At 38.0% G+C, this 72089-nt stretch overlaps 2 non-coding genes and 2 pseudogenes across 2 annotated transcripts; 1 reads left to right on the forward strand and 3 right to left on the reverse strand.

Annotated features, from left to right (window-relative positions):
* The first annotated feature begins 13565 nt into the window (after window positions 1–13565).
* Prmt1-ps3 (protein arginine methyltransferase 1, pseudogene 3) lies at window positions 13566–14757 on the forward strand (annotated as a pseudogene).
* A 15420-nt stretch (window positions 14758–30177) lies between these two features.
* LOC120094874 (U7 small nuclear RNA) lies at window positions 30178–30240 on the reverse strand. The gene has a single exon (XR_015630005.1). It is a non-coding gene; the product is annotated as a U7 small nuclear RNA (small nuclear RNA).
* An 87-nt stretch (window positions 30241–30327) lies between these two features.
* Window positions 30328–30386, reverse strand: LOC120094879 (U7 small nuclear RNA). Its single transcript, XR_015630010.1, has one exon. It is a non-coding gene; the product is annotated as a U7 small nuclear RNA (small nuclear RNA).
* A 40162-nt stretch (window positions 30387–70548) lies between these two features.
* Window positions 70549–71004, reverse strand: LOC103690504 (ubiquitin-conjugating enzyme E2 N-like; annotated as a pseudogene).
* Between the last annotated feature and the right edge of the window lie 1085 nt (window positions 71005–72089).

Raw genomic sequence — 72089 nt, forward strand, 5'->3', positions numbered from 1 at the left:
ACCTGGGGACCCATCTTATATGCAGCCACCAAACCCAGTCACTATTGCTGATGCCAAGAAGTGCTTGCTGACAGGTGCCAGATATGGGTGTCTCCTGAGAGGCTCTGCTAGAGCTCTACTGATATAGATGAGAATGCTTGCTGCTAACCATTGGACTGAACAAGGGGACCCCAATGGAGGAGTTAGAGAAAATACTGAAGGAGCTGAAGGGGTTTACAATACCATAGGAAGAACAATAATATCAACCAGCCAGTCCCCACCAGAGTCCCCAGAAACTAAGCCATCAACCAATGTGTACACATGGAGGGACCCATGGCTCCTGTCACATATGTAGTAGAAGATGGCATTGTCCAGCATCAATAGTAGGAAAAGCCCTTGGTCCTGTGAAGGCTTGTGTCCTCAATGTAGAGGAATTCCAGGGTTTTGAGGTGGAAGTGAGTGTATGGGAGTGGGAGCATCAGGATAGAAGCAGGGAAGGGGAGGGGGTATAGGAGAGAGGCAAAAGGGGCTAACATTTGAAATGTCAATACATAAAATATCCAAGAAAACTAAAATTTAAAAAAAAGTCCAGGAAAGACCAAAGATACAAGAGACAAAATACAACATAACATAGTTTATAGCAAGCCCATAGCCAGCACCTCCCAGCGATAGCCCAGATATTGGAGAGAAACTCAATGCATTTATTCTCAAAAAAGGGGAAAAGGCAAGGTTGCCCATTCCTTTCATCCTTATTCAGTATAGTACTCGAAGTCTTATCTAGAGCAAGGAGACAAGTGAAGGAGAGGAAGAGTATACAATTTAGAAGATAAGAAGCCAAAGTATATTTATTTTCAGATTTGATACATAAGTGACCCTAAAAATTCCAGGGAACTCCTACAGCTGATAAACCCTTTTAATGAAGTATACTAGCATACAAAATCAACACAGAACCCAGTAGCTTTCCTATATACAAATGAAAAACAGACTGAGAAAGATATCAGGGAAGTAATATAAAATATCTTGAGGTGCTCTAACTAAAGCAAGTGAAGGTTTTATAAATAAAAATTCTAAAAAGATATTGAAGAAAGAAAGTAAAGAAGACACCAGAAAATGGAAAGATGCAGCATGCTCATGACTGGTAAGATTAATAGAGTGAAAATAGAAAACCTACCAAAAGCAGTCTACAGATTCAATGCAGTCCTCATAAAAATTTTAACAAAAGTTTCCACAAAATTTGAAAAAAATTTCAACTTAATATAGAAACAGAACAACCAAAACAATCCTGAATTAACAAATGAACAGTAACAACAAAAACCTGCTAGAGGGATAATCATTCCCGACCTCAAATGATTACTAGAGAGATCTATGATGCCAAGACAAGTGATTGATGAAATAGAATTGAAGTCCCAAACATAGCTCCACATATCTATGGACACTTACTTCTTTTTATAGAGCAGCAAGAAATACACACTGGGGGAAAAAAGGCAGTATCTTTATCAATTGGTAGTAATCAAATTGGAGAGCTGTATATGGAAGAATGCAAATAAATCCATGCCTCTTCTGGTGGTTTGAATATGTATATTCCCATAGACTCTCCTGATTGAATGCTTGGCACCAAAGAAGCAGAATGGTGATAAATCTTGTGTTGGGGGATCATAAACAAATTAAAGACATTAAATAAAATGAAGGGGTGGTGGCCTCAGGACAAGATTGCACCCATCTAAACTTCCATCTTGTGAAAGGAATTAAAGAGCAATTAAAGTCCAGGCATGATAGGACACACCTTTAATCCCAGCACTTAAGAGACAGGCATGTAATAACAGCCACCAAACTAGCTAAGATGGATGAAACAAAGAAGTGCAGGCTGACAGGGACCAGATGTAGATCGCTCCTGAGAGACACAGCCAGAATACAGCAAATACAGAGGTGAATGCCAGCAGCAAACCACTGAACTGAGAATAGGTCCCCCGTTGAAGGAATCAGAGAAAGAACTGGAAGAGCTTGAAGGGGCTCGAGACCCCATATGAACATCAATTCCAACCAATCAGAGCTTCCAGGGACTAAGCCACTACCCAAAGACTATACATGGACTGACCCTGGGCTCCAAATTCATAGGTAGCAATGAATAGCCTAGTAGGGACACCAGTGGAAGGGGAAGCCCTTGATTCTGCCAAAGCTAGATCCCTGTGAATGGGATTGCTGAAGGGAGGGCAGTAATGGGGGAAGGATGGGGAGGGGAACACCCATATGGAAGGGGAGGGGAGGGGTTAGGGTGATGTTGGATGTTGACCCGGAAACCGGGAAAGGGAATAACATTTGAAATGTAAATAAGAAATACTCAATTTAATAAAGATGGAGAGAGAGAGAGAGAGAGAGAGAGAACAGAGAGAGAGAGAGAGAGAGAGAGAGAGAGAGAGAGAGAGAGAGAGAAGCATGTAGACCTCTTGAGTTTAAAATCAGCATTCTCCACTGAGCAAGTTCCTGGACAGCCAACCTTAGGAAGTGAAGGAAACCATTGAAAACAGAAAGCTGGTGAAGGTGTAAAGAGAGGTGGTTTGAGATCTGAAGAGCATTTTGACATCAGATATGGAAATGAAGTTTGACATTTCCCCAGCTGGTTTTCAGTCTTGATTTGGTCCAGTATTTCCTCACTATACCACCTTTCCTCCCATTTGGAATCGTAATATATATCCTAGGCTATTATATGTTGGAAGTATGTGATCTGCTTTTTTATTCTGGTTTTTATATTAGATTACAGTTAAGAGATTACATAAATCCCAAAAGAGACTTTGAACTTTAGACTCTTGAACAAATTTGAGATTATTTTAGAATATGGTGACTTTTGAAGCTGGACTCAATGCATTTTTATTGTTTTAATTAAATGTCTATATAGTGCAGGGAGTGGAATGTGGTGGTTTGAATAGGCAAACACTCATGTGTTTGAATGCTTGGCCTACATGGAGTGGCACTATTAGGAGATGTGACCTTCTTGAAGTAGATGTGGTCTTGTTGGAGAAAGTGTGTCATTCTGGGTATGGCCTTAGAGGTTTTCTGTACTCAAGCTATGCCCAGAGTTCAGGAAACTAGGCATCATAAAAACAACCCAATTTCAAAAACAGAGTACATATCTAAACATTATTCTCAAAAACAGAAAAAAAAAAGTGTCTGAGAAACACTTAAATATTCAACACCTTTTTTCATCAGAGGAAGGCAAATCAAACTATGAGACATTTCATCTTATATCAGTCAGAATGGTCAACAACAATATTACAAGTGACAGCTTATTCTAGTGAGGATGTGGAATAAGAAAATCACTCCTCACACTCCTCCATTGTCGGTGGGATCACAGACTGGTACAACCATTCCGGAAATCAGTCTGGAGGTTCCTCAGAAAATTGGGCATTGCAGTACCTGAGGACCCAGTTACACTTCTCCTGGGCATATACCCAAAAGATTCTCCAACATACAATTAAGACACATACTCAACCATGTTCATAGAAGCCTTATATATAATAGCCAGAAGCTGGAAAGAACCCAGATGCCCTTCAACAGAGGAATGGATACAGAAAATGTGGTACATCTACACAACGGAGTACTACTCAGCTATCAAAAACAATGACTTCATGAAATACATAGGCAAATGGACGAAACTGGAAAATATCATCCTGAGTGAGGAAACCCAATCTCAGGAAAACACACTTGGGCTAAGTGGATATTAGCCCAAAAGGTCAAATTAGCCAAGATACAACCCACAGACCACAGGAAGCTCAAGAAGGATGACCAAAATGTGGATGCTCCCACTCCTTGAAAGGAGAAAAAATATCCATAGGAGGAGATATGGAAGCAAAGTTTAGAGCAGTGACTGAAGGAACAGTCATTCAGAGCCTGCCCCACATGCGGCCCATACATATACAGCCACCAAAACAAGATAAGATTCATGAAGCTAAGAAGTGCATGCTGACAGAGATGGGATATTGATCTCTCCTGAGAGATACAACCAGAGCATGTCAAATACAGTGGTGAATGCTAGCAGGAAACCACTGAACTGAGAATGGAACCCCTTTTGGGGGAATTAGAGGAAGAATTGAAAGAACTGAAGGGGCTTGCAACCCTATAAGAACAATAATGCCAACCAACCAGAACTTCCAGGGACTAAGTCACTACCCAAAGACTATACATGGGATGACCCTGGGCTCCAACTGCATATGTAGCAGTGAATAGCCTTGTTGGGGCACCAGTGAAAGGGGAAACCAAGGTTGGATGCGCTACTCAGGGGAATGTCAGGAGGCTGGTAAAGGTGGGTGAATGGGGGAAACACCCTTATCGGGGAAGGGAAGGGGATAGGGGGCTTATTAACAAGAAACTGGGAAAAGGAATCACATTTGAAATGTAAATAAAGAAATGTATCCAATTACAAAAGAGAGAGAAAGAAAGAAAGGAAGAAAGAAAGAAAGGAAGGAAGGAAGGAAGGAAGGAAGGAAGGAAGGAAGAAAGAAGGAAAGAAAGAAAATGACTCCTCCATTGCTGGTGGGAATACAAACCTTAACAGCTGCTATGGAAGTCAGTGTCATGGTATTTCAAGAAGATAGAGATAAATCTACTCCCTCACTATCCAGCTATATTACTCGTGGACTATACATACCCAAAGGGCTCTGCATCCTACTACAGAGACCCTTGCTCAACCATGTTTACTATTGCTCTATGACAATATACAGGAATTGGATATAAAGTATAGGTCCAAAAACAGATGAATAGATGAAGTACAGTACTTTTATACAACATAATATGATTAACCTGTTTACAAAATGAAATAATGTGTTTTGTAGACAAATGCATGCAGCTACAAAAAAAATTCTGCTTCAGGTAACCCAGGTACCAAACTACAAATACAGTATGTATTTGCTTAGATATTAACAATAGCTTTTAAGTAGTCATGTTACTATAAGTATAAGCACAGAGGTTAGGTATTAAGTAAAGTACCAGCATTGAGAATTATCATCATAAGATATTTATGGATGATTGGGGCAGACTGAAATGGAAGAATCAAATGTGGGGAGCAAGAGACATAGGCAAAAGAGGGAGTATGACTGAGGGCAACTTAAACTACCATTTGAGAGGTCAAATGGAACTGAAGTACAGTAGGCAGTTCTGTGTGTGTGTGTGTGTGTGTGTGTGTGTGTGTGTGTGTGTGTGTGTGTGTTGTATTATTTAAGTGGAGTCACAAAAAAATGGGGTAGATAGAGCCAAGATTGGACATTTCTTGTCATCAAATGAGGCTACCAGTTCTAACAATGAATTACATTTAATCGAATTTTGGTTAAAAGGTAGTTCCATAGAAACCCTCAAAGAACCCATACCAATGCCTCCAGAAACTGATGATATGACAACTGCTGAAGAGAACATACATCACGTAACATGAGAAAGTCAATTTTGGAATACCCATCTTGACCAGGGTTTGGGGTACTGCATAAACACCAGATTATCTCCAACCTTTTAATGATGTGCATGCAAGATATGCCACTGTAAGAGTAGCACAAAGCTGTTGGAACAACTAAACAGTGTTTTGCAGGATTTAAAACCCATGACTTGAGATGGAACCCATACGTGAAGCTGTGAAGAGAGCCAAGAATCAGAGATAAGAAGGTCAGGGACCTAGAGGAAAACCAAATTCAACTTTTGCTAAAGTATCATAGCAATAAAATAACTCCTAACAAGATTCTACTCTGCTCATAAGTCCATGTCTTTCCCAGCCATCATCAGAGAAGAGCTTCCTCCTTTAGTAGGTGGGAATAAACAGAAGACCTACAGCTGAACACTATGCAAGGAGGAAGAAACCTTCTAACTCTCAGTCCTAAGTGGAATGTCCCTCTGAATCCCCTCCCCTTGGAGTTCGGGAACCCCTGAATAAGAGGAGGCAGGAAGATTATAAGAGCCAAAAGAATGGAAAATACCAAAAAGTCAGTCCTTCTAAACACAGCAGGTTCAGGGGACATATGAACTCACAAGAACTGTGGCAGAATGCACAGGCCTGGGCCTAATGGGATTGCTATTCTGAGAGGAGAAGTGGACACAAGCCGACAACCCTAACAATATTCCTCAATTTCAAGCCATTTTATCTATATCTATACACTTATTTGTCTACATCTATATGTCTACATCTATGACAATACATACATATACATCCATATCAACATATGCATCTACATCAACATATACATCTATATCAACATATACATCTACATCAACGCCAACACTTACACATAAACATACATATATATGTTGCTGTATTTAAGAGTGTATAGGTTATCCTTTCCACAGTGGGATCTCTTTAAGATCAAGGTTGATAGGTTTGTTTGTTTGTTCATTTTTTGCAATATGTTTCTGCATCATGAATATATGTAATGTGTATAGTAATAGAGTGGCCAACTGAAAAGTTTGTTAGTAAATATAAGGTGAGGATAGACTAAAACTTTACTAGGAGCTCTTATGCTTTAAGACAGAATGATAGGTTGTACAAGAACAATGATGTGAGGAGGGTCTGACACTGAAAGTCAAATATTACTTTTTAGTAAAACAGCCCTACTTTTAATTGGTTGATGCATGTACATGTGTGTACAAGTATGTCCACATGCATATTTGTGCACATGCATGTGGAAGTCATATTTTAACACTGGGTGTCATCATTAATCACTCTCCACCTTAGTTTGGGAAATAGACTCTCAAGGTACCTGCAGCTTGTTGATTTGGCTAGGCCGGCTGATTGATGAACATCAGCTATTTCCTGTGTGCCTCCCCAGCACTGTGGTTAAAGGTGCAAACTATTGTGCTGGGACTTTTATACATGTACTGGAAATTGAACTTTTCCTAATGCTGTGAGCCATGCATGTTATTTGCTTCACTCCCTATGTTTGACTTTTCTTCATGACCTGTCATTTGCTGTCAACTGTAACTTGAACATGTTAAGTTGGAAATTACAAAATTAACTATTCATATGTTTCCTATCAGCACTACACTGAATAGCATGAACATTTTCTCATCCTACCTTAGTACATCCTAGACATGAATTACCCATCATCCACCATCCACACCCTATATGAACTTTCTCCTTTCCAAGTTGTGTCTTGGATGTTTTCCTTACTAGACAGACTATGGCAGTCTCACTGCTTGTGTTGGTAATATGGAAATAGCTCTGAAGCCAAGTACTCTTCGCTGACTGAGCATGAGCTCAAAGCTCATGTTTGGGGGTATCACAAGGATAAAAGGGTAGACATTAATTTTTGGAAGATATTTTTAATAGAATATATTCTGACTCTGATTACCCTCCCCAAACTCCACCTAGATCCTCCTGACTTACCTACCCACCGAAATCCACACCCTCTCTCATTAGGATATGGGAATCAATAATAATAGTAATAATAATAATAATAATAATAATAATAATAATAATAGGACAAAAAGTTAATAAGCCAGAATAGGACAAAAACAAACAAACAAACAAACCAAACAAAATTTAAAAAGCCAAAAAAATAAAGACAAGCACATTATTATGTACTGAGAAAGCTGATACAAACACAAATCTGGAAACCATAATGTATACACAAAGAGCCTGTGAGGTAAAAATCAAGAACTAAAACGAAAGCTTTCTAAGGTGTTAGGAAACAAAGACCTTCCAAAAATGCCATTGAGTTAGTTCATTTGCAGTTGGTTAGTTTCTGTTGGGCCTGAGACATGGCCTTAAGAATCTTTGTATGCGTGGTGAGACTCCACTGGAGAAAAAAAAATTCTTTCTGAGTAGTTGAAGTTTTACTTCTCCACTTTAGCATTTCTATTGTATTCCTGGTAGAGCTCATGTTTTGACAGATGTGGTTGTGAGACTTTATGGTAGTATCTTCTGCTATTACTGAGACACAACCTCATAGAAAATTCCCTGATCCTCTGGCTCTTAGAATCGTCCCACCTCCCCTTTGGAAATATTTTCTGAACTTTGGGTACTGGAGTATGCTGTAAATGTATTCTTTGTGAGAGTTCCACAGCTCAGCATGTTGACTGACTGTATTTCTGTAATGTCCTCCATCTTTCTCAAAGAGAAGTTTCCTTGTCAGGAAACATACCTACACAAAGAACAAGAAGCAACTAAGGAATCTGAAGAGTAGGACAAATGGTCTTCCCCAGGGAAGAGCCCACTAATTGGTTATCCAGTTTCAAATGGTCAACTCTGAAAAGCCATATACACATAGCATATAGATATTTAAATACATAGCAATATATGTGTATATACATATACATCTATGTATGTAACAACAACTAGTAGAGACAGAGGCCAAGAATTTGAAAGGAAAGTAATCAAGGGTGGGGGTATATAGAAGAATTGGGAGAAAGGAAAAGTAGGGATACATGATGTGATTATATTATAGCTGAAAAGTAAAAGACATTTAAAAAATACCTGATTAGAAAAGGACAAATCATACAGTTAAATGAGCAAGAGCATTCAGAAGAGCTGGCGTTAAGGATGAACTTTACTATGTTCAATGCCAACTTCAAATGTTGTGCATAATGGGGCAGATTGCATATACACCTATTTAGTAAGTGACTGAAGATTGCATCAAGGCAAAAGAAGTGTTATGTACTTGGAAATAAGCATTGAAATGTTAAATAAATTGAAAACAAGAAATAGACTTATGCTCTGTTTAAAACATCTATAGTTGTCTAATTCAACATAATAGTGAAGGTAGCTCAAATGCCTTTGTCTTCTACTGGAACCCTCCTGATAGTAATTTTTTCATCTTTCAGGGATGCAAAAATTAATACTCTCAAAGCCATGTAATTTATTCTGATGCAGTTTAACAACAAATAAAGGCTCATTAAAAATGTATGATGCAGGAATTTGGTGGAGCCTTTCTTGATAAACGAGCAGAAATTTGGAAAGACCAATCAATCTTTGATTATGAAAACTACATGCTACCCATTACTCATTGCTTACATGCACATTAAATAATATGACATGAATAATAAGATTAGACAGAGTATTTTCCAAGTGTGGATTTAAAGAGCCTTATTCTTGATGGGTTCACAATCCATTTTGAACATATGGGTTCATTATTTTAATCCAAATTTGTCTTTTTCGAGTTTAAATAAATTGGCTTTGAAACATGAATTTGGAAAGGCAAAAAAGACTAATTAAAGTGATTCCTAAGATTTCTCGCCCGTGGAGAAACATATGGATGTTATTTAAAATCAATTCAGGGGGGAAAAAAGACAGGTTGAAATTTCTTACTTAAGTCAGACACGTCTTTGCAGTACCAACACACAGTGTGATTATCTGATGTGCCTCAGATGTAACTCACTCTAACAATATACTCACTGGCTGGAGGCTGTCAGCAAATAAATGGAGTTTTTAAAAAGGCACTGGAAAGTTCCCAGGTCCATGTTACTGGGAGTACTTGAGAATAGGGAAAAAACAAACAGTAACAATGTAGAATTTAGCCAAAAATCCAACATGGAACTTCTACAATGAGAAATCATATCATTTACACCATTCAAATCTCAGCCACATATCCATCACTACAACCTACATGCTTATGTCCTCCCAAAGTTGATATGCTGAAACTCCTGATGATAGTACTACAAAATGAAGAAAAATGGGGGGTGTTGATTAGGTGCTTAGGTCTTAGGATTCATAAATACTACTAGAGCCACTGTAAAAGAGAGGGCAGTTTACTTACCTCTAATACATGGGACAGAGTGAGAAGACATTTGTCTATGTCTTAGTAAAGGATGCTGCCTCATATTAATGTTCGTACCCAGAGCCTTCATAATATAACAAATGCATTTCTGCTTCTCTATAGTACCCAGGGTGTACCATTCTTCTGGAATAGCCTAAAGAGATTCAAACAGTCATGGTGAGCACTTACGTCACCACCAGGAAGAAGATCCCACTGTTCATGATATCACTTTCTTTTGATTGAAGATTCTTGATGAGTAGAGTAAGAGGATAACCTTATTTACCATGTGCTCTGTTTATGTATGAGAGGTGATAGAAATGCTGGAACAAACTCTTAAAGATAAATAGTAAAAGCGATATTAATGTTTGAGGCTATCGTAAAATTCCCCCAACTTCTTTGCCTCCTATGTTCTAGTTTTGTTCAGATTTGTGTTCTCTCAGATTGTGCAACCTCACACAAGATTTACTGTCACCTGTCTATATACATTAGAAGCTAAGAATCTCTATATATTATTTGATTCAGTTCATGCAAATTTATCATGACATCTTCAAGGCAGTGCTGGTTGGATCATCATAATTTTCATCTCCCACAAAAGTATTTTGGAAGCAGATGCTGTTAAATGATATAGTGACTTCATGCTCATCATGAAACAGTGGTCTGTCCTTCCATTGCAGTATCAAGGGTACCCCATAATCTGAGGCATCTGCCAAAACTTCAGCCCTTCACATTTGCAAACTATTGACCTGAAAAAACTGAAAGATTCAGAATAATGTTTGTGTCTTCCATTTTGTATATGTACTGTAAATGATATACAAAATGTTTGCTTTGAAAGGGCAATCATGTCATTTTGGGTCTGAGTTACCTCTCGCAGGATGATATTTTCTAGTTCCTTCCATTTGCCTGCAAAACTCAGGATGCCCTTGTTCTTCATAGCTGACACACACTGTATGTACTCACTAATAAGTGGATATTAGTCCCCCAAAAGTAGAGAATACCTAAGATACAGTCCACAGAACTCAAAAAGGTCGACAAACTGAAGGACCCAAGTGAGGACACTTCAGTCCCACTTGGGAGGGAGAAGAAAGCAACTGTAAGTGGGGAGGAGAGAAGGGACCTGGGAGAGAAAGGGAATGGAGGAGGCAGAGGGGAACATGATCTGGTATTGGATGAGGGAAAAGGAATGAAGCCCTGAGGGCCAGCAGATAGAATGTAAACAGGCAATCTTGGGAGGAAGGAGGTTGGAGGACCCTCCAGAATGTACCAGAGACCTGGGAAGTGAGAGACCCTCAGTACTCAAAAGGGGGCAGTGCTAGATGAAATGCCCATTAGTGAGGAGAGGGAACTTGTAGAGTTCATCTCCAAGAGAAAGACAGGGCATTAACTATGAGATAGGATTGCTATCCCACAGACAAAACTCTGACTTATAATTGTTCCTGTATGAAAGAACTGCAGGATGAAAGCCTGAGGAAAAGAAGATCCAGCTCAAGGGGAGGCCAGAGGCCTGACACTATTTCTGAAGCTGTGGGGTGCTCACAAAAAGGGACTTATCATGACTGCCCTCCAAAACACCCAACAAGCAGCTGAAAGAGTCAGATGCAGATATTGCACCCAACCAATGAACAGAAGCTGCTGACCCCTATGGTTTAATTAGAGAAAAGCTGGAAGAAGCTGAAGAGGAGGTCAACCCTGTAGGAGGACCAGCAGTCTCAATTAACCTGGACCCCCAGGTTCTCTCAGACACTGGATTACCAACCAGGCAGCAAAAACCTCAACACATACACAGCAGAGAACTGCTAGGTCTGTGTTCAGTCAAAGAAGATGCACCTAACTCTCAGGAGACTGGAGGCCCCCAGGGGGGTTAGAAGTCTGGTGGGGTGAAGGGTTGGGGTCGGGACATCCTCCTAGAGACAGTGGGCAGGGAGGAGGTATGGGATGTGGAACAGTCGGAGGGTTGACCAGGAGGGAAGTAAAATCTGGAGTGTAAATAAATAAATAAATAAATAAATAAATAAATAAATATCAAAGGAACAGGAAAGAAAGACACACACACACACACAGGGCGGGGGGAGATGTGGGAGGGAAAGAAAGAACGAAAGAAAGGAATGAATGAATGAATGAATGAAAGAAAGAAGAAAGGAAGGAAGGAAGAGAGAAAGAATGAAAGAAAGAAAGAAAAAAGAAAGAAAGAAAGAAAAAAGAAAGAAGGAAAGAAAGAAAGAAAGAAAGAAAGAAAGGAAGGAAGAAAAGAAAAAAAGGGAAGGCATGGGCTAAGGGATAACATGGGGGGAAAAAGAGATTGCTATGCAATCACAAGGGCGGGCCAGACTTCTTATTCCAGAACCCAAATAATAGGCAGGACATTCATCACAGATAGCTCTACCCACGGGAGATCCAACAGCTACTCCTGCCCCTCATTTTTATAAATGCGCATGCATGTGTGTACATCACTCACACACACACACACACACACACACACACACACACACACACACGTGCACACGCATACACATTCACAATATACAGAAAGTGCAGGCATAAATAAATACATAAAATAAGGCACATCATTAAGAAGTCTTCACCTGCACTTCATTTGTTAGTCATAATTAAGTAACCCAGTTCCCCCTAGCTGCTGGTTAAAAATGTATAATTCAATTTGAATAATAATATTTCCAGACTGAAAATTGAGGTTTTGACACTAGCAAGGAAGTGATGAGTGGCTAATGAAAAAGTGGGGTGCGATATACCAGTTCATCTTAATACTATTCCATCAGCATTCCACCTGTGTTATATTTTTCCCACAAATAAAATTGGCTGAGAAATTGAATACTACCTCTTTACTACGTAAATTCTTTAGAAGTAGGGCCTCTCCTCTGCATGTTCATTCTTTTCCTGCTTTCTGAAAACCACACCTGCATTGTTATGGGAAATTTCTCCTCTATCAGTCAGAGCTGCATATTTTGCTGTAATCTACCTTCAATTTCAGGGCTCAGTATACCTCTTCCTGGTGCCAGAATACGTAAGTTATTTGAGTCTTACTGGAGCAGACTTTATCCAACAAAACACAAAAGACTCTCAATAGATGTTTCAGGACAGAGGGGGAAACGTCTCGATAACATAGCATTGTTATCTATGGGCAATGGCCAGATATTCTAGGCACTAAGGTTATATATAGTAAGATAATGTTTCAGGTACACACAACAGAAACTGTCATAATTGGTTAAATAGAAAATAATTTACAATGTACATACAAAGGAGTTGGAAGAGCTGTCGGCATCAGATATAGCAGGCTTTAGAAACATTTCCAAGGACACCTCAGGGTATTTGACCCATAATATGCTGCTTTCTCTCCTAGGAGAAGCCAGGTGTATTCATTAGTTTCTGTCAACTTGACATGGGCTAAGGTACTCTGAGAAGAGGGAGCATGAATTGAGGAATTGTCTCTACTGGGATGGTTTGTAGGCATGTCTGTGGGGCATTTTGTTAATTAATGATTGATGTGGAAAGGCCCAGTCAAGTGTGAGTAGTGCCACCCCTGGTCCTGGGTTATATAAGAAAGCAAGCAGAGGAAACCATGTAAAGTAACCAGTAAGGAGCAATCGTCCAAAGTTTGTGCTTAAATTCCTGCCACCAGCTTCCTGCCTGAGTTCTCAATTTCTCAATTATGGACTTTGACAAACTCTGTGACTCTAATAACCTTTATGAAAAGTAGAAAGCATATTGATTGGGAAATAACACAATTATAAGCATGATTGCCTTCCCATATTTTCTCATACATCAAGGTGAGATTCCCTTTCAAGAACTGTACCTGAGAAAAGAGAAATGGGTTGGGGAAGTCTCAGAGGCTGGAAGACTCATGATGTGAAGATGGTGGAAGCTGAGTCAGTGAATTGCATCATGGAGGTTTCCTATGGCCAAGCAGAAAATAGTGTGAAGCCCAGCACTGAGGACATGACATCCAAAGACTACTTACTTTGACTCCTTTCCCCACCTTGACATCCATGAGGAAATGCTAACAGATGAGATGCTTATCCTCACACACCACAACTCCATGTTTCACAATCGGCAATTTTTCAAAGATGAGGTGCTGGATGTGGGGCTCAGGCACTGGCATCCTCTGCATGTTTGCTGCCAAGAAAAGGACCTGCTAGGTTTTGGGTATAGAGTGTTCCAGTATCTCTGATTATGCTGTGAAGATGGTCAAACCAATAAGTTAGACTATAGGCTGTTCACCATCAAAGGCAAGGTGGAGGAGGTGGAGCGTCCGTGGAGAAGGTGGACATCATCAGCAGCAAGTGGATGGGTTATTGCCTCAATGAGTACACGCGCAACATCATGCTGCATGCTCATGACAAGTAGCTGGCATACGATGGCCTCATTTTCCCAGACCGGGTCACCCTGTATGTGACAATCATTGAGGACCAACAGTATAAAGACTACAAGATGCACTGGTGGGAGAATATGTATGGTTTTGATAAAGTCCTGCATTAAAGACATAGCTATCAAGGTCTCCCTGGTATACATGGTGGAACCAAAATAGGTGGTCACCAATGTCTGCCTCATAATGGAAGTGGACATCTACAGTCAAGGTAGAAGACCTGACGTTCGCCTCCCCGTTTTTCCTGCAACTGAAGAGGAATGACTATGTGTACGCAATCTTGGCCTATTTTAACATTTGTCCTACTTCAACATTGAGTTCACCCAATGTCATAAGACGACTGGCTTCTCTACCAGTCTTAAGCCCAGTACACACCGGAAGTACACTGTTCTACATGGAGAACTACCTAACAATGAAGACTGTTAAGAAGATCTTTGGCACCATCAGAATGGGGCCCAACGCCATAAAAAAAATCTTAACTTGGACTTTACCCTCAACCTGGGCTTCAAGGTTCAGCTGTGTGAGCTTTCTTGTTCCACAACTACCGGATGCAGTGAGGAGGTGCCAGGCTGGTCCTCCTGCAGAGGAGGGCTTGGAAGCTGGGCTTGGGGGATGGGAGGGTACATCATGACTGATTTTTTCATAATTTATATTTTTATAGAGTTGCATTTATGCCAATAAATCCTCATCTGATCATGCTTTTAAAAAAAGAATTCTATCTGAGCTAGAAGTATTTTAGACAGTAAATAGAGCCTCTTATATCTGAATACTATATGGCTTTCAGGAGCAGGGAATTTATTTCCATGGACACAATGATTGATGCATATACACAGGCATGTGATCAAATTTATGGAAGAAATGTTTCCCAGGAACACAGGGAAACAATTTCCTCTCTCTTCTGTGGGATGGATATTGTTAGCCATTTTATACATACTTTATTTTCCTAACTGTAAATGAGTTGATTTTCTTTCATTCTGGGATCTCTGAAAAGCCTGACTTTAGATTCAAAAGTGACATCTGAATAAAAACAGTGAGTTGTGCCTAAATCCTTGTAGAAACTCGTTCAAACAACTTTTTTCTAGGCTTGCTTATAATTTTATTTATCAAATATTCATGCTTATATAGCATATAATTCTTTTTATAGAGGAAAATTCTACCACATATGTCCCTAGAAAGGAAAAGGTGAAGTGTAACTGTGGGGAGAAAGCTTTTCAAATATTTTCACACTGTGAGCCTATTATAAGTGCAAGAAGATTAAAGATACAACATAAAGGTGTGTATTTAAATGACTACAAATAACTATTTAACTAGATCTGCCTAGGGGATATCACTAGTCCCCAAATGATCAAAGGCTATTGCTACAGGCAAGGTCCAAAACCACCTGCTTCTGTAAAGAACCTCAGACGATAGCACTGATTTTATACACATACATTTCTACCTCTTGAAATGGTGATTTAAAAAAATATATCAACACTGACAGAAGGCAAAGAGATTGAAAGTTAAGTCTGCATTCTACCAACTCATCCTTTTGCCTTGTTTAGAAATGTGATAATTCGTTAGACCCTTTCCTTTGACATCATTATCTGCAGGAATAACAGAATTCAAGTCATTGGAAATCAAAGGATCATCCTTGTACTCACAAAGGAAAACCCCAAGAGAGTATTGTTCTCTCTTAACTCATTCAGTTACAGGATTAGAATGTGCTTTGCATTCTTCACCAAGATGAATTTATGAGCATGAGACCTTCAACACATTCAGAAAAGAAAAAAAAAGTTTGCTACCTTATCATTGGCTTTGTTTTAAGGACCCTCAGATCAGCTCAAGACATTGCAAGACCAAATGCTCAGCAAAAAGTAGACTTATTTGCCCCAGAGGGACAGAGGCTATGGATAAGTGAAAAAGACAGAAAATAGATGGAGAGAGAGAAGGAGAAGAGAACAAGGGAGAGGAGAAAAAGGGATAAGGGAGAAGGGGTATTTGTCTGGGGTCAGGAAACTTAAGGAACTGTCTCTGAATAGAGAGGAGACAGACATGGCCCATAGGGATATGGCAATTTTTAAAGGAAAATAGGAAAACATCGTATTAGGATGAGGTTTAATTTTGATTGGGCATGTGAATTAAGGTGAACACAACAGTGCTTTTGATTTCTGGACCTTGGTAATATAAGGATCAGAAAATTGCTGATGGTAGACCCAGACACAGATAGGATACAAAGACAAACAGCATTTATTCTACAGAAACAACCAGCATGCTGGGGTTAACCATTCTCCAAAATGGTGACCCCAGACAAAGGCACACAGGCTTTCTTATAGGTAACCAGGAGAATTCTCTAAAAGGATTAGGTAATCACTATTGTGATTGTCAGGGCCAAAGTGATTACATTAGTGTAACTTTGATTGTCTATTATGTTCATTTTTTATATTGAGAAAGTGGGTTAGGTAATCTAAATTTTCATTGATGGGTGCTAGGGAGGTCACAAGGATTGGCTTCTGGTTGATTGGCTTGTACTGGTGGTCAATGTTCTGCATTCCATTGTCATTAACATTTAACTACAGGATAATAATAGGACTGCCCAGCACTGATGGCCCATTCTAAGATAAGATATCTTCCCACTCTTATGGTTATTCCCAGGCTGTCCTTTGGGAGAATATTTTATGACATTTTTTTCTGTATTTTGTGGTCTATTTCTGGAACCAGTACCTTAAGGTTGTCTTTTTAAAATCAGACCTGGTCCGTTAAATGGAGACAAATCTTTTTATTAGTCAAACTCAGGAGGAGCAAGCAGACAAATAAGGGAATAAACCTCGGTGGCTAGCTCTAGGAACGTAATCTAACAATTTCTAGCAAGGCAGAAGGAAATGTGAGAGTGGGGCAAAGCTTGGTAGAGTAATGTTTATCATGCTTGGGCTGCCTGGCACCCCTTAATTTGTTGCATTTCCACTCCACCAAACCAAATTCAAATAGATCATTTTATTTCTCATGTCTACCTGAAGTCCTTCTTTTACATGAAAAGACAGCACAATGAAGCTATTGAAAGAGTTTTGGGCAATTGTGTATCCTGCAGATAGGAGGGCTGAGGATTTCACAAAGACACATAATGCAAAACTTGATGCAAGACATTTGTTAGGGGTTAGAGTATGAAAGACCACCTCTGAGCAGGCATGAGAGAGAGAGAGAGAGAGAGAGAGAGAGAGAGAGAGAGAGAGAGAGAGAGAGAGAGAGACAGAGAGACAGAGAGAGAGAGAGAGAGAGAGAGAGAGAGAGAGATGGAGAGGGAGGGAAGGAGGGAGGGAGGCAGAGGGGGGGAGGGAGAGAGAGAGAACATGCTGACATAGCTTCATAAAGGGAGATATGTAGCATGCACATACATGACTGTGGAAACATTATGTCTTAGAGTTTTACTTCTGTAAACAGATACCATGACCAAGGCAACTCATATTTTTGGTTGTGAGCCTAGCCTTTAAAGGCTGAGCCATCTCTCCAACCAAGGCAACTCTTATAAGGACCACATCTAACTGGGTCTGGCTTACAGGTTCAGAAGTTCAATCCATTGTCACCAAGGCAGCAGCATGGTACAGGAAGAGCTGAAAATTCTACATCTTCATTGCCTGAAGGCAATAGATGAAGAATAGCTCCCATGTGGTTAGGGTTAGGAGGAGGGTCTCACTGCTCATGCCCATAGTAACACACTTCGTCCAACATGACCATACTTCTTAATAGTGCCATTCCCTATGCCAAGCATATTCAAACCACCATACATGTCAAATTCGTGACAATATGTTACATTGGTGTTTGGCCTCTAGTATGATAACATTTGAAGCTTGTGTTGGGGGGGGGCAAAGAAATGGAAAGGAAAGACTGGTGAGTTAGGATTAAGGGTTTCTTGCTGTTTAGGCTTCTTCCTGGTATCTGGGATCATCAGCATCTTTGGAGACCCAAGAAAGCTAGAATGCTGACAGAGGCTTGGAAAAGCAGGCTCCCTAATTCATGGTCCAGGCTCAGCATGATAATACTTGGCTAGGGAAGTACAGGTAAGACTGGAGCAGTTCTGGTTTCTAATTAACTAATAATCTACTTCCACAGATACATAATAGAGGCAGAACATAAAGTTAAGGAGTTTAGGGGAATTTTTTCTTTCAGGTATGCATTTGATATTTTTGGGCCCATGGTTCTGGTAGTTAGGGGAGGAGTCACAAGACCTCAGTAAGGGCAGAAGATCCTACACTCAGTATGCAGGGACATTTCGGTTAGTGGTTGATAGAGTATTTCTCTGGAGTCCACTCGACTTGTAAGAGTAGGATTCATGTTGATTCAGTAAAGCTTACAAGAAATTTTTTCAGTTTTAAGAGTGAGAATTTTTGATATGTTAGCTTAGCACTATCTGTAATCTCTACTGAAATTCACATTGTAGAAAACAGAATAGATTCATGCCCTTGTGCTGTGGTAAAACCTTAGGGACCAAAAATGATTTGAGGTTCAAAGCATGAACACTCTCTCTTCTATCCAGAAAACTAGTTATATATAGGTTAGACAGATGTTTTTAGTACAATAAGAAGCACTTCAAGTCCATACTTAGAAGACAACCAAAGAAATTTGAAATCTTGAGCTTATAGTAGCAGTCAGTGCTTACCAGAGCTAGATTAATAGTTAGTGGGAATTCCATTGATGAATGTTAAAACTCTGAACTTCTAAAGTCTTAATAAAATAGCATAGAAAGAAAAAGTAGAAACATTTTTCATTCTTACATATACCTTAAATCACTTATACCTTTACAACTTGCATTTAGATACCTTAAAATATTTTATATACCTTTATCACTTGCATTTACATATCTGAAAACAATTTATTAGACTTTTAAAACTTACTTAAACCTCCACATCCTCAGATCTTTGTAACTTGTATTTATATACCTTAGAACCCTTCCTTAGACCCTCAGAACATATATCAACTTTAAACTTCTTTTTCCAATCATTTATTATAAGATACAGGATTGCAGACAGCAGTCATTGTAAAATCAATAGATAAAATAAGTAGATAGGGGCACTGGAGCTGCAGGTCCCCTGCGCCAGAGACACGGCCAGAACCTGAAGGGACCGGACCAACAGTTCTCTGCACCCAAACCCCGAGAGAGGGAGAGCTAAACCTTCAGAGAGGCAACCACGCCTGGGAAGCCACAAGAGACTACACTCTGCCCACATTTCTGACTCCAGAGGAAAACACCTAATGCCATCTGGGACCCTGGTGCACCGGAGGCTCCCGGAAAATGCAGGGCAGGCCCTCCTGGTGCTGCACTCACAGAGAGCTCATAAGCAACACCCCACAAGCAAACTTGAACCTCGGGACCACAGGTGAGATCAACTTTTCTGCTCCAAGTGACCTGCCTGGTGAACTCAGGACACAGGCCCACATGAACAGCTGAAGACCTGTAGAAAGGAAAAACTACACGCCCAAAAGAAAAATAATCTGTTCCCATAACTGGCTGAAAGAAAACAGGAAAATAGGTCTACAGCACTCCTGACACACAGGCCTATAGGACAGTTTACCCACTGTCAGAAAAGGCAGAACAAAGTAACACCAGAGATAATCTGATGGCAAGAGGCAAGCGCAAGAACCCAAGCAACAGAAACCAAGACTACATGGCATCATCGGCGCCCAATTCTCCCACCAAAGTAAACACTGAATATCCAAAGACACCAGAAAAGCAAGATCTAGATTTAAAATCATATTAGATCATGATGGTGGAGGACTTCAAGAAAGACAAGAAGAACCCCCTTAGAGAAATGCAGGAAAGCATAAATAAACAAGTAGAAGCCTATAGAGAGGAATCACAAAAATCCCTGAAAGAATTCCAGGAAAACACAATCAAACAGTTGAAGTAATTAAAAGTGGAAATAGAAGCAATGAAGAAAGAACACAGGGAAACAACCCTAGATATAGAAAAACCAAAGAAAGAAACAAGGAGCTGTAGATACAAGCATCACAAACAGAATACAACAGATAGAAGAGAATCTCAGGAGCAGAAGATTCCATGGAAATCATCATCACAACTGTCAAAGATAATGTAAAACAGAAAAAGCTACTGGTCCAAAACATACAGGAAATCCAGGACTCAATGAGAAGATCAAACCTAAGGATAATAGGTATAGAAGAGAGTGAAGACTCCCAGCTCAAAGGACCAGTAAATATCTTCAACAAAATCATAGAAGAAAACTTCCCTAACCTAAAGAAAGAGATGCCCATAGGCATACAAGAAGCCTACAGAACTCCAAATAGATTGGACAAGAAAAGAAACACCTCCCGTCACATAATAGTCAAAACAGCAAACGCACAAAATAAAGAAAGAATATTAAAAGCAGTAAGGGAAAAACGTCAAGTAACATATAAAGGCAGACCTATCAGAATCACACCAGACTTTTCGCCAGAGACTATGAAAGCCAGCAGATCCTGGACAGATGTCATACAGACCCTAAGAGAACACAATGCCAGCCCAGGTTACTGTATCCTGCAAAACTCTCAATTAACATAGATGGAGAAACCAAGATATTTCATGAGAAAACCAAATTTACAAAATATCTTTCTACAAATCCAGCACTACCAAGGATAATAAATGGTAAAGCCCAACATAAGGAGGCAAGCTACACCCTAGAAAAAGCAAGAAACTACTCGTCTTGGTAACAAAACAAAGAGAAGAAAAGCACACAAACATAAACTCACATCCAAATGTGAATATAATAGGAAGCAATAATCACTATTCCTTAATATCTCTCAAAATCAATGGTCTCAACACCCCAATAAAAAGACATAGATTAACAAACTGGATACGCAATGAGGACCCTGCATTCTGCTGCCTACAGGAAATACACCTCAGAGACAAAGACAGACACTACCTCAGAGTGAAAGGCTGGAAAACAACTTTCCAAGCAAATGGTCAGGAGAAGCAAGTTGGAGTAGCCATTCTAATAGCGAATAAAATCAATTTTCAACTAAAAGTCATCAAAAAAAATAATGAAGGACACTTCATATTCATCAAAGGAAAAATCCACTAAATTGAACTCTCAATCCTAAATATCTATGCTCCAAATAAAAGGGCACTACATACATAAAAGAAACCTTACTAAAGCTCAAAACACACATTGCACCTCATACAATAATATTAGGAGATTTCAACACCCCACTCTCATCAATGAACAGGTCATGAAAACAGAAATTAAATGGAGACGTAGACAGACTAAGAGAAGTCATGAGCCAAATGGACTTAACAGACATTTATAGAACATACTATCCTAAAGAAAAAGGATATACCTTCTTCTCAGCACCTCATGGTACTTTCTCCAAAATGACCATATAATTGGTCATAAAACAGGCCTCAACCTAATGTTTTCATTTTAAGTACCTAATGTTTTCATTTTAAGTTAATCACCTTTTTAAAGGGCTTACCTTACAAAAAAAATCTTAAGAGCCAGAGGTTGGGAGGTAGTGGAGAGAAACTGTTTTCTAAAGCAGTCAGGGTGTCATGATCTTTGCAGTAACTGGTCAGAGAAGCTACAATCTTACTGTACAGAGTCCAGCAGTGAAAAGAAGGGGACCCACCTCTGAAGGAGGAGATATGGACAGGTAATAGATCCTAGGAGAGAGACACTTAATTTTCTTTGAGGGTAAAACCTGCCTTAAGTTGAATCCATTCTAGTTTTTGACTAAGTAGTAAGAAGTATATGGGGAGCACAAAATGGCCTTGATGAGTCTTTTTTTTTTTAAAGAAAACCAGAGTAGACACAATTAAGGATTAGGGATGGGGTGGTGGATATGGGAGAAGTTTCAGGGGAAAATGGGGTATGAATAAATCAAAATACTTTCTATAGTATTCTCAATGAATTAGTGGATCACTTTATTAAGAAAATAAACAAAGGCTCCATCTTAAAAAAAAAAAACAGGACTCAACAGATACAAAAAGATAGAAATAATCCCATGCGTGCTATCAGACCACCACGGCCTAAAGGTGGTCTTCAATAACTATAAGGGAAGAATGCCCACATATACGTGGAAGTTGAAAATGCTCTACGCAATGATACCCTGGTCAAGGAAGAAATAAAGAAAGAAATTAAAAACTTTTTAGAATTTAATGAAAATGAAGGTACAACATACCCAAACTTATGGGACACAATGAAAGCTGTGCTAAGAGGAAAACTCATAGCGCTGAGTGACTGCAGAAAGAAACAGGAAAGAGCATATGTCAGCAGCTTGACAGCACACCTAAAAGCTCTAGAACAAAAAGAAACAAATACACCCAGGAGGAGTAGAAGGCAGGAAATAATCAAACTCAGAGCTGAAATCAACCAAGTTGAAACAGAAAGGATCAAAGAAAGAATCAACAGAACCAAAAGTTGGTTCTTTGAGAAAATCAACAAGATAGATAAACCCTTAGCCAGACTAACGAGAGGACACAGAGAGTGTATCCAAATTAACAAAATCAGAAATGAAAAGGGAGACATAACTACAGATTCAGAGGAAATTCAAAAAATCATCAGATCTTACTATAAAAGCCTTTATTCAACAAAACTTGAAAATCTTCAGGAAATGGACAATTTCCTAGACAGATACCAGGTACCGAAGTTAAATCAGGAACAGATAAACCATTTAAACAACCTCAAACTTCTAACAAAATAGAAGCAGTCATTGAACGTCTCCCAACCAAAAAGAGCCCAGGTCCAGACGGGTTTAGTGCAGAATTCTATCAGACCTTCATAGAAGGCTTCATACCAAAACTATCCAAACTATTCGACAAAATTGAAAAAGATGGAGCACTACCGAATTCCTTCTATGAAGCCACAATTACCCTTATACCTAAACCACACAAAGACCCAACAAAGAAAGAGAACTTCAGACCAATTTCCCTTATGAATATCGACGCAAAAATACTCAATAAAATTCTGGCAAACCGAATCCAAGAGCACATCAAAACAATCATCCACCATGATCAAGTAGGTTTCATCCCAGGCATGCAGGGATGGTTTAATATAAGGAAAACCATCAACGTGATCCATTATATAAACAAACTGAAAGAACGAAACCACATGATCATTTCATTAGATGCTGAGAAAGCATTTGACAAAATTCAACACCCCTTCATGATAAAAGTCCTGGAAAGAATAGGAATTCAAGGCCCATACCTAAACATAGTAAAAGCCATATACAGCAAACCAGTTGCTAACATTAAACTAAATGGAGAGAAACTTGAAGCAATCCCACTAAAATCAGGGACTAGACAAGGCTGCCCACTCTCTCCCTACTTATTCAATATAGTTCTTGAAGTTCTAGCCAGAGCAATCAGACAACAAAAGGAGATCAAGGGGATACAGATTGGAAAAGAAGAAGTCAAAATATCACTATTTGCAGATGATATGATAGTATATTTAAGTGATCCCAAAAGTTCCACCAGAGAACTACTAAAGCTGATAAACAACTTCAGCAAAGTGGGTGGGTATAAAATTAACTCAAATAAATCAGTAGCCTTCCTCTACACAAAAAAGAAACAAGCTGAGAAAGAATTTACGGAAATGACACCCTTCATAATAGTCCCAAATAATATAAAGTACCTCGGTGTGGTTTTAACCAAGCAAGTGAAAGATCTCCAAAATAAGAACTACAAGCCTCTGAAGAAAGAAATTGAGGAAGACCTCAGAAGATGGAAAGATCTCCCATGCTCATGGATTGGCAGGATTAATATAGGAAAAATGGCCATTTTACCAAAAGCGATCTACAGATTCAATGCAATCCCTATCAAAATACCAATCCAATTCTTCAAAGAGTGAGACAGAACAATTTGCAAATTCATCTGGAATAACAAAAAACCCAGGATAGCTAAACCTATCCTCAACAATAAAAGGACTTCAGGGGGAATCACTATCCCTAAACTCAAGCAGTATTACAGAGCAATAGTGATAAAAACTGCATGGTATTGGTACAGAGACAGACAGATAGATGAATGGAATAGAATTGAAGACCCAGAAATGAACCCACACACCTATGGGCACTTGATTTTTGACAAAGGAGCCAAAAATCATCCAATGGAAAAAAGATAGCATTTTCAGCAAATGGTGCTGGTTCAACTGGAGGTCAACATGTAGAAGAATGCAGATCGATCCATGTTTATCACCCTGTACAAAGCTTAAGTCCAAGTGGATCAAGGACCTCCATATCAAACCAGATACACTCAAACTAATAGAAGAAAAAGTGGGGAAGCAACTCGAACACATGGCACTGGAGAAAATTTCCTGAACAAAACACCAATGGCTTATGCTCTGAGATCAAGAATCGACAAATGGGATCTCATAAAACTGAAAAGTTTCTGTAAGGCAAAGTACAGTGTTGTTAGGATAAAACAGCAACCAACAGATTGGGAAAAGTTCTTTACCAATCCTACAAAAGGTAGATGGCTTATAACCAAAATATACAAAGAACTCAAGAAGTTAGACCACAGTGAAACAAATAACCCTATTAAAAAATGGGGTTCAGAACTAAACAAAGAATTCACAGCTGAAGAATTCCGAATGGCTGAGAAACACCTAAAGCAATGTTCAACATCTTTAGTCATAAGGGAAATGCAAATCAAAACAACCCTGAGATTTCACCTCACACCAGTGATAATGGCTAAGATCAAAAATTCTGGTGACAGTAAATGCTGGCTAGGATGTGGAGAAAGAGGAACACTCCTTCATTGTTGGTGGGATTGCAGACTGGTACAACCATTCAGGAAATCAGTCTGGAGGTTCCTCAGAAAATTGGACATTGAACTGCCTGAGGATCCAGCTATACCTCTCTTGGGCATATACCCAAAAGATGCCCCAACATATAAAAAAGACACGTGCTCCACTATGTTCATCGCAGCCTTATTTATAATAGCCAGAAGCTGGAGAGAACCCAGATGCCCTTCAACAGAGGAATGGATACAGAAAATGTGGTACGTCTACACAATGGAATATTACTCAGCTATCAAAAACAATGACTTTATGATATTTGTAGGCAAATGGAGGGAACTGGAAAATATCATCCTGAGTGAGGTAACCCAATCACAGAAAGACATACATGGTATGCACTCATTGATAAGTGGCTATTATCCCAAATGCTTGAATTGCCCTAGATGCACAGAACACATGAAACTCAAGAAGGATGATCAAAATGTCAATGCTTCACTCCTTCTTTAAAAGGGGAACAAGAATACCCTTGGCAGGGAATAGGGAGGCAAAGATTTAAACAGAGACAGAAGGAACACCCATTCAGAGCCTGCTCCACATGTGGCCCATACATATACAGCCACCCAATTAGACAAGATGGATGAAGCAAAGAAGTGCCAGCCGACAGGAACCGGATGTAGATCTCTCCTGAGCGACACAGCCAGAATACAGCAAATACATAGGCGAATGCCAGCAGTAAACCACTGAACTGAGAATAGGACCCCCGTTGAAGGAATCAGAGAAAGGACTCGAAGAGCTTGAAGGGGTGCGAGACCCCATACAAACAACAATGCCAAGCAACCAGAGCTTCCAGGGACTAAGCCACTACCTAAAGACTATACATGGACTGACCCTGGACTCTGACCTCATAGGTAGCAATGAATATTCTAGTAAGAGCACCAGTGGAAGGGGAAGCCCTTGGTCCTGCCAAGACTGAATCCCCAGTGAACGTGATTGTTGGGGGAGGGCAGTAATGGGGGAAGGATGGGGAGGGGAACACCCACATAGAAGTGGAGGGATAGGGGTTAGGGGGATGTTGGCCCAGAAACCCTGAAGGGGAATAACAATCGGAATGTAAATAAGAAATACTCAAGTTAATAAAGATGGGGGAAAAAGAAAAAAAAAAAGAAAAGGAGATGCTCACATGGATGTAGCATGCCAGAAACATTGCAAGGTGCAGCAGCCAGAGAGACATGTAGGTGCCCATGTTGAACACATAGTAGAACATAGTAGACCAGGCCCCAGAAAGATGAGACACAAATGGTTAGAAAAACAGGGAAGCAGCAGCTGAAGAATCAGATGCTAGAATTCTGTGGGTATCAGAAACAGCAGAAACAAATGGTCTGAACATATCTTAGAAGAGGTACTTTAATCTCAGTACTTGGGAGGCTGAGGCAGGTGGATCTCTGATTTTGACACCAGCCTGGTCTACAGAGTGAGTTCCAGGTCAGCCAGGGCTACACAGAGAAAACCTGTCTCAAACTCAAACACACACACACACACACACACACACACACACACACACACACACACACATAACTGCAAGTCCCTCTTCCCTGCCCCATACACACAAAGAGGACACTGCAAGAAGAAGCAAAAAGATACACCAACCAGCCAGGGGCATGCTGCCCATCAAAAGACCTGTCCTTCTGGACCTGGCTCTAGGCTCCCATTTTGTGATTTACAGATTCATCAAACCTAACTTTAAGACAAATCATTTCCAAGGGGATGGAGCAGGTTGGGGATTGGGGGAGAATATAGATCAGACAAAAACAAATAGGGCTTGGAGCAGAGAAATGAAACTTGGGAACAGAAAACTTCTTCCTGTTTGCTTGCAGTATTCGCACAGATCCTGATTAATATTGGGATGTAGGGTGTCACTAGTCAACCACATTTAGATTGATTAATGAATATTGAGGTCAGATATTTTGCAAAAGTGAATTAATTTAGGAACCTTCAGGTCTGGGACCAAGTATAGAGGCTGTGAGTTTTCTAAAGGGTGTCCCAAGGGGGAACAAGAAGATATGGACAATTTTGTTCTCATGGGTTTGACAGAAGGTCCTCAAACTGCAATCTATGTTGTCCGTTGGACTTGGGGAGGACCGAACAAGGAAGATTCAAGCCATTCAGTGGGCCATCACAGTGCTCAATGAGGGTCAAGGCTAACAGCTTGAGCAGGCTTGATATCTGGTACCAAGGCTTTCAAGAGAAGCTAAAAGACAAATAAAAAGCTCAAAACAGTCTCACCCAATGGTTGGAAATAGGGTAGGTACCTCTTCCTCTAAGAGTACTAGAGACTTGGAGAAGCATTTACACCTACCAAGAGGGATCACTAACCAGTTGCTGCTAATGGATGTAACGCCAAGCAATTGGTGGGTCAGAAGGTAGATCTGTTGTGGACAGAACAGATGGATATAGTTTAAGTGTGGCTCAAAACCCAAGGTGAAGCAGAGGCCTTAAGAGTTTCTCTCAGAGTGACAGCAACAGTCAAACAGGTTTATGGCAATTGGGTATCCCGGTGATAGGAGGGTCAAGGATCACATAATGAAAGAGATTTATTGTTGATGAAGAGGTGCATATGAAAGGCCACCCTCTAGTTAGGATGAAAGAAAGAAAAGTTATGGAGCGAGTGATGAAGGGGGAACAGGTATAATGGTCTCAGGCTATAAAGGGCAGCATAGAGCATGTGCATATGTGATGATGGAGACATGTTGTATTAGTTGACATGCCACATTGGCCCCTAGTGATAGTGACAATTGAAGGCCAGGAAAGGTCTAGAATGTGAGTAGTTCTGAGTTATACTGTTTTTTTTTTTTTTTGCAGTCACCTCATATCTTTTTGTTTGTTTGTTTGTTTGTTTGTCTGTCACTGTGATAAACACCATGACCAAAAGTGACCCAGAGAAGGAAAGGGTATATTTACACTTCCATGAAACAATCTATCACTGAGAGATATCAGAACAGAAACACAAAGCAGGGATCTATAGGCAGAAACTGAATCAGAATCCACAAAGGAAAGCTTATTACTGGCTTACTTTCATGGCTTAGTTACATTTTTTATAGAACTTTGGTCTTCCTAGGGATGACACTGCCATGGTTTCTGATATCTAAAATTCTGGCATTAAATACTACCAACTGAAAATTGCAGAACCGGAGATTTGGTCCATTAATAAATAATGATTTTTGGGTGTAAATTGTATCTCCTTAAATTATAGCCTATTTTTAGTTTTCAAATTATGTATAGCAAGTACTTACTTATATTTAATTATGATAAAGAGAATGAATAAAATGTCGTACTGTGTTACCAAAACAAAGGTAAGTACTTTATAAAGGTTACATAATCTCTATATGGTAATGTAAACAATGCAGGATATATTCTAGTTACATATATATGCATATATATATGTATGTATGTATGTATGTATATATATATATACACACACACACACGCTTGCTACCGAGTTGTAATGCAACTTAGTAATATAATGTTCTTTCTGGAGTGTGTTGATTAGTTTTTTTCTACTTGACACAAATGATAATCACCTAGAAAGAGAGAACCTCACTTGGAGAACTGTCTTCCTCAGATTAGCCTGTGGGTACTTCTGTGGTGGCAATGACCAGCTTCAACTTGGTCTGGGGCCCTGAGGAAGGAGTGATTGGGAGCAGCAGATGAATGACTCTGAGTTGGTGATAGATACAAACTGAAAGCTCTGGGGTCTGCTTGAGATAGTTCTTTTCCTGAGATGTCACTCTATTGCACACCAAACCTCAGTGTTTTATTTTGCACAAGCTACTTTCTTGGGAATTGCATAAATTCAATAATTTGCCTCAGGTTTACCATTTGATAATCCCACAAGTCAGCATTTTTAAAAAAATTATTTATTAATTTATAGACATGAGTACACCGTCACTGTCTTCAAACACATCAGAAGACAGCATTGAATTTCATTACAGATGGTTGTCAGCCACCATGTGGTTGCTAGGAATTGAACTTAGGACCTCTGGAAGAGTAGTCAGTGCTCTTAACCTCTGAGTCATCTCTGCAACTCAAGCATTTTATGACCTTAGCCCCTTTATTCTATAGACAAAGCCACATGTTCAAAGCTTTAGAGTTTTGCCGTTTGCTGGAGTTGGGATATGGCCTCACATCATTGTTTTATTACATTATCACTAGCTTTCTGTTTTCCATCTCTGTCACTGCCTAACCTTGACTGTACTGTAACTTGCTATGTAGTAAACTTTGAACTCAGAGATCTTCGAGGTTCTGTCTTCTGAATGGTGGGATTAAATGCATGTAACATACCATGCCTAGACCTAAGCTTTCCTTCACCTAGAACTTGCTCTGTTTTAGCCTGGCCTTAAACTTGGAAATCTGATTGTCTTTATGTCCTGAAAATAAAGGTATATACTACCATGTCTGGGCCTAAACTTTTTATGTCCAGTATTCTTCAAGATCCATATCAAAAGCCTTTGTCTCCCAACCTCAAGATTTGGATCACAATGGTGCCTTCCATTTCTGGATGTATTCCATTCCATATTAAAAGTCCAAACTATTCCTTGTTCAACTACAAACACAAACAATAAGCTTAGCTGGGTGGGATCTTGCTCTGAGATCACCACTCACAAAATCTCTTTATCTCCCTTCCTTAGTATCTTTCTGACAAAACCAGCTCATTAGTGCACCTGCTTCTGTTCTTTCAGGTCTGCAAAGTCTCTCATACATTTCGTTTTGCATTCATATTTTTTCTATAGTTGAGAAATAATGTAAAGAACAGATCTTATATTGATTCATATATTATTGAACTCATACTTCCAGAGTTCTTTCCCACAGTCTTAAGTGTTGTCCTGGTGGTCACAGTGTTATCATTTTTTGAGGAGTACAGGACATATTCTCCATGTCTAAAATCATGCTGTTTCTGATTATGATGGACTCATTAACTTTGCAGGGAGAACATTCCCTGAAGGAGGAACATAAAGTAAAATATATACATTATTATTTAAACAAGCCTTATCCCTACAGCAACTGTCAGCATTTGAGAAAACCCATGCCCTGCTGGTCCTCCTCCAGGGGTGGTGTGAAGGACCAGTCTCAACTTGGTTGGGGGTCCTGAGGAAGGGGTGTTTGGGAATAGCAGGAAAAATTATCTGAAGTCAGTGATGGGATGTAAGCTGACAGCTAGGTAGTCTCCTTGAGGTAGGTCTCTAGACAGTCCTCTATGTGGCTCATGGATTTTCCCAAATCTGAAGACCTGCAAGAAGAATTCTAAAAGATCTGTAATAATTCTCTGGGTAGCTTTTAGGTTTTTCTACCAAAGTCAGAAAACCTATTTTACAAAATTGTAAAGGATCTGTAATAGTTCTCTGGATAGCTTTTGGGTTTTCCAACCAAAGTCAGAAAACCTACTAGAAAGATTCTAAAAGAGCTGTAATAACTCTCTGGACAGCTTTTGGGTATTCTAAGCAAAGTCAGAAAACCTGCTAGAAAACTTCTAAAACAGCCATGTTAGGTCTCTAGACAGCTTTTAGATTTTCTGACCAAATCAGAAAACCTTCTAGATAAAATTGTAAAAGAGAAATTTTAAATCTCTAGATAGCTCAGTTCTTAGAGAGCAAAGACCAGTCTTTTATTTGCATATCAATTCAATCATTTACCCCAGGTTCTCTTTTGATTATCCCATGAATCAGCATTTTATGACCTGAGCTCCTGGTTTTTTAGAAAAAGACAGCAAATACATTTTTTTAAATATAGCAAGTCCTATGTGCTTCACTGGTTATAACACTTGTAGTTGTCAAATCTATAAATAGAGACTATTTTCATGTGAGAAAGTTAGCTTTCTGTTTTCCAACTCCTTTATTGCATAAGCTTGGTTGTCCTAGAACTTGTTGTGTAGACAGACCTTGAGCTCAAAGATCTTCCTGCCTTTGTAAACATGAACAACAAGCTTAGCTAGGTGTAATCTTGCCCTGAAATCATCATTCCCTCACTTTTTGGAGTTCCTTTATTACTTGCACCATGAGCTTTGTTTTTTTAACTATTCCTTTCCCTTTATTAGCTCCTTAGTACAGCTCTTTCTGTTCTTTCAGGTCCAGAAAGTTCCTCATAAAAATCATGTTATATCCTCATATTTCACATAGTTGAGAAACCTGTTTATATATTCTTGAACTCATGATTTCTGAGTTCTTTCCCACAGCCTTCAGGGTTATCCAAAAGGTCACAGCACTACCATTTTTTCTGTGGAACTTTAGTCATATTCTTGATTCCTGACCTCATGATGTTTCTAATTATTATGTAGTCATTAACCTTGGCAGGGAGGGCATTCCCCAACAATTTTGGCAGGGAGAATATTTCCAGGAACATCAAAAATATGTACATTATTATCCAAACAAACCTTATACCTATAGTAGCCATCAGCAAAAGGAAGATCCACATTCTGTTGGTGCTGCTCCAGGGGTGGGAACTGTGTCTGTGTTCCTTTTACAGCTATGCCCAACCTGGAACTGCAGGGCATTTCCCAAGGCAAAGTATTGCTTGATGGTTATTTCTTCATGTAAAGCTCACAATAAAAACCACTTACTGTAGACTCTTTATAATTACCTATTTTCACCACAAAAGCAATGGTCTACCCTTCAGGTTGTAATCTCTGGTACCCCAGCTCCTGGAATAAAGAAGATTTGTTTATTGCCTTGATGTCAAATAATAAAGTGGCAATTCTTTTTTTTTAATTCACCTTGTTCAACCAGTATATTTTCCCCATTAATTAATGTATTTATTCACTTTACAACACAATTATAGCCCCCCCTTCCATTCTACCCCTCACATGGCTCATTCCTCCACACTTTCCTTCCCTTCACCCACTCCTACAACACCCAGCAGAATCTTGATTCCCAGGTGCTCTGAAGTACACAGGATCACAGGAGAGGCCACAACATCTGCCCCAACACCTACCCCAACACCCAGAGTAACTAGGCACCCCAAGATCCAGGAACGCAGAAACCGCCAGCCAGTCAGGGACATGGGTTCTTTCTTGTCTGAACTAGTGTCCTAATACTCTTTAAATAGTAAAAAGTTGGTGAGGCAGAGAGCATAAAAGTATAGATTAAGCAGAGATCTTAACTTCTTCCAGCATACTTTAAAGAAATGTTATGATGTATGTGAAAAATTACTAAATAGCAGAATAATTGTTCAAATGTCATGCTCCAAAAATGGTATGAAATAGTCAAGTCTGTTGTAAAAAAATATGCTTAAACTTGATTAGTCTGGGAATATGTGTCTAATAAAGAAAAAATATGTCATGGTTTCAATAAGAATGAGATCTTATATTTGAGTGCTTAGTCACCAGGGCGTGGAAGTGTTTGAAAGGACTGGAAGAATTAGGAGGTGGAAGGTATGGACTTTTTATAAGAAGTATATTGCTAAGGTTGGCCTTCTAGATTTCAAAAGCTATATCAGGTTCTCTCTCTCTCTCTCTCTCTCTCTCTCTCTCTCTCTCTGTCTCTGTCTCTCTCTCTCTCTCTCTCTTTCTCTCTAGAGGTGGATGTGGTTGTGTGCTTCTTTACTGTGAATCAGAACATAGTCCTCAGAAAGTTCTCAAACACAGTTCCTTCCTCTCTACCAACATAATCCTCACTCTGATGATAATAGACTAACCCTCTAAAACTGTAATCAATGCCCGAATTAAGAGCTTTCTTTTATAAAAGTTTCCTTGGTCATGGTACTCTCCACAACAATACAACAGTGACTAAGACAGAAAGTAGCAATTGTTTTGTTTGCAAAACCATAAAGTGATTCTGCAAAAATCACTTTTAAAAATTAAAAAAAAAGCAGGGTTTCGCTCAGATATTTTTCTCTGAACAAAATCAATTATACAGTCTTGATAATTGACTAAAGCACTTTGAAATTCAATGTCCACAACCTTGAAAGAAGATATCTAAGGCATTTAAATTAAATACTTTGTAAATTGTCCGGCAAATTATGCTAACTTATGTTATTACTTAAAATATGAAATCTTTAAATCAGACACTTAGATTTACAGAGAGTAGTTGTTTTAAGTATCCTGGAGGGAATGGATGCATTGGATGTGAGGAATTTACGGAAATATTTCCTAGAGTTTTAACTTTCAGGGAACACAGAAAAAGGATTAATTTGCTGTTTGTTTAAGTCTATATCAACAAGAAAATAGTACTTCTAACACTTGCAAATTTTTTTATTAAAATATAATTGTGCAAGCTTCTATTGCAATGAGAATAGTATGGGAGTGGTATGTTAATTTGCTAAGGACTGAAGGTTTGCATAATTCAGTGTCACATCTGTAGTGAGGTGAGGAATTCCCACCCACAATGCTGAAATGATGATATAGGCCTGTAGTTGAGACAACTGTACAATAAAGGGTTGACTGACTCTATTAGCTGAGGATCTTTAGGATCCTTTCTTGTACTAGAATCTAATCCTGATTCCTGCAATTCATTTCATAGGCTACTTCCAACATACAAAAGCCTTCAGTACCCAGCATCTGAATTTAAGATGTTCATCATTCAGAATAATTGTTCAGGAAATGAACCATCACCAGCAACATTAAACAACTCATTCCTAGTCTAGTGTAATTAAATGAAAGATGAAATATGTCTTCATGCTCTACTACATAATGTCATCATGAATCACAAATTCTATTTTATATACGAGTTAAAGTTACAAAAATTTTATAAGAATTTTTTCTCTACCTAACCGTTTGTAATTTTTTCTTTTCTTTTTTTATTTTTATATTTATTTATTTATTTATTTATTTATTTATTTATTTATTTATTTTTGGAGCTGGGGACCAAACCCAGGGCCTTGTGCTTACTAGGCAAGCGCTCTACCACTGAGCTAAATCCCCAACCCCCCATTTGTAATTTTTAAAAGTGTGCTTGTGCTTCAGCTGAGTTAGTAAAGTGTATGCTTTACAGTCCTGAAGACCTGAGTCCCCACCACCTGAGAAATAATCCAAGAGTTCTGCTGTGTACCTGTGGGCCATGTATGGGGAGGCAGACACAAGCAGAGTGGTAGAGCTAGTTGGCCAGGCAGCCAAGCCTAATGTTTTTTCCCCAAGTCAGTGACATGCCTTGTCTCATAAATAATGGAAACAAAGAACTCTGTTTCTGGGGAATGATACAAGACATTTTCCACAGTCTTGCACACACACTCACATGCAGGCACTCACACATGCATACACAATACAGTCAAGTATACCCACACATGCTAATTCCATGTTCTTCAAAGTGTCTATTCATTCAGCTTGTATCAACCATTTTAGATTCAGCTCTCTTTTTTATGATGTTTTCTTGTTGATTTATCCTTTTTCTGCCTTATATTAATCATTTTCTCTACTTCCTTCCTTCCATTAATTTGATAAATAATTCTGATATTTCTCCTATGCGGTGACACTGAAAATTTAAAACTTTTTAACATGTTAACTAACCTAATTTCATATTTTCTTCTCTTTTTTAAAGAACCTTTGTATAGGAATATGTGTGTGTGTGTGTGTGTGTGTGTGTGTTTGCTTTGTACGTATTTACTGTTCTCTTAAATAGTAGTGTTGTATAATGTTAACATGACCTTCTCTCTGTATTTCTTTTTACCTTGAACACTAATTTTGTAAGAGAGAGATCTGAATTTTCTACAGGACTTTGACTTTATATATGTGTGCATTTTGCATGCAAGTATGCATAATGATATGTGTGCCCATGCATGTGCACTTGTATGTTCTCTGGAGAGCCTGAGATCACTGTCTTGGCTACTCCCCTTGCTTTGGAAATTCCCTGTGTTTGCTCCCAGGCTTTTGGATTGCAAGAGGCCAGCACAGCCACTTGCTTCTTGTATGTGTTTTAGGAATCTGAAATAAAATCCTCATGCTTGGGCTGCAAGTGTTTCAAGTGCTGGACTGTCCCCCACCTGAGATATGAATTTTAGGTGTTCTTTTCTTTTTCTTTCTTTTTTCTCCTCTTCCTCTTCCTCCTCCTCTTCCTTCTCCTCTTCTTCTTCCTCCTCCTCCCCCTCCTCCTCCTCTCTCCTTCCTAGAATTTTCCTCATCTACCTTTCCTTCTCATCCAATGATAGGCTAGACACGCCTTGCTGCATAATGACATCATCCTACAGGGCTCTCATCTTGTTTTGATGCTTACCTGTGGAAAACACCTTAGACATGTGCTAAGGCTTGTTCTTCTCACCTGAATATTCCCTGTCCCTTTGATAACTTCACATTAAAAACACAGAGTTGTCTCAACTTTTCAATCCTCCTGCATTAGCCTCTTCAATCTTGGGATCCTTTTTACTTTTTCATTCCACAACTACTTTATTTCTCTATAATCCCAGTGCATTCCTGAAATCTTTCAATTTGCTCATAGACTCTTCAGAGTGATGTGATTATATGCTCCTCAACTAGTTAATGTGATGTATTTCTAGATATTTTAATATTTGCTTAGTGTCCTAAAATTTTCCCACATGGCCTATTTGTGGGTTTTATGTCTTTAGCATTTTTTTATGATTTTCAATGCATAATTCACATTGATCTTTCATATTTGTGTCTTAAAAAAAAGTCTGGTGTTCTGAACATTGGTCTGCTCCCTTTCTCCTGTGAAACATTTCTGAAACATGTTTGATCAGTTTTTGTTCTTTCTTGTTATCAGCCAAATCTACTGGCCTTGGAAAAACCCAAATCCGTAATCTTATAAAATGCTACAAGTACTTAGATCACAATATGAAAACCTCAAAGTGCAAAGAACGTGGCTGAGACATTTCATCCCCATTAAAGTTACCCCAAAAACAGTGTATGTTACCCACTGCATAACATTGTAAACATATGAGATAATTTATTGCAACACGTGCCACAAGCTCTTTGTCTGGTTCATCTTTGTTGCTGTTGTTCTTAAGGGAGTGAAGTCCTGCTTGCCCTGATTAGTGAAAGTGGCCGAGACAGAAACCTTGTGTGTTTGCTTTGGTCAGGTGTCCAGGGGCATCATGGAAGAGACTAGCTCTACATTGATTTCCTATCCTTGACTGATACCTGTCTTTGTTGTTCAGGTATCTGGGCCTTTCATCTTTTTTCTTTCTTTTCTTTTCTTCTATTTCTCACTTAGGGGAGATTTTCTTTTCTACTAATTAGAGTTCCATGTATAGACAAGCTTCAAAGATTTTCTAGTCTCTGTTCTACCAAGTGCTTCATATGGAAAGTCAGATTTCATCTCATGGCTTTATGCAGGCCTGGAGCCTCATCATCTACTGCCACGGAGATGCCAGTTCACAGTCTTCTGATGTTACAGTCACTGAATACTCACCACCAGCCCTCAAAAACAGCAGCTTGTATTTCCTTTACTTCCACATTTTACAGCATTGGGAATTGAATTCAGTGCCTCAAGCCCATTAGACGAATGTTCTTGCCCTAAGCCCCCTCCCCAACTCTATTTGTGGTATTAACATTCTTGCTTTGATGTTTGGGATCATTTTCCCTCTTTCTTTTCTTTTAAATTTTCAGAAAAATAAATTCCCTTCTTATAGTTTACCCAGCATTGGCAGAACTATACAACAGTGTTGCAATATAAGTTTAGTGAACCATAATTTGAGAAAGACAGATGTTCTGTCTTCTTTTTCCCATGAATAAAGTGTGATAATTTTTCATGTATTCGTGTGTGAGAGTGTGCTCATTTGCACACCAGTGTATGTACATCTACATACCAGTACCCATGCACAGCCTGTCTATAGAAGTGCTCTTCTTCTGCTGTTTGCAAGATGGGATCAAACTTGGATCATTTCACTTGGTGGCAAGTGCCTTTACCTCTTTATTAGTTTGATTTTGTAACTGTGATAAACAATGATTAAAAGCAATCAGCAGAGGAAAAGTATTATTTTATCTTACTGATTATATCAAAGAAATTAAGACATGAGCTCAACCCACGAGCTTAGAGCAGAAACTATGAAGAAAGATTGCTTACTGACTTACTCCCAGGTTCAAGATCAGCTACCTTTCTTACATAGCTCAGTACCAAATGCCTAAGAAAGGTACCAACCATGGTGGGCAGGGCCCTCCTAGATCAGTTATTAATCAAGAAATTGCCATTACAGAAATGAGCAATCTGATTAGGCAATTTCTCGGTCAAAGTTCCCTCTTCCAGGTGAGCCTCAGTTTTTGTGAAGGTGTGAGCTAAAGCTATCTATGACACCTGGTAAGCCATTTTACTGCTCCGTAGAACATTCTGACTATTTCTGGGTTTCTGGCTAACTGACTTACATATATTTTATAATTCTATTCTGGTAGTAAGAAGTTATAACTGAATCTAATGAATGAAAATATAAATGTTATGTTCCAATTAGCCCCCAAAGAATTGATTTAATCAAAAGGGGTTAAACTTGTAAGACATGAATAAAGAAATCAAAAGGCAAAACTTAACTGACATCATGTACATTTTATACAATATTCATATCAAAAATACATAAAAAATTCTTACAAAGTGTTTCCTTATAAAAATCATTAAAAATTAGGCAAAGGGTAAAACTAGATGTCTAGACAAAGTCTTCCAGAGGAATCATCTTTTGCTGAACTCAAACTGATCACTTTTGTAGATCATAGATGGTTACTACTGTCTCTCACATCAAAGAAGCCTACCTAATCCTTCCTTGATCTCAGAATTGCTTTAATAAAGAAGATAAGATGACTGCACACACACACACACACACACACACACACACACACACACATACACATACACATACACACACTTACATATACTCTCTAAAACTACAGCCAAGAATCTGTGCCTTTATGGAGTATAAAGAGAATAAAGGCAACTGCTGCTGATATATAAGGCAGAGCTTTACAAAGATTATTCATCTTCAGATCTTAAGTTTTCTGTACTGCTATCAGGAAGAACCGTATGAATTTTCTGACTAAAGTCAGTAAAGTTGACATAGACATGTAAGGTACATAGGGATTTGAGATTTACAGTGCTGCAACATTAACGTAAAAACTTCTCTTGTGCCATTAAAATAAATTGGAACATCTCCACAAAACGATGGCCAGGCCACATCTCTTAAGATAATACCTAAACAATTCATTAAATATGGAGAAGCTGAACCCACGAAGAGCCTCCAACCCTATATTCTAGTGCCTTTAGTAGAGGAGGATACTCTACAGGCTACCAAAGGAAAAATACAGACACCAACTCAGCCACAAACTCTTTGACCTATCATCCTGTCCTGCCTGCAAGATACACTAGTGCAATGGTGGCACGAAGCTTGTTGGAGTAGCCAACCAATATCTGCTTTGCCTGAAGGCCCACCTCACAAGACGTAACGCAAACCTAACACAGCGTGGGTGACCAAGAACCTGAGACTAGATAACCCAGGGACCTAGGGTAAAAACAAATACTCTGGTTCTAAAAAGAAAAAAAAAATTATAGCAATAGAATTATTCTTAATGACCGCGCTGTACTCGTAAATCAGGGACCTGCTCAGCAGTCATCAGAGAAGTTCCTCCTGCAGCAGATGGGAGCATTTATAGCAAGCCACACCCAGATATCATGCAGGAAATGGAATTGTGAGTCCTTGGCAAACACAACCCTAAACTGGGTGTCTCCATCAAATCCCTCCCCTCAGGACTTATGAAATCTTACAGAACAAGATGCAGAAAGAGTGTAAGAGCTAGAGGGAAAGAGTACACCAGGAAATAAGATCCTCTAAATTAACAAGATGGATGGATGTATGAAGCCACAGGTACTGAGGCAGCTTGCACAGAACCTGCGCTATTTATACCAATGAAGGTCCTGGCAGCTGAAAGTAGTAAACTCATGCCGCCATCCCTAACCAGAAGCTACGTCCAGTCGATAACCACACACAAATAAAAAATTAGTTTTTTCCAAAGAAGTCTCACTAGGGAAACGAACTCCTCTTAAGTGTAGGTTACATGTCCAGCACTAGATGACCAACAGAAAATGAACTCAATAGCACTGTTGGAAGTTCTTTGTCTCAAAGTTACATGGGGGGGGTTGTCCTTGTTTTTATTTTAGTTATATATTTCTCTCTTTTAAGCCTACAGATCCTTTGCACATGTACACTTGGGTAAACAAAAACTAGGATATAACATGTGAGAAAAGAGAATCCATTTTTTGATTTAAAAGCAAATAAGCTTTTAATTGGCTATGTTTAAGATTTTCAGTTTTTTTATTTATTGCTATTTGGATGAGAAAATGGAAAGGTGCTAGTTTTGTGGTTATTTACAGAAAGTCGTGAACAATTCCAGCCTCATCATTACTTAAGCTGATCATTTGATGTAACTGACTACATCTAACCATTAACCTTGGATTTTTACAGAGTAGGTATTCCTCCAAGGAAAATAACCCAAATTATCGGTGTTTTCTTGGATCATCACTGGTCTGGGGCTTTCAAGATATTAATTTGTATTTTTATAAGTGGGTATTATTCTAAAATTCACTGAATTTTGAGTCTGAAATCACTCTTTGTAATCTTTTTTTTTCCAACACGCCACATTGCTGAAAATAGTAAATTTTTGATTATTTTAAAACAGATGCAAGAAGCAGAGAATATGACCTGGCCAGGGATTTGCATGTCCTTTCTCCAGCAGAGATTTCCCTGGCTGCTTACATAGATAGATAGTAGTCACTAATTAAACTGCCTCTCCTGTCACCCTGAAATTAGTAAACGCTTAAAAAAAACCTGAAGGCTCCACTTTTCTGTGTCTCTCTATGATATTATCTTAAAATGCACACATTTCATAGCATACTAGAAATTTAGATTTTAAATAAACTCGCCCAATGAAAATGTATTAAGGTACTCATTCACAAAATGTAATCATTCAAAGACTGATGACAGTCACCTGAAGGTTCGGGGTTTTCTACAATACTAAATTTAACAATTTTAGAAAACCTTTCCACAGTTAATAGAAAAAAAGATTGCTAGGACATTTTGCAATCATTACTTTAAATGTAAGGTGTAATTTGGAGATAAGCTCAAATAATCTAATGACTGAAATAACAGTATAACTCAGGTAGTCAATGGCCTAGCCTTTAATATGAATTAAATAGCATAAACTAAGTACACCATCCCAAAATGTTCCTCCAAGTGAACCTCTAATCATTCCTTAAATGTCTCAAATACCTCTGACCTCACCACATCCCTGGTGACTGAATTCATCCATCAGCACAGATGACTGCTAATGTGTTGTTACCTGTGAGGGGTCGCAACTTTCTAAGCCGGTGTCTTCTAATCTCTGTATCACTTTTACTTTGACACCATTATTCACCTGTTATGATCTACCTATCATCCCTTACATTAATTAGCTCTGTTGATAGAACAATACTTTACCCTAAAATATAAAAGTAAATCAGAAGCAGGTTTTTCACACAGGATAATGGCAGATGCAGATAGAGGTGTGGTTTTGTTTGTTTTGTTTTACTTATTTATTTGAGAGATGTGTTCTCATGACTTGTGAGAAGTCATTTCTCCCCAGAAAATGAAATGAGCCAATTTAAGTCCGATTATGTTAGATTAGAGGCAAGTTAATATAGGCCAAGCTGCTTTTGGGCAAGTTCATGGGAAGCAAGGATTTAGGTCAGGGGAGTTGCCATGGGGAAAGGACAAGGAGGAAAAGAAAAAGAGAGGTGGGAAAGGAAGAAGAAGATGAGGAGAAGAAGGAGGAGGAGAAAGGGAAGGGGAAGGAGAGGAAGAGGACAAGGAGGAGGAGGAGAGGAGGATGAAGAGGAGGAAGAGGAAGAGGAGGAGGACAAAGAAGAGGAAGAGGAGGAGGAGGAGGAGGAGAAGGCCAAAATCTGTCTGGATTATATAGGGAGGGGCTTCTGGGGAAAGTGCCAGGTAGGAAATAAAGGGATGCCAGGAGAACCTGGAGGTCAGGTCTGCTTTGATATGCAAAACATGCACCTCAGTCCCTTGACCCAGGGTCCAAAACCAAACACTTTGGTGTGTGTGTGTGTGTGTGTGTGTGTGTGTGTGTGTGTGTGTGTGTGTGTGTGTGACCGTGTGTGTGTAGGTAAGAGGACAGTTTGTGGGAGATGGTCAGTTCTTTCCTTCTTGTATGTACCAAGGATTGAATTCAGTTTGTAAGGTTTGGTAGCATGTGACTTTACAAAATAACCCATCTCACTGGCTTTTCAAATGGGGTTTCAATTACTTCACCTTCAGAGACTAGGGGTAAGGAATGTTACTTTGAGAGGCTTGAGAGATGTCACGAACATGGCAGGACATGAGAAAGAATGAATAAAAATTCAGGAATAGGTACAAGAGTGATGACTCATAGACTTCAATTGAATGAGATTTAGACACTATTTATCCAGAACATAAGGGACTCCGTTTTTGTATTGGGGCTGGTTTTACATTATATTTTACTACATAAACAAAAAAGGGAAATACATAAAGGAAAATTACAAGTCATCTAATTTTTCTCTTTCCTAACAGAGGTCAACAAACGGTATCCATTTCAAAGTCACAAAACAAAATTGAAAATCAACTGACATGCATACTCCCCTGTGTTGTCTCCCTCCGGTCACATCACACCACTTAGTTACTTCTCATAGCACAGCCTTAGTAGTCATCTTTAACTTCAAATGCCTCCCATCTCATCTTCCTTTTTTTTTTTTTATCATTCTTGTACTTTCCATCATTCACTAACAGAACTCAAAGGTGTCCTGTTGGGTATCACGTGCTGACACTTACCTCCTGACTTCCGGTTAGAGATTCTGAAAACTTAGAATCTGGTCTGCTTCTCTTCCTAGGAAAAACAATGCTTGGATCAAGAATGTTAGGTTTGAGTGGATTCTCTTGATAGCAGAGGCAGTGGTTTTTATCTGAGCTCTACAGAAGTAATCAATTTAGACTTCAAGAAAAGGCTGAATCACCTGAAGTCCATCAGAGAAGTACAGTCACACTGAAATTGAAGAATGAGAAATTTAGGAGGAAAGAGACAGAAAGCGGAGAGAGAGAGAAAAAAACAGCAAAATTGAAGACAAAAGATCCAGGAGAGAAGAGGGGCATGGAAAGAGAAGAAACTCAAGTCATACAATTTCTTTCCCCTAACTAGTCTCTACATCTTGTTTGGAAATACATTTTCTTATATTTTGTACAGAGACCCTGCCTTGCAGCCACTGGGTTATCCTGTAAATGTGGATTGAAATGGAGAAATATATTTCCAGATTTCTGATGTTATTGAGTTGCTAAGAAGTAAGGTTTTATGACACTGATTCAGGGCTGTTCCTCTACAGTGTTTAATTGTCTCTAAGACAGTAAAATATTTTTTGTTTCCATAGTTCCATAGTATGAGAATTCTGTTTAGACTTCATGACCTTTGCTAGGCTTCAGAGGATATACTGAACATTTAGAGACTTACCTCACATTTGATTTCTTCACACACATACCTAACAAACCAATCAATTAATTAATTACAATGATCTAAAAGAGCCATCCTCTTTTTGATGCCACTTCAGCATCTTGCCTCAGTCATTACTGAACTTCTCTGTGTATTGGGTACTTCACTGGTCCAATAAGTTTATGAGTGTCTGCAGTTCAGGAATATAATAAAGCTTAAAAATAAATTTACATGTGAGTGTGTGAGTACAAGCTCAATCGTACATCAGGAATCAAGGAAAGTACTAAAACAATATTCGGTGAGAATAAAAAAGGCCTGACAACGCAATGATACTTTGATGCCTCTAAAAATTCTAAATGACTATCTAAAATAGCTTCAGCTCTTTTGATATTAGCCATATCTAAGTATGGAAAACATGTGGCATATCTCTGGGTAAGGCATGAGAAACACACTTCCAAAGCAGAGTGATTACTTAGCTTTTTCTCTTTTTAATTTTTCTGTTTGTGGGAAAGTAAGTTTTCTGAAATATTAGTAAGACAGATACTTTATCTTTTCTCCCTGGAATAATAATCAGCTTCAGGTTACTGGTTTTGTTTGTCTTTCTTCTTTGATCAAAATATTGTCAGTCGCCTGAACCATAATTTCCTTTTGAGGTGTGTGTGCTGAATTAATTCTCTACCCAACCTTTATTAATTTATTATTAATAGACTATTTGATCCACAAGGGTTTTTCTTAGCCTCACATAGTGTCTGATGTCAGAAATCACAAAATGGAAGACTTCTGAATGAGAACTGGGAGAATTTTTAAGTTTACATTGCTGATAGATATATAAGTTCACTGTGGCAAGTGACGAACATCTTAAACAAAGGTTTAAGAGTGGATGAAGTCCTGAGTAAATGGATACTATTGGCAAGGACCAGAAGGCCTCAGACCAAGTGGAATTGGTAAATCCTTCCCCAAGTCAGGCTCAGGGAATGAACATGACCTTCTTTCTGTCTGTGGATAACTGTTGACAATATACAGAAGTCATCAACCAAGACCCCCTTCTCCCAGATGTTGACAGTCATAGACTGCTTCCCTGTAGAGACCTGCAACATAGTCTAGTTAACTTCTCTTTCCTGTGCTGTACTTGATGAAAGCGATAAGTTTTTGTTTTTTTGCATAATGAGTGTTGCTCCATCAATGCAAGCAGCCAAAAGGTTTTTGTGTCCACCAATCTCCATGGAAAACAAGAGTGTTAAGCACCCAGGCTTTTTCTTTCAAATGGAAGGACTATATATAGCCAGTTATTCCAGAAGTATGGCAATTGGTGGTGATTAATAGCTTGGGAATCTTCCTCATCTGTTGGAGCAGGCCATATCAAGTTCTCATAACACGAAATGACCTCCATTTTAGTTGTATGACTGAGAGACCTTGCCAGATCCTTCTGTAGGCCTTTACAATATCTTCAAAACACATCTTCTTAAAAAAAAAGACATGTATGCTGAGTTGAGTTTTGATGTAATTAAAGGTTCTTTGTTTTGTTTTTTCTTTATTGTTGTTCTTTGTTTTTTATTTTACTTCACAAGGAATCATTTCCCCAAAAAGTATTCTGTTTACATATATTGGAAAATCAGTATTTATAAGAGGAAACATAAATAAATGTTTGCATACGCTTGAAAAAATTATATTGGAAATAAATTACATGGCATTAGACTCCCTCAAGTTTGATCCAGGTGGGCAAAGTTAGCCTGAACCAAGTTTTCATGTTCACTTCTTTTTGGTTCATTTCCCTGTCTGCTGTGACACCTGCAGGGAGCCACCTCAACAATAAGCACAGCCACTCAACCCCAGTTTTCCCTTTGAGTGTGTGGCTGTGCTTTCCCCATTCCTACTGATGTAATCAGTGCTGGATGCAGGGTCCAAAATAACAACTTTTTATTGGATATTTTATGTATTTACATTACAAATGTAAACCTTTTCCCTCCTCCCACTTTTTCCCTTCTCCTGCTTCTATGAAGAAGCTCCTCAACACCTTGGTATTCCCCTACACTCGAGAAATGAGAATTCACAAGACCAACAACTTCTCCCCCTGTTGATGCCAGAAAATGCCATCCTCTGCTACTTATGTGGCTGGAGCCATGGGTCCCTCTATGTGTACTCTTTTGTTGGTAGTTTAATCCCTGGGAGCTCTTGGGGGGAGGGGTCTGGTTGGTTGATATTATTGTTCCTCCTGTGGGTTGCAAACCCTTTCAGCTCCTTCAATCCTTTCTCTAACTCCTCCATTGTGGTCCCCGTGCTCAGTCTGATGGTTTAGCTGCAAGCATCCTCATCTGTATCAGTAAGGCTCTGGTAGAGGCTCTCAGGAGACGCCTATATCAGGTTCCTGTCAGCAAGCACTTATTGGCATCAGCAATAGTGACTGGGTTTGGTGGCTGCATATGAGATGGATCCCCATGTGGGGTTTTAATTTTCACATTTCTCCCCTGTCTTTGTCACAATGTCTTGCTGCTTTTTTCTTTGAAAGTTATAATGTTGTGTATTGCATACATAAAATGATTTATATTTACAAGATGAAAAAGTCACATACTTTACCTGTATGTTCATCTGAAATCATATTTATTCATTAATTTACATGTGTAAGTTGATATACATTCTTGTGTGTGTGTTGTGTGTGTGTGCGTGTGCGTGTGCGTGTGTGTGTGTGTATATATGTGTGTGTGTGTGTGTGTGTGTGTGTGTGTGTGTGTGTGTGTTTATGTGTGTGTGCATGTGCATGTACATGGATATGGAGACCGGAAGGCAATGTTGCTTGGGTGTCTTCCTCAACAGATAACCACTTTATTTTTGAGACTTACCCTCAGTCTGGAGCTCATGAATTGAGTTCGACTAACTGGACAACAAGTCCCAAGGATCTTTCTGTATTCACCTGCCTAGTGCTAGAACTCCAAGCACATATTGCCATGGTTGGCTTGTTATATGAGTACAGGGAATAAATTCAGGACCTCATTCTTGCATGGCAAGTACTTTTCTGACATTGCCATGTTCCCAGCTCCTGAAAGGATTTTAAAATGACAAAGAAGAAAAATTTAAAATAATCAAATATACATTTTTCTCATTGTTTTCTTCAACAAAAATGGATACTAATAATTAAGTCATAATTAATTATAAGTAATAGTCTTTGTTTATTTTACAAATGAAGCAAAGGCATAGCAGGGAAGGGACTCCTGTCTTAACACAGATTTGCTCTGCACAGGCCTAAAGCTTTACTGCATCACACGTCTTCCTTGTCTCAGAGATTCCCTGACTCTGTAGTCAAGTATCAGTCATAACTCCTACAAATACTGTTTTTCTTTAACCTTGGAACTTAACTAGCTTCTTTGAATGGTAGTTATAGAATTCTCAAGCATTCGTTTCTTCTCCTCTTTTACTCTTGCAGTAGATCAATGAAAAGAAGGCACCTTTTACCTTCTAACTGGGACAGTAGGATATTAACCTATTTTCTTAACGTATTAAGTTATCATTAGTCTTAGAAATATTAAATTACACAAATTGTAGATTTTCTACATTGCTATAAAATTTTATCTTTAGTTATATCAGTCATAAAAATAATCTTGTATTCAAATAAGTGGAAATGTTTTCACTGAATCTAATATCTTATCTAGTAAGTCAGGGTTACTATACAGTTGTGCACACTGTCCCCAGTGTTTCTGTCTATCCACTGTTGTCATCTCCTTTCATTCAGGGGGCTTGTATCTAATATATGCCTTTGAGATAGGATTATGGGAAACAAAAGCAAGGCTCTGTTGTCAATACCTCAAACTCCAAACACCACCTATTTGGTGTGACTGACAGGACACCTACCTTAACAAGAGCTGCCTCACGGAGACTACAGGAAAGTGACAAGCAGACAGACTTCAGACATGAAATGCTTGTCATTCTTCCCTTGACAGATTCGTCTGACTCTCGCTCAAGTCACCTTATCTTTGTATCATGCAGGTTTCCAATGTGTAAGTGACAAAAACTTGAGGAAGAGAGAAAAGGAAAGAAGCCATTAACAGAATTTAGGAAAGCAGAGTAGTGTTCAGTGCTCTGAATTTGTCTAGAAATAATAGTTAATGATTCATCCAACTTTGGATCTGCATGAGAATAGTGGAATGCTCTTTGACAGAATATTGTAAAGTTGACTTTTATTTTATTTTATTTTTTTCGTTCTAAGATGCAGGCTTTTCTCCTTTTAGCATCTACGGCTTTGGTTTTCTCTGGTTAATGACTCATTCCAGACTGAACTAGGCTGTGAATTATTTAACCAATATATGCTTGCTAGTTTTTCCTCAATGTTATATAAGACAGAGTCTCAGTTGAGTTACTCCATTGAGTAAATGCCCCATAAGATTGGCATTCATGGCTATGTCTATAGAGCATCTTCTTGATTAGTGACTGGTGTAAAATTACCCAGCTCACTGAAGGCAGTACCAGCCCTGGGCAGGTGGTTCTGGGTGGTATACAAATGTAGGATGAGCAAGTCAAGGGAAGTAAAACAGAAAACAGCATTCCTCCACTACCTTTGTTTTAGCTCCTAATTCAAGATATATGCCTTGAGTTCTTGCCCTGACTTCTATACATGATGGACTGTAGGCTATAGGATACAATAAACCATTTCATCTCCAAGTTGCTTTTGGTCACCGTCTTAATTAGTGTTTTATTGCTGTAAAGAGAAATCATGACCATAGCAACTCTTATTAAATAAAATATTCAATTGGAATTTGCTTAGAGTTTAGAGGCTTAGTCCATTTTCTTCATGGTAAGGAGCATGGTGGCATGTAGTTGGACATGATGCTGAAGAAGTCGTTGAGAATTCTATATCCAGATCTGCAGGCAGCAGGATGAGACACAAGGACTGGCTTCGGCTTTTAAAACCCTAAATCCCACCTCCAGTGGCATAGCTCCTCCAATAAGGTCAAACTCACTCCAACAAGATCATATCTCCTAATCCCACTCAACTAATGCCCTAATGACCAAACCTTCATTTATGAGCCTATGAGGTAAATTCCTTCTCCAACCACCTAACTCTGATAGGCTTATAACCATACTATAATGCAAAATACATTTAATTGAACTTTAAAAGTCCCTATACTCTATAACAGTTTCAACACTGTTTAAAAATCCAAAGTTCAAAGTCTCTTCTGAGACTCAAGGCAATATCTTAACCGTAACTATTGTAAAAATCAAAATAAAAAGATCATATGCTTCCAACACATAGTGACACAGACTATAAATTCCCAGTCCAAAGGGAGGAAAGGGAACTAGTGAAGAAATACTGGGCAAAAGCAAGACCATAATCCAGCAGGGTCAACTCCACCTTTTCATCTCCATGTCTAAGGTAAAAAAAAAAAGCAAAAAAAAAAAAAAAAAAACAAACAAAACCACCTCTTCATTATTTCCAACTCCTCTCACCTTTGTTGACTGCAACACATTTTCTCTTTTGAGATGTTTCCATGACCTGTTATTGGCTTTCCTCAGCAGATATTCCATGACTCTGCCATCTACAGTATCTTGGGGTCTCCAGCAAAACACAGTCCTTGTCTTTATAGCTTCATGCAATGGCCTCTCTAGTTCTCCATGCAGGGATACCCCAAACACAGGCCTGGCTTTAGTTTCAACAACCCCTTTTTCATATCTTTTACTCTAAAGTCAGAACCACATGTTCGAAGCTGCCAAGTTCTGCTGCTTTCTGTGGCTGGGGGTTGGCCTTGTTGCTCAAATAAATTTTCACCAGCTTTCTCTTGTTGACTCTTTCCTTTACTCCTTAAGCTTTTCTTTCATTTTTCCCCACAAGTCTGAAACTTAGCTGGGTGAGTCATTCCTTAAAGTAATTATTCCCTTTATTTCATTTAGCATCAGATTTTTAGCCCATGGACTAATAGACTTAGTACCATTTTATTCCTGGTGCTCCTTTCCTCTTCACACTGCACATTTTGTAGTTTTCCTTACTAAACTTGCTTCTTTCCATTATGGATCTCCACAAGAATAGCCAGGACACAGTCAATACAAGACTCTTAAAACCTCCTCCCCTAAAGCCATTAATCTAAAACTCTTCAGTTTGGCCACAGACATATTTTTGAATAAGGGCAAAATGCAGACACATTCCTATCTAAAATATCACAAGAATAGTCTCTATGAAATTAGGGAACCTCATGAGTTGGCCTTTGTAATCTATGTTGCTCTTAAGATCAGTGTCTTTCAGGCTCCTACCAATATGAACCATTAGGCTTCATTTAATGTATTCAAATGCTTTCCTAATCCAAAGTCCATTTCTGCCAACAAGAAGCTTGGTTAGGCTTGTTAAAGCAATACCCTGTTCCCTGGTATCATCAACAGTCTTACCCAGTGTTCTGTTGCTATGAAGAGACATTATGAGCACAGCTACTCTTAAGAAAGAATTTAGTTGGGGCCTGTTCGCAACTCCAGACATTTAGCCTACTTTCATCTTGATAGGAAGCATGGCATCACACAGACAGACATGATGCTGGATAAGTAGCTGAAAGTTCTACATCCAGACTTGCAGGCAGCAAGGAGAGAGAGAGAGACACTGGGACTGGCTTGGACTTTTGAAACTCCAAGTCCCACCCCCTGTGATACACTTCCTCCAACAAAACCACACATACTCCAACAAGGTCACACATCTGTTCCCACTCTAGTAATGCCAATACTTGGCAAACATACATACAAGCATTCATATGTATGAGCCTATGAGGGTCATTCTTATTCAAATCACCACAATCATGGGTTTCATTACAGCAACAATAAGGAAGCTAAGACAATTTGGTTACATTTGCACTATCCTATTTTTTATCAATAAGGAAACAATTATGTAACATGATTAGATAACAAACTCCCCATCCCTCCAGTAGCTACAGCTACAAAATGTGTGTATGTGCATCTGTAAGATCATCTTGGCTGTTTATTAATCATCACAGACAATTGTAAACAAGAAGTAAAGGCAAATATTTATGCTGGGATAGAATGAGATAGTTGTTCAGTCATTTCAATAATGGAAAAAACTGTTTCCAGAAACTCAGCAACAGTCTTGCATTTTTGTCCCAATCGAGTCTATTCCTATATTTTGTTCACTAGGAAATAAAATTTAAGAAAGTGTAAATTCATCTCAAGTCAATAAAGGGTGATTGCCAACATTACACTGCATAATATTTCTTCTTTGGCTGTGGTCATTATGTCAAATATAAACATATGAGTCAATCCAAGCTAATGATGCCACAATCAGGGATGTTTCCAATGTTTCTCAATTTTATGTTAATTATAAATACACTAGTATACTCATGAACTATGGTATGAATGAAAGGATGGTGATGCTTTTTTGAAATCTGAACACCTAGGAAAAATACGTTAAGCAGTCTCCTACAGAACCAACAATGGGTAGGATAGTGAGGTATGAGGAAAAAAATAGACATTCCATAAAATGTCTGTGGACTGACTGCTTCACAAATATATAATTCACACTGGTATTGGAAAATCAAATTTAATCATGTTTCATCATGAGATTGATACAGGAATGGAAACATGGAGTTGTAATCTGGAATAAGAAAGCAAATATCTTAGGTTAATATTTGGTTCTTCCAACAAATTAGGAAAATGGAGAAATGACTTGATGGTTAAGATCACTGGTTGCTCTTATAAAGTACATGAGCTCAATTCCAAGTACCCACAGGTTGGCTCATGGTTGGCTGTAACTCCAGTACCAAGGGATCTCACACATTCTTCAGGACTCTACCTGTACACACACAGACACACACACACACACACACACAGAGTGAGCAGGCATAAAAGCATGCACACACATACAATTTAGTTTTAAATAACACACAAATTAGTGGCTAAAATACTGAAACCTAATGTCTTAAAGTTCACACTAACAAAATCAAGAAATTGATTGAACTTCATTCTTCTTAGAGCCTTTGCAGAGGTCATGTTTCATTATTGTCATTAGTTTACAAGGGATCTATGTTCTTTCATGCCATTCAACTGGTTTCTGTCATTTTTTTTATTTATGGTTCTGATCTCCACCCTTAATGGAACTATTATGATTACATGAGACCTGCCAGGACTCTGCCTGACTATCTAGAAAAGAACTTCCAGGGACTAAACCACCAACAAAAGAGTACACATGAAAGGACCCATGGCTCCAGACGCATATGTAGCAGAGGTTGGCCTTGTCAGACATCAGTGGGAGAAGAGGCCCTTGTTCCTGGAAAGGTTCAATGCCCCAGTGTGGGGAAATGCCAGGGCAGGGAGGTGAAAATGGGTGGGGGAGTGGGAGCACCCTCATAGAAGTAGAGGAAGATGGGATGGGAGTCTCTATGGGAGAAACTGAGGAAGGAGATAACATTCAAAATGTAAATAAATAAAATATTCAATAAAAAAAGAACAAATTTCATCACAAAGTCCTAATTTTATAACATACATGAACTTCCACTTACCATATAAAATACCATGTTCTCAGACTTTGGAAATTACAATGTAAACAACTTTAATTAGCTCAGGAATCTGCCCACCACGTTCTCTTCTTTTTACAGGACAGTTTATATTATTTTGCATCCCTCTCATTCAAAATGTTTCTTGATCTAGTAAGACCTCTGCTGAGTTTAAACATGTATCACAAACAAAACAATAGAGGAATAATAAAAACAAATATTAAAACGCCTTTGAGTACAAGCTGTACTATCACATAAAAATCATATCATTCACATTATGTTGGAAATGTGCCTTTTTGACAGCTTGGTCCATGTACCTGCAACCCTAGAGCTGTAATTGCCTCATATCCTGTTTATTCTCACATCACTCCTATTTCCATAAATAAAGAATTATTACATTTAAAATTAAATTGTATGGTGACATCATTTCTCTGATTAAAATTAATAATGGTAAATACACACACACACACACACACACACACACATGAATTTCTCTATCGACATAAATAACACCTACACCAACCTATTCGCTCTAAGATTCCATGCCTTGGGCATGTGAGAGTGCTAAAATGAATGGCAAACAAGTGTGCCAGACATTTTTTTTTTGTCTTAGCACTTAAGGGGTACTGTCAGAAACTGAAAATTAATGCCAAGAATAATTGTTATTGACAACTGTGAGACATTTTTCAATTCTGAAACCACATTTCAGTGATTGTATACAACACATATGCATGCATAACACATATGTATGCATAACACACATGCATGAGTCAAATGTCTGTTGTTTAATATAAGATTATAACTTGCTATCTTATCTAGACACAATCTCATGTTTAAGCTTCATGGGACTCAGAGTGAGAGTGAGAGTCCAATCTAGTAGTCATAGGTACATCTTTTTCAATCCCTTTATTATTTCCTCCTGAAAGTTATAGAAACACAAATGTGAATTTAACTGATAGAGCAGTCATCAAGCAAAAGAGTAGTGTCTTTTCCCCTCTATTTCAGATAAGGTTTGCAATAATTTTCTGAAACCCATTGGGAATGCTTGAGAAGGAGGCAGCTTCCAGACATCTAATCAGAAAGAGACATTCTAAGATTTAGTTACACTGTATTGTAGCAGATTCTTCAGGGCATGTAGAAGAAACCCTGCTGGCTTATTTTTTTCTAACAGGCTGAATTAAGCCGAAAGAATAAGTATCAGAGGAAAGCTCATGGTGAAATTTTTAAAATAAGCTTAATTATGTTTCTCCTAGTTTGTATAAGGTATTTTCTTGAATACTTACTTCCTCTAATTCTTTCCATACTTTTGCTTCATATCACTTCCACTCTTTAGTTTCCCCTGCTAAAATTACCAATACACAAGTTCCCTTCTACAATAAAAGATATGGATATAGGGTACAGAAACATGTAGAAAATGCTGAGATTTGCTGACCACATCCAAACTAAATTTTGCACTTACCTCCGTTTGTCATATATATATATATATATATATATATATATATATATATATATATATGTGTGTGTGTATATATATGGCATGTATATAGCATGTTTTGTTTTTGAGACATTATTAGTCAGAGAGTTGCCATAGCAACTCACTCTTGAATAATCTCCTATGAGAAATTAATTCCCAATTGTGGTGGAGTCCTTGGCAGTTTACCCAGCACTTTCAAGCCATAAATTCATTTATTATTTATTAAAATACATATTTATATTGGATTGTTAATATTATTCTTATCTTGGTTGCTAAAACTTCAGTTTAAAGAGATGAAACTCCTATTCAGGGTTATGTAAACAGGTCTATGAGCTACTCAACTTCCCATCAATACGAAAAATAAAATACCTAAGTAAGCAATTCAATGAGAAGGAAGTCTCATTTGGACCCCTGGGGTTCATAAGTCTCAACGCAGTCACTTGACCCCATCATTTCTGGGCCTGTGATGGGATACAGCATCCATGGTGCAAAAAACAAGGTGAAACCAAGTACTTAACAACTTATAACTCATGGAGCAAAGGAGGAAAAAGCAAGGGAAAGGGAAAGCACTGGAAAGGAGGGCATAGGAGAGTGATAGTTCTCAATATCTTAGTCCCAAAGATTCATGCCATCAAGTAGGTACCACCTACATGGTTTAAATAACCTCAGAATAGATTACCAGATAATGAGGTTAAAGCCCTCATGATCAAAACATATCCCCAAGGCTCATATCTTAATGTCATTTTGGGGAACCATATATTCAAAGGTGCTGTATTACTCTGGATTCTGTCATACTCACAGAATGAGTATATATCATGAAATAGGATTGATAGATTAGGTTGCACAATAACCTGAGTAGGTCAACACAGCTGTTTGCACACTGAAGAGGCTGAAAACTCAGAATTTTTAAAAAGGAATATCTATAACAAATACAGCAGGGAGAGATTAAATGGCCGTGGGGAGACGTGACAGTCATGCAGAGCATCTAGAAGGATGTAGATTCATATTTAGAAGTCAGACAGACAGCCTTCAAGAATGTTTTAAAATTGATTTGTATTCAGCTTCTTAGGAGACTAATTCAATGGTCATCTAGGGAACTTAAGCAGTACAAGAGAAGAACACGAGATGCACACTCCTTATTTTCTTCCAGGAGTGCCTTTCCCTCCTTTGGAGGTATACATTTTCATGTGACGCAGGATTTGTTTCTTTGGGCCAGCAGGTCACCAGAGATCTCATGTCATTCCCTTGAGGATCATTTGACTACACTAGTAAGGGCAACTTCAAATTGACATTCAGTTCTACTAAACCAACCATCGTCAGAGCAATTACTATGAAGAGAATTGTGAAGAACAGTCAAAGTGCAGAAGTCGCAGAAAACAGTCCTCTAACATCCATAACTATAATCAGTGAGGAGGCAGCTGCTATGCTTGTCTAACACAACAGCTAATGGAGGCATCCATCAAAAATGCTATACACTTGCAGGTGCCATTAGAGGATTAACAGGAGTGTTTTTCAAGCAGTTTCAAAGGAAAGTGACTTTAAGTATTATTATAAATAATACAAAGGACACCACAGACTTACTTATATCAGACTACTGATCTAGTGTTAGGGCCAAACAGTGGAACTAGTTTTTGTCTTTAAAAGTCTTGCAATCACTATGTATACTTTGCTTTTTTTTATTAGTTACAATCCAATGTGAGCCCTGTTTTGTCCTCACTTACTGGTATTAAGACAGACCAAATTGTCAGTCCTTTAAACTAGTCCTACATTTCAAAATATAAAGGTAGTCTTAATTTCTCTTTTCCCATAAATTGATCTGAACATATTCCCATTTATTTTTCTTTGGAAAGCAAATATACAGACTTTCTTTTCAAGCTTCTGTATACCTACATTAAACATTACATATTTAGACAATGTCCAAACCTCTGAAGTTGCCAGCATTCATGCACAGTAACAAACATCCTTAATTTATAAAAAGCCAGAAACATACTACTTACTATTAATGCCATGATATTTTTCCTTACTAAATAATGAAAATCACAAAATTGTCCATGTTGTCCTGTCAATGGTAGCTTCAAGAAAGGCTGATTCTATTCAGCTCTCATTTCTTCATGTGAGAAAAAACAGGCCCGTGGTGGTTACAGAGTATGATCTTGTCCTGGCACCAGTGAATAAGGGGAGGACAGGACTCACCCTGGATTTACTTCATTGGTTTTAATAGTTAACTAGTATTGTAACTAGTTAATGTATTGTGGACATTCTATGGCTTCTGATATTTAGAATCATTCTATTACTTTCTGCTATTAAAAAGGATTGTTAGGAACATCATTATTCATAAATTCTGACACAAAGATATTATTTTAAAATTCCTTTCAAATAAAATCCTCAAGTCAAAAATACATGCAGGAGGAGTTGAACAGATAGCTCAGTGATTAAGAGCACTGGCTGTTTTTCTAGAGAATTTGGATTAGATTCCAAAATCCCCATAGCTGCTTACAGCCATGTGTAATACCCATCCTAGGGATCCAATTCTCTCTTCTTGACTCTGTGTGCACAAGAAACAGTTTCATACACGTAACGATTAATTTTTAAAAATAGTATAAAGGCTAAGTATTTAGCTCAGTTGCATGTTTCCTTTCAGAATGAAACACTAAGTTGGATCCTCAGCTCATGATAAAACAGAGAGGAGGATAAGAAGTTCAAGGATATCTTTAATCCCCTAAGAAGTCCAAGGCCAACTTGAAATATATCAGGCTACTCCCCAAAAAATAACTGAAAGCAAAATAGGATTGCTGTGGTCAAAAATCACAGAACCAGCACTGGGAAACTAAGGCAGGATGAAAATGACTTTGAAGTGATCCTGGGTTATGAAGCTAATTCTGGGTCAACTTAGGTTGCAGAAAAAAGGTTCTGTGCCAACCAATCAAAACAAAAAGAAACACAGAGAAAGAAAAAATAAAAATAAACATATGCAATTTATTTAAAACAACTTTTATAAGGTACATAATAAAAAAGTTGCCCTGAAGTAGACTGTGCTGGCAAAATACTTTAACCGAGTAATTAATTAGGAGGCTGATGCAGGAGGATTGCAAGCTCAAAGCCTGTATGCACTTTAAATAGAGATACTTCTCTTTACAATGCATAACTCATAGGACTATCTGTTATAAATATATACAATGGCCCACATGGTACATTGAAAACCTCCTTTTCAATGTATAGCAAAAAGCAAACCTGCTGTGGTGGTTTGAATATGCTTGGCCCATGGGAGGTGGCAGTATTAGGAACTGTAGCCTTGCTGGAATAGGCGTGGCCTTGTTGAGGAAGTGTACCACTGTATATATTAGCTTTAAATTCCTATGCTCAATCTCTGTCCTGTGTGGATAAGACAGTCTCCTTCTGCCTGCCATTGGATCAAAACGTAGAACTCTCAGTTTCTTCTACAGCACCTTGTTTTTCTGAATGGCATCCTACTTCCTGTCATGATAATAAAGAACTGAACTTCTAAAACTGTAAGCCAGCCCCAGTTAAATGTTATAAGAGTTGCCTTGGTCATCAAGTCTCTTCACAGCAATAGAAGCCATAACTCACCTGCTATTTTTGTTTCTCCATAGGTAAGTGATCTATTCTGTATCTCAGAAGATCATGTTCCTCAAATTTTAGAATTTACAAAGATGATAAACTGTTCTAATCTCTCTGTGTAAAATTCTAGGCTGATAATGTAAAAAAGCTGAGTTCCATGAGAAAGGCTACCGTGGTATTGTCCTAAAAGGGAAGAAATCAGTGAGATAAGACAGAATGGAAGAAATGAATGCAGTAAAGTTTCCTTAAAACCTATTGAAAATATAAAAAAAAACCACAGATGTTTTTCCTACTATTTGAATGTTTTGATTTTTTTCTTACTAATATATATATATAAGGGCAAAACATGTCTCTGATTCTGAAAGATTGGAGAGAGCTCTAACCACTAACATCTGGGTTGCACATAAAAAGATTTAAAAAAAATCAAGGAAAATGTCAAGCCTGGCACATTATTATTTTCCAAAGCCAGAGAGGAAAACACCACGGTGGCAGCAAGAAGCAATATTTTACAGTTTCCCCACATTACATTTGATGCCTTTGTTTTTATTGTTAAAAATATGCCTATGAAAAACAATTTAATGCATTTGCTAAAAAATTAATACAGTGATAGATTTCCAGCTAATTTACTTATTCTTACTTCCCCCAAAAGGCAGGAGGGAAATGCTTGTTAGTGTTTAAACCAGAGATGCACAAGAATGCAGGCAATATTTTTTTGTGACACCCTGGAGACCCATGTGTGACACAGTATACAGACTCTGCATCTGACTCTCCACAGGAACTAAATTTGAAGCACCAGAATGCTGTGAATTGGCTGTAAAACAATGTTGAAGAAACTCAACATAGAACAGAAGGCGCACTTTCCTTAGGAAGAATGCTGATAAAATTTTAATGAACTAACATGTTGTCATGGGGATTTGTTGCTATTCATTAATTCATTGTGCTATTCCTCTATAGTTTTCCTGAAGTTGAGTGACACATTGTCAAGGAGCTGCTCTGGTGAGCTACACTGCTCATTGATCCCTTAAATTTGGGGGGTAAATTCTTCTAGAGATTCACCCTATTGCTTATGGGGTAGCACATCTCCCAGCACCATGTGCACTTAATTGTATTTCAAATAAAACGCCATCTCTAGGGCAGGCCTTTGACTCCAAAAGAAAAACAGTAGAAATAATCACAGGATGATTGACAGCTCTGGTCACAGATGGGGACTACCACAGAGCCAGGGTTACCATATAAACTAGTCAACTGGTCGCCTATGAACTCAAGTAAAATTCTCAGTGGAAAAGAATAATTTAATTATAAAACCATAGAATGTCAGAGCTTGGAAGGACCACAAAATAAGTCTAATTCTTTGATTTTGCAAATAAGACAATAGATGAGGCTCAGAAGGATAAAGATTCATAAAGGTGACAGAGCAAGGACTCTAGCTTAAGTCAGTTTTCTTATGAGCATCCACTTCCATTTATAGTTCTTTTATTCCTGCCCACTAAAACTAACCTTAATGGTGGTAAGCTATAAAGCCATTTCTTTTTCTTGTATCAGCATGATCAGAGAAGTTGGCCTATCATAAATCTCATGTTGTTTAAATGTACAAAAATCTATAATGTAAGCAATCTATGTTTCTATTAACAAAATTGTCGAAATGCTTGAATAAATTGGGACTTTAGGAAAATTCAGCATTTTTAACCTAATGCTTTATACAGCTTCGTGTACAGTTGTATATCCACACTGTCACAAACAGATGAATAAATTGGGACTTTAGGAAAATTCAGCATTTTTAACCTAATGCTTTATACAGCTTCGTGTACAGTTGTATATCCACACTGTCACAAACAGATGAGGAACTGCAACAAAAAGCACAGTGAAAGCAAAGATCCTGAGGTGAGAAACATTCTTATCACACCCCGTCTCATTACCAAGCTCCTTGGAGATGGATTTAGTGCCTTGGTAGAGTGATCAGTGAATAGAGGTTGTTGGTCTGTTATAAATTTTAAGACCATACATACTATAATTCAATGACACCTTATGTTAATGTCTTGAATTTTCACCTTTGCACAGTATGGAAGGGATTCAAATTCATAATAGGCAAATACACTTAATATACAAGGCAAGGAATGAAATGCACGCACAAAAAGAAATGATTTACCATCAAGTAGGCAGTGCATCAAATAGCATGTTTTGGTTTAAGTCACTGCTACTGTGGCACATAACCACTAGTTCATGCTTCACCTTGAAGCAGACAGAAACCTGAATCCCAGGTCCACTCTACACTTAAGAAATCAGAATCTGCCTTTTAATAAGATCCCCAGGTAATACATATGTACATTAAAGTTTGAGACGCTCTGGGCTACAACATAATATACCAATACAATTCTTTTTTTTTTTTTTTTTCCGAGCTGGGGACCAAACCCAGGGCCTTGCGCTTGCCAGGCAAGCACTCTACCACTGAGCTAAATCCCCAACCCAATACAATTCTTTAACATTTGTAGTCAATAATATATTACACAATCTAAGCAGAGATACTTTCCAGCACTTACCATTTTTGTGGTTCCCTACAGATGAAAATAATTGCCACGATATGGTGCACTTAATACTTGGTTTTTATCTCAGGTCTAAAAACTTGTTTGTAAAGTATAGATAGTGAAATCAAATGATATTCCGGGTTGGGGATTTAGCTCAGTGGTAGAGCGCTTGCCTAGCAAGCGCAAGACCCTGGGTTCGGTCCCCAGCTCCGGAAAAAAAAAAAAACAAAAAAAAAACAAAACAAAACAAAACAAAACAAAAAAAACAAATGATATTCCAATTTTCATACCGGAACTGTAATGCTATAAAATCCCAGCACATTTTCGCTCGTGTTGAAGTATGGAACCATGAATAAGAGCTAGCATACGGTATTGTGTAGAGTAGCTGTGCATATTACCTAATTTGATGATGTCTACATCACTAACATATGGGCAGTTATGGTTAATCATGATAGTGGTAATCACTCGATGGTTAATCATGACTGTCAGCTTGATGAGACTTAAAGTTATCATGAAGACAGAACTCTGATCATATCTAGATTAGGCTAAGTATGGTTGAAAGACTCAACCCAGAATGTGTGCTTCTGTGTTATGAGTTGTGATTCTGGCCTGAATGAAAAGGAGAATGTGTGATGAACAAAATATTCACCTTCTATGTTTCCTGACTGGAGTATGATGTGACTAGCTGTCTCAAGCTCTCACCACCATGCACACCCCTCTATCTATAGTGGACTGTATCCTTGAACTTTGAGTCAAGATAAATCCTTTGTCCAATACAAGTAACTGATATAGAACGTTGGTGCCATCAAATAGAACCATTGCTGTTATTTAAAAATGCATATGGTTCATAGACCGTTGGAGCTGGTTTGTGGGAAAAGTGTGATGGATTTTGGGACTTTGGGTTAGAAAAGCTGGGAAACACAGTAAACAGGGCTAACTAAGCTATTCTGGTAGGAGCCTAGGAAACAGTTACGAGATGAACATGGGCAGCTTGGCTCATGAGGCTCCAGAGGGAATCAAGTAGTCTATCAGATTAAACTACTAGAGTCCATTGATGTGGTATTCATGTGTCTGTTTGTATCACAAACACTTGCGTTTAAAGGTAACAAACGAGCATATTTTTATACAGTAGAAAAATTTCAAAACCAGATAGCAGTCAGACCATTTCCTTGTTACTGACCACTTCTTTCAACCAGTGAAAGAGGTCAAAAAGTAGCACAAAATCATAAAGTGTGTAGAATTTGGAGAAGCGTGAGCAAGAGTAAAATTTTGGACAAGGACAATATTGACGATAAGGAATCTATAGTTGTTAAGGAGATCAAGATAAGGAAAGTGAAATGTGGTACTTTTCATTCAAACAATAGGAAAAGTGTCATGAGGGCAAGCTCCCATCCACAGAAGGTTTGTGAAAATTAAGATGCGCATGAACGGATTCTAAACCTAGAATTCCACTGAAGAGTTTCCCTGGTCTTGAAAAGCCACTGTTAGGGTGATGTTTCTTTCTTGCAAATATACTGCAAGGGGCCAGACTCCATTCCAACCTTACTGCAGAATTTGGCAGTGAAGCCACATGGTATTAGTTTTGCCAACATGAAAGAAAGAAGGTTTGTGGGGAACCGTGAAGTTTTACTCCATTATTTCAGAGAGCACTGAAGATAACAAGGTGTAGCAGAGTTAAAGTCCTTAAAAGAAGGCACAGAAGGGCCACAGATGTAGCCATCATGCTGAGGTCTAAACCACAAATGAAGACGCCAGTATTTTTGAAATGCCACACTGTGGTACATCTTCTAATGGAATCTGGTTGTGAGCCAAGGGTGTCCTGGAGGCAGCTATTGAGCTACGAGCTTATTACATGTATAACAGTCTTTTTCAAAAGTAATAACATTAAATTAAAAAATCAAGATAGTTTCTCTTCTGAATCACGGACTCTAAGACTAGAGTCCTCCCAATGATTTGTTTTCAATTAGTAACTTATTTCTAAAAGTCTGAGATAATTATAAAATCAAGCAGGAATTGCAGTCGTTTTCTGTCTCACCAAATTTAACTAATCTGAAATCTAATACCAGGGTGCTGGTGAAGCAAATGATGGCATGTCTACATATTAGAATGTTAATACCTATTGAAATTATATTAGAAATTTTTCTTTAATATGAAGGATGTCTGTTAAACTAAAAGCATGGAAAAGCAAAACTTGGAAAAAAGATATATTAAACACAACAGAACACATGCACACACACACACACCACACCCCAAACACACACACAAATACACACACACACACACACACACACGCACACACACGCATACACACAGAGAAATATATAGGGAGCCAGCACACACCAGACTCTGCTGCACATGAGATGAAAACACACTGAAATCAAAGAGTAATTATCTATGATTGTGCTGTATTTCGTTTTCTTATTGGAACTGTGGGGTATTTACCAAGCAAGTAAGAAGCACCTTGAAAATAACGTTGCACTTTGTCAAAACAGAGAGAGTTATATTTTTCAATCTCTCAAGTAAATTTCAACATTTTATTTATTTTCATAAAGGACATTTTAAATTTCAAACATTTCGCATCCATGACAGGAAGTATGACTCGATACACTTTTTCCTGCAAATGGAAAGTGCCTTTGTTGGAACTGAGGAAGATCATTCAATGGGTAAGAACATTTGCTCCAGGAGCACAGGGAGCAGAGTTTGAATCCCCAACACCCACAAAAATGCTGGGCATGGATATGTATAACTCTAATCCTTGCCTTGAAGGCAAGAGAAAGGTAGATACCAAGAGCTGGCTTTCCATCCAGCCTATGCTAAACAGCAAGATTTCTGGTCAGTAACAGACTATGTCTCAAGGCAAAAATGGAAAAAACAAGAGAGACAGATACTTGTCCTACTCTGGCCTTTATAGCTGTGTGCATGGGCACAGCCACTCAATAATTCACAAGCATTAATTATACACATAAACCACACACACACACACACACACACACACACACACACACATGAACACATTCATAAACATACATATACGCACATCCACAAATACATGTACATAAAAACACGTAAAAACCAAGATGTACAAACATACACCTAACCACACACACGAAAGCAAACAGAATACACAGCTCCTTTGTACATAGTCAGTAAGTACAAATGTATTATTCCAGGTTCAACTTGTTAATTACCTGCTGTCATTTAGTTTATGTATATAGCAGATATTTGAAGTAAATTGTATTTCATTTAGAATAAGGAAAGGGCAGAAACTAGGGCAAAAATGGAAGTCTATGAAGTGTAGGTAAAACACATGATAAGTGAAGTCCACTGAGCTCTATACAACAATAGATAAAAACTGAGATCTTCTTCATTATTTTCTCATTTTGGTATGAACATAATTGGCATATTGCAGTCCTTATTTCTTCCATTATAAGTCTAGTAATGAGGGACTGGAAAGATGATTTAGTAACTAAGAAACATTGGATGTTCTTAGAGAGGACCTGGCTTTTATTCCCAATAATTGAGCCACACAATAGCTCACAGCTGTCTAGATCTCAGTGGCCTTCATGTGCACATTCGGTGCCCAGGCATAATATGCAGACAAAGTCCCCATACACATAAAGTAATGAAATAATTTTTTAATCTAGTAGTAATTATGAATTGTTCAGTATAAATTTCCACTGAGTCATAATTTCCTAAGTCCTTTTGTCATCCAAAGATACAATCCCACCTGAAATATACAAAAGAGATTTCTCAAAACTTTAAAAGTTACTGTTTAAAACTTGTGCAAGTCCTCGGGTAACTTTTCCTCCCTAAAGATTTTACAGTGATTATGGGGCAAGTGAAAAAATAAAAACCACAGCAAAACATTAAAAATAAAATTAAGTTCAGGCAAACTGTCTATTTCCCCATAGCATCATAGAAATGTGTGCTAGCATGATGGAAAATAGCACTCAAATCTTTTCTCTGAATTTAGACAGAAAAGACTGTCCAAAGCAATAGGTGGTACCTCATCACGTGATCCCCAGTAATTAATTTGTTACGAGCCTCCATAAATAAAACAAATACTGAGTGATATGCGGGCTTCTGTTGTTGGAAGCACCCCGTCCTCTCATTTCTGCCTTTCTGGATCCTGACATTATTTCTTGGTTACCAGTTGACAGTTCAGTGCCTTGAGTGTTGCTCTTGCTGTAGGGTTAGCAGGATAATTGACAAACCACAGGGATCGCATCCCTGAATGAGGATGGCCAGACTGTCAAAACAACCATGACAAACTCTCACATCAACTTCCACTCCAAGTCAGGGCTGTGAGGGAAAAATTCACCTTGGCAGGGCAGATGGGAAGTCTTTAGTTTAAAATATTTCCCACTGCAAAGTAACTTCAGCAAGGAACAGAAATGATATAATCTTTAAAAATGTATACTATAGAAAAACACATAACTAGGATCACAATTAACTAGAACATTAATTATAAATAAATGTCTCTCTTTTAGTTTGGTTATTTATTGTGCCTTTTGGACTTCATAAAATGTCTCTCACTTCTTATACAAGATTGACATATATTTGGAACAAATCTTTCTGTATTTGATAGACTGTGTCTATGAAATATCATATGCCCATAACAAGTATGTACACATAGGCAAGTGAACTAATCCAGTTTTATAAACTATATGTAATTTAAGATGATTTTGTAAATGCTAAGCTGTTTCGTATATGCATTTCATATTAATAAGCAGCTTGCCACAGGTTGTGATTACCAATTAGGAGTCTATACACATTTCCATCTTCAGGAAAACAGTTTAAGATTGTTTCAAAAAAAATTTTAACTAAATCTGTGACTTTAAACATGGTCTCTAGACTTTCAGACTCTTATCATAGATCTTTGAAATGACAGCTGAAGTGACATCTATTTATCACGCAGGAATATTCTCTGTATGAAAACATAGATTGCAAACCGTTAAAGGGAAATTAAAATGCAAATACAAAAAAGAGTTATTTACTTAGTTCTGTGCCAGCTAACACATGGGATATGGACACCTAGGATTAGAAGGATCCAATTATTTTTAAAATAGAAAACGTAAGAGCTTATTCATGCACCACTTGGGTCTTGGAATGTGATCAAAATAGTTTTGGAATAGTTAATCAGTATTTTTCCATCAGAGTCAAAATTTTCAAAACATTAAAAAGAGAGAGCAAGATGCACAAGTGAAGATTATTCGCTGACAGACACTTCAGCTCAACAAATACCGAGACAGTCAAAAACAAGGACTGGAATAAAATGGCATTAAACTATCGATTTTTATCTTAGAAAAGTGACATTTTTGAAAGTTTCATTAACATTTGTGAAGAAGGGGAAAAACACGAAATTTTGTGAGTCCCAACAAACTTGGTCTTATTTTTCTCCAGTATGTGTTAAAATATCACTCTAGAACAAACTGTAAATACCCTCATATTTTATGCACATTTTGCTTGTTGTTTTTTTCTTAACAAACTGGGGTTTAGAGTTGGTTAAATAAATAAATAAAGTAAGTAAGTAAGTAAGTAAGTAAGCACAGTATGACAAAGAATACAGAGAATTTTCATCCCAGGTATATGATGAGGAATGCCAACATTACTGAGCCAAGTATGGTAGACTACGCCTATAATCCAACACCAACAAGTAGGAAGTAGGAAATAGGAGGACCATGATTTTGAGTCCTGCCTACTCAAACCAAAACAAAATCAAATCAACCTTGAATGGCCTTCACACACACATGCCCATGTAATCAGTGCTAATCTCCATACTGTTTCTTACTGTAACAGTTGCCAATTTTTAATGCTCTTGATAATTTTTCTTTCCTTTTTTTAAACATATTTGATGATATAAAAGCAACATGTATCCCAGAAAAACAATATTTCTAATCCTTTCCTAGACAAGAAATATGAAGTGTAACTCTAGTGCAACAACTTATGTCAGCTCCCAATTTACCACATAATAATGATTGTATCAATACCCTATGATGTAATGTTTTTCTAGTAATTTAGGATATAAATATTCACTATACTACATTAGATATTACTGTGTGTGATTATCCCCCAAGCTAAACAGCAACCATCTTAGGGGTAAGAAATATCACAAGACCCTCACATGAGTATTCAGTCACTCCTTTTCTATTAACTGTTGTATGTAACTCTGCTTTAATTGCATGCAGGCTGAGCTCGGGCTAGAAGGAAGAATGGAGGCACTATGAAGCTTTATCAATGCATCATTAGGGAAGCTTCCGTCTCTGCTGGGTCTACACTTTCTGGAGGTGGGCTTTGGAAAGAAGAGCATCCACACTTCTGTAAGTAACCCCTCACCTGAGTTCAATAAACTCATTAGCTCTCTAAAGTAAAGTATGGTGAAATCATGCCCAAGGTTGTCATGGGACTTAGGTAGAGAAGTAGATGTTGTGCATGTCTTTGCCTGTGAAGGATTTTACCAATAGACATATATTTCAATGTAACACAGTCTTGACACTTTATGGTTTTGTTCATCTACAGACTCATGCATGGTAGAGTGTGCTTGAGATAGCCCAAGCTATATGTGATATATGAAATGTACTTTCCACTTTCAAAAGCTTCACTTTAGTGAAGATGTTATTGGAAGAGAACTCCATTAAAAGTTGAGGAGAATTTATTCTTAAAAACGGTCTTTTCCGAAGGATATTTTTCCAAAGATCAAGGGAAACACATGAGATGTAAATTAGTTTCATCCTAATGATGTCACCACACACTATTTAGGGCAGGTATTAATGTCATTGCCTTGAAGTAACAAATTAAGAAGTTAATTATAATTCTATGTCACAGATCATAAGTTGAAAACCAATTTGGGTACTTTATTCAGTTCTTTTTTTTTAAGAATTATAATTAGGGGCTGTCCATCATGTATGAAAGAGGAAATAATGATATTTCATACTGAAGGGATTTTGTACCTATTGAACAGGCTTTTATTCCAGATATGTGCCACATCTGTAACAATAATTGACATCATGTTATCAAAAAGTCAGTCATCTCTTCTATGTAAGAGAGAGAGCACAAGGAGAACATTTGATGATAATGACAGCAAATTTGAAGAGTATCCTGATTTCTTACTGCCAAAATCTTCATACTGTAGGGCAGAAAACAATAGGATGCAATTTTGTTCCACACATCCTTATCTCTCTATTTTATCAATGAACAAAAGAACCTGTTCAACGTCATCTAAAGTCAGCCAATTAGAATGAAGAGAAAGCCACAGGAGTTATCTCTATTTTACCACCTGAAAATTCATTTTCTACCATTATCACACCACACCATATTGACAAAGCTGTATTACTAACTCAGAGTTTAAACTGTTTCAAATGCTAGACTAAAGTCTATCATAACCTTGCTAAAAGTATATTTCAACTCACCACAGAACCATATCTTAACTGTTGAGCAATTATTAACTTGCCACATTTTTCAATACCAACTCCTACTTAGTGTTCCCATCCATCCATTCTACATATAACTGACACTCAAAGAGTCCTGTCCCTTCTTTGCTTTTCTGGATCACATGGCTGAGAATTTGGATAATGTATAATAACCTTCTCAGTAAGTAGGGCTTTTGAGAAGTATAAAACACATGTTACCAAAGAACATATTTAATTGAAATCAAGTTATAGTCAGGTAAAACCACCATAATGACACAACTATTTTCATTCGATGGTGAGCATATGGCCAGTTCTATTAGAAGAACACTTTTGAAATCTATAAATTCCCCATAAATTTGTTGCCTACTCTTACCAAAAATGATTTTTGAAAAAATAAAATGTTTAAAATTGATGTTTAATGAGTTAAATGAACACACCATAGATAGGGGAGTAATAAAGAGAAGAACACAGCCTGAATGCTGAACGGCTGAGACAGTTAGAAACCAAGGTTCTCCGTTTTAATACTGAAAAAAATAAGAATCTTTTCCTTACTACTTAAATGTCTCTGATCCTGATCTCAACTAAAATTTGGAGATGGGGAAAACCCTGATTTGAGAAATGATAAAACTGTGTAAGTATAGCAATGTTCAGAGGCATGGAGGAAGTTGGAAATAATTTCCGATATAAATTTAGAAAACAATCCTAATGTCATAAGAACAATCCCTTAAAGTTTAAGTGGAACATCCCTGGAGACTGAATGTTTCCTAAAGGATTATAAGTGAACAGTGTAGTTCAAATATCTGGATTTGTCTCTATGTGCATCCTTGCAGAGGATGAGAAAGGGAGCTAGAGAAATACAATGGCAGCATGCTAGAAAATACAGGCTTCTAAGCATGGTAAGAATGCTCTTGCTACCTCTCCATGCCTATCCCTTGCTTCCTCTTATAAAGTAACTACAGAAAATGTATGCAAGAAAAATTTAAAAGATTGAAGATTTGAAGAGTAAGGATGCCATTGTATATTACAGATGTACTTAGAAGTACTAGCTTTATGTATTCCTAGCTGAAATAAATAAAATATTGATATAAAATTATACCATTTTTATACATAAATCTGTACTTGTATATAGAGTACATACATATGTTTGCACATGCACAACCATATGACATTAAGAAGAAACACTCAAGTCTCACAAATACTCAAATACAATTATCATCATTGAGTTGTTGATAAAATGCATAATAATTACACAAGATTTGTTTTTTAGTGTTTTAGGCATGACACCAATATATTGTCCAGGATGGTCTGGAACTAACTATGAAGCCAAGACTATCTTCAAATTCATCATCCTCCTGTCTTTGCTTCATGAGAGCTGAGATTGTAGGTACCACATACCCAACTTCAAGAAGATGATTATGGCAATGCGGAGCCTGGGAAAACATACTTGAAAATTTTAAATAAGCTTTAACTTTTATAGGCTGAGATCCAATATGGAATGATAAATCTAACTCTACAATACCTATGGAGCAAAATTTTGTTTAAGAGGACAAATGGAATAAAATTAAAGAGGGCCTAATAAAATAACATAAATATAGTTTTATCTGTCCTGTAGTACATGTTTTTTGATCAAAGGAAACAAAAACCCATTAAAATAAAAATGAATAATGAAATGGCAGAAAATCTCTCTCCACCATAATGCAGAAATAAGGAGAAGGTAAAGGTTAAAAAAAATTTTATTCTGATACCTCCTTCTTCAATCAAAGTTTGTTGTGCAAAGTCATAGTATTTATTATTCAAAATGATTAAGACAAACCTTCATTTAAGAAAATTAAAAATCCGAATTTTAAGAGAACTCCCATGCACATTTTAAAATGGTTTCTTAGTTTTGTTAATGTTTAATATTCTAGAGACTAACTCCCCACAATTACTATGTTTAAATTAGCAAAGGTATGCACGAGCTGAATACCATTGCTCTGTAAATATCAATTCATTCCCCAAAGGCCAAGAAACCTCTAACTCTGCTAGTTGACCTTAAATTAGCCTGTGAACAAAATAATGAAATTCTGGTTATTAATATCAATTATAGTTTATATCTAAGTACTTTTGTAGCACACATTACATAACCACTCTTAAATAAATACATAATAAGAGCCCCAGAAGTAACCATTACAATGTGGGACATTTAGAGTGTGGGATAAATGCAACCTTTGTAGACCATACAGTGGAACATAGGTGTCTTTAACCCTCAGCATATATCTGTCTTAGTCTTTCAGCCACATAATTACAAAATTCATTAGATCAAAAGACATGTGGAAATGTTCTACATATCTAAACATTAACATAGTAGTAGTGAATCTGTGGTCTTGAGTTTACAAGATAGTAGTTGGGCTTTCTAGATCTACTAGTCATAACTCTTCTTTCTCTGAATAACTCCTGATAAGTGTGAGGTTGTTGATAAAGTTTCTTTTTTATAAATGATACCATACATGTAACTCACTACTCTGAGATATATACATCATCTAAACATTGATTGATTCATGTAACATGGATATATTTGGAAAGCTATTTTGAGAAAGTAAAAAATCTGTTACATTATTACTATGTTTTTTAGAGTATTATTATAATATATGAGGTTTATTAGAGTAGTTTTCAGGTGGTGGTTCAGCTAGTCCAAAAGGCCATCTACTGAAGGAAAGTCTAAGAATCTTGGAGTTGTTCAGTCTATGAGGCTGGATGTCTCATCTGGATTTCAGTATACACCAGAATCCTGAACAGCAAGCTCAATGGCAGTGAAGGAATGAATCTGAGAGAGAGAGGGAGAGCAAGCAGGTAAGGATCAGTATCTTAATTCTTCCACTTAAAAGTAAATATTGTCACCTCAAAAGATCCAGATTAAAGGTAGGACTCCCCACTTCAAATTATTATTTATTAAGAAAAATATCATGCAGATGCACTCAGCTGCACAGGTTTTAGTTAATGAGAGATGTAGTCAAGTTGACAACCAAGAATAGACATCACAGTTCCTCACCCCAAATTCAACAGTGTTGGGAATGCCCTTTAAAGGCATTATCCGTATGAACTTAATATGAATAAAATAATTTTATTATTTAATAAATATTAAGAAATTGAACTTTAATTAAGTACTTCCCCCAATTTTATATATATATATATATATATATATATATATATATACACATAAAATACTTTTATAGAATGCTAACAAAATTTTTTAACTTCATAGTAAATCTAAATAATCTTTCTTACAAAACAGAAGACGGGGAAAATCTATAATTTATATAAAAACTTGTATTGTTATGATACCATCATGGACAAAGACAGAATAAATATCCTGTTACACAACACTGTGGTATATGCCAAAAGACTAACACCTTTTGTGAGACACCTGCTTGCCTATGATCACGTTGCTGCTCTAATCATGATAGCCGGGAAGTGGCTTACATGGATGTTACCTGATGAACTGATATTTCTGGCATTGTGATGCCATCAGATACATTGCAATGGAGCTAAATTGTTCTCAACAAAGACAAAACCAATAAGCCCCTAACCTTGGCCTTTCAACCTCCAAAAGGAAACCTAAAACACTTTTCTTTACAGTACCACCTATTATCATGTATCATATTCTACATATACACAGATACACAGACACACAGACACACAGACACACAGACACACACACACACACACACACACACACACACACACACACACTCAAAGATGCATGTCTACACCAGAAGTGAACATTAAGGCATAAATACAAATGTACACTATCATTTACAGTTATTCAAAATGTTGAGTAGCTATTTATTCTATTAAACCATATAAACTGAAAACTAGACAACTCTGATTAAAAAAGAATTTCTATGTAGAAATCGATTGTAGAATGTAATACTTAACATAATAATGCATATTCTCCCACAAACTAAACCACAGATTTGGCATCCTTGGGTATTGGTTCTCAACCTGTGGGTCATCACACCTTCAGGGATGGCATATCAGATTTCCTGCATTTCCTGAATTTACATTACAATTCATAACAGCAACAAAATTATAGTGATAAAGTAGCAATGAAATAATTTTATGGTTGGGGGTCACCACTACATGAAGAACTGTATTAAAGGATGGTGGCATTAGAAAGATTGTGAACCACTATCCTAAGGCTTCTTCTTCCCTTTTTTCTTTTAGAATAACAAAAAAATTTTACTAAAACTTAAGATTTACAGAAGTTTCCAGACAAGCCATACACCATGGTCACAAGTTTTTTCTTCCTGTTTTGGGGGTGGGATGGGAGATGGAGAATCTACACTTGACAGCAAAGTTGCCATGTTATTAGTGAGGACTGTGATGTTTATTAATGTTCCCATTTTGGTTCAGACAATCAAGCTTGTCCAACTACAACATCTAAAGTTAGACTTGGCCAACTAAAGTTAGACTTTAGAGAGCATATTCTACAATACTGGTTAGCTTCATTTAACCACTGCAAGTAGATCTCTTAAGAGAGGGAAGGGGAAAAGAGGCCATAAAATTAAAATAAAACTACTTCCCCCTAAAAATTAAAATAAAAACACCCATACCCCTGGCAGTTAACCCTGACAACTACCTTCACTCACACTGCCTTGTACTTAGACCATGATGGGGAAAGGAGTCAAAGCAGAGTCTTTGCTCCTCAACATCTGTCAACGACCCAGGTAATACTTCTAGCCTCTGCTCATGCTTTACAACAGTGAATCAGGACAAGACAGAGATTTGTTAATGTACACACAATCACCAAAGATGAAGTTAAGATGCCCGTGCTTTTATTCTGCAATGTTTTTTAGACGGTGTCCATTAAACGCAAACAACAATAACAAAAGGAAGAAGTCGTGGCAGAACAGGAGAAGTGGTCTACACTTGATGATTTCATTGACTTAAATACTGTTCGTGGCGAATAGCCTAGTCAATGCTCTCACTGTTTCTATGGCTTGGGCTTCATTGCTCTTCTACTGCTCGGCTATATCATTTGCTAACGGATCATCTGGATTAGGATCACTTAACAAAGCCCGGATTAATAGCAGAACTGTTCGGATCTGCAGTGCTGGGGTCCACTTATCTTTCAAAATAACTAAATATTTTCTTCCTAGCTTGTCTACACGAGGATGATAAATTTTGGTCATGAAACGTACTTTAGGTGCTGCCATTGGGTATTCTTGAAGGAATGGTTCAAGTTTAAAATTCCTTCCCTTAAAGGGGAAATCCTGGGGGCCAGCAATGACCACATGAAAATAATGGGCATTTTTCTCATCTGGTTTTTCTTTAATGTCAGGAATTGATTCTGCCAGCCAACGCTGGGTTTCCTTGACGATCCCGAGGGGCAGCCCCACCATCTTGTTAGATCCCAAGTTCAGCTCTGCTTTTGTCTCCGGCTCTGTTCGCCTCAAAACTATCCTAAGGCTTTTTAAGGACACGTCTTGACACATATTCAAATCCATGGCATAAACCATTTCCAAAGATTTAAGATTCACATAGTTGGCTCTCCTTTCTGGTCTGTACCTGCTTGGGGGAAGATCAGCCTGTCCTCCCCGCTACCCTCTCTCAACACTTCACAGTCTAAAAGGCTCTCAGATCTGAGGCAGCCAGGGTAACAGGTAGGAGAGGTCACCCAAATAACCGCAATAGCTAGGACCCACCAACGGACTCGGGACTCCTCCCTGCTACCTCTGAACTCCTCGCCCTTACAGTGTGCACCTGCTTGGGGTCCAACTAGCCTGTCCTAGTCTCTCTCTCAACAAGACACAGTCTTCAGGGTTCTCAGGAGATCTGCTACAGCCAGACCAAGAATCTGCAAGTCTCCTAGATTAGCTAAAGCTAGGGCCACAGATCCCCCAGGAGATCTGCTGCAACACAGGAGGGAGGCTCCAGACAGAGTCATTCAGGACAGCTAACACCAGATGGTGAGAGACAAGCACAAGATCATAAGCAAAAGAAGCCATTATAATTTGAAACTATCAGAGCACAGCTTTTCCAGCACAGCAAGACATGGATACCCTGATACACCCAAAAAACATGATGCTGACCTAAAATACCATCTCATTAAGATAATAGAGACATTTAAGAAGGATATCAATAACTCATTTAAAGAAACACAGGAAAACACAGTTAATCAGGTAGGAGCCCTTAAAGAAAAAAAAAAACAAATAAATTCCTCAAAGAAATACAGGAAAACACAACCAATCAAGTAAAGGAATTGAACAAAGCTGTCCAAGACAAAAAGGTGGAAGTAGAAACAATAAAGAAATCACAAATAGAGGTGACCCTGGAAATAGAAAACCTAGAAATGAGGTCAGGAACTACAGATACAAGTATTGCCAACAGAATGACAGAGATATTGACACAACAGTCAATGAAAATACAAAGCATAAAACTTTTAACCAAAAACAACCAGGAAATCCAGGACACACTGAAAAGACCA

The sequence above is a fragment of the Rattus norvegicus genome, chromosome 9, assembly GCF_021556685.1.
Source record: "Rattus norvegicus strain SHRSP/BbbUtx chromosome 9, alternate assembly SHRSP_T2T, whole genome shotgun sequence".
NCBI lineage: Eukaryota > Metazoa > Chordata > Mammalia > Rodentia > Muridae > Rattus > Rattus norvegicus.